General features: G+C 45.3%; 1 protein-coding gene across 1 annotated transcript; it reads right to left on the bottom strand.

The window, feature by feature from the left end:
- Nucleotides 1-32,684: 32,684 nt before the first annotated feature.
- On the bottom strand, nucleotides 32,685-71,326 carry ADAMTS8 (ADAM metallopeptidase with thrombospondin type 1 motif 8). The gene is made up of 9 exons (XM_084803645.1): nucleotides 70,661-71,326; nucleotides 46,486-46,725; nucleotides 44,636-44,768; nucleotides 43,635-43,802; nucleotides 40,977-41,275; nucleotides 39,463-39,646; nucleotides 37,639-37,811; nucleotides 35,597-35,772; nucleotides 32,685-34,719 (listed from the first exon to the last, which is right to left on the bottom strand). Exons 1-9 carry the CDS (start codon nucleotides 71,324-71,326, stop codon nucleotides 33,975-33,977), a joined length of 2,784 nt encoding a protein of 927 aa, XP_084659771.1. The 3' UTR covers nucleotides 32,685-33,974.
- Between the last annotated feature and the right edge of the window lie 763 nt (nucleotides 71,327-72,089).

The following is a 72,089-nucleotide window of genomic DNA, read 5'->3' as shown; positions in this document are numbered from 1 at the left end:
TGTGGCAGCAAATTCCTTAAGTTAATTATTCATTATAGTTTTAGTACTTGTTTACAAAGGCATAAACAACTTAGGATCAGCATACTAAAGAGATCGCCTGATCCCTTACTGGTCTGCTCGGTTACTGCACTCATCAAAAGATACCCTCCTGGTGGTACCCAAGATTTTGGAGGTAAGGTCCATCATGACTCAAAACAGGGCCTTTAGTATTTTAGAGAGTTTCAGCTATTGGGCTGTATAGAAATGAAATAAATAATATCTCAACTGAAATGAAATAAATAATAAAATAGTGTCCACTCTCTGGAACTCCCTACCACTACAAATTAGGCTGGCGCCAACCCTTCTGGGTTTTCAGTGCCTATTGAAAACATACATTTTCCAATGGGCATTCCCAGGAAAGTAGTCTTGTCCTCTGTATGAGGATTTCCTTTTGTACATACTTAGAAATTTATTTAATGTGATTCATAATAAATAAATAAATAAATAAATAAATATTACAGGGTTGTTGTGAAGGCAGATGAGATGAAAATTGCATAGTACTTTATATGTAGAAAGGCACTATAGCTAGGTAAATAATACATAACTTACCAAGTTTTTGGTTTCTGACTTTTTGTTGTTGTTTGTCCTTCAAGGTGGTCCCTGGCCTTTTCATTCTATTAGCTTTCTTCCTTTTTTCTGTAAACCTTGAGCCCCATAAATTTCACTTGCCACAGTTCCAAACACGCCTGCCCAGCTATTTCTAGCATTCAAAAGAGGCAGTCATGCTATTCTTTCAGCTACAACCATTTAGCTAACCTTCCTGCTCCAGGACAACCTCTCTTTGTCACATCCCATCATAATCCAGCTCCATTATGACCAACTACCTCAGAACCATGGGGCATGTTCATTCTGTCCTGTACACTGCTGTCAAACCGGAGCATTCTACTTACTTGTGTGTAAAGCAGCAGTGGAGAAATTGCTGGCTTTTGTGTACTTCATTGCTTATTACCAATTAACACAATCCAAAGCAAATCAGAGAATGATTATTGTGGAAGGAACAGGAACTTGATGTTGTTCAGAGCTCTGCACTGAAAAACAACGTGTCTTAATCAGCTTTCCCTCACCACTATAACATGTTGATCTAAAATGTAGGCCCTAAACTATCACAGTTAAAGTGCTACAAGCAAAGAATGAGCAGAGAACTACAGTCTTCTGTGGTGGAAGAAAGTCAAGAAGTGTAGCAAAGTGTACCTGTAGGGAAATAAATGCATTTAGCAATATTGACTTCTGTCTTTGGCTTTTGAAGTACATAACAGCAATCAGATCCTGGCAAGCAAAATGTATGTCTGTTAAGTCTCCCTCAAAGGAAATGTTTATAGCTCCATTTTCAGATTTCCAGACCCAAATGGAGCGGTGCACAAGTTTGCTGATATAACCATTTGTTCTTGTGTCCACATTATACCATTTTCAAATGTAGTTTGCCTTTGCTGTGGGAGATGGAGGCTGTAATCCAAAAGCATACTTAGAGGGAAGTAATTCCCTTTGACATAATGGGGACTTAGTTCTCTGTAAAGGTGACCAGAACATGTGCTTTCCTTTATGTAGAAAAGAAATGTGCATACAAACTTGTTCCAGATTAAATTAAAACACCAAGAAATGTTGCTTAGCTTATATATTTCCAGGCTGCCAAGGAGATCATGCCACTACCAGGCTGATGACCCAGCTACTGTGCTTCTGCATTTAGACATGACTGCTCTCTTGTTCATTTTTTACTAGTAACAGAGCAGGGATTATTAAAAAGCCAACTTCTCAAATCTCAGCCCCTGAAACACTCTCAGTCAAGCTGAGTAAAGGCAACTTGGGGCGCAATCCTATGGGGTAGTTGGCCGCCACCGAACTCGGAGGTGACTGACTATCCAGTGCAGGGCGGGTAGAGCGCGGAGGGGATATTCTCCTCCGGCCACCTGCATTTGTTGCTAGATGGCCGATTTTGGCTGTCTAGTCAGGGTGCTTTGGAGTTGGTGGTGGGAGGCCGGACGGCACGTAGGAAGCGTTGTAACGGCACTTCCACTGCCCCCTCCCTGCCCCCAGGAATGCCCCCTTTTTGGCTGCTCTGCACTGCTCTTATGAGCACAGAGCTGGGGTGAATCGCGCAGGGGAGGGGGCAGGGAGTCGGTTTTCTGGGAACCGACCTTGGAGCACTTGCTCCGAGCTCAGTTCCCAGAAAATGAAAAATCCTGTGGCTGTCTAGACGCTGTCTAGCGGCCATAGGATTGCACCCTTAGGGGCAAGGTTGTGAAGGATTCATGTGCAGGGCAATCCCAAGGATGTTTACTCAGAAGTAAGTTCCACTGAGTTCAGTAGAACTTGCTCCTATCAGAGATAACAGCGAGAGTGAGGATGGTGTGTGGCTGGCGCTGGGAGGAGTGGCCATACTTCCCAGCACCATCTGAGTCCTTCTAAATGGTGCATGCTGCCCCCATGGGGACGACGTGCACTGCGTGAAGCAGGGGACTCAGCTGGCATTGGGAGGAGTGCCCGTCTTTTCTCATGGTGGGGGTGGGGTGATGATGTCTGTGGACGTGGCCATGCCTATTGATGTCATTCAGCTCACTGAGGGCCTGGTGGGGGGCAGTTTGTTCCCTCACTGCCAAATTGTTCCACACCCCTGTTTTATAACTTTGGAACTAAAGCAGTGAAGGCCTGCTGTTCACCACAGGTTCTAACTTAGAATAGAGCCTTAATAGGCAGCTGGAGGAAGGGAACTCATGGGGGAACAGATACTCCCCAAGGTGTGTAGGTCCCGGGCCATTAAGCCCTGGATTTATAGGTCAAAGCAAGCATCTTCCCCATTTGAAACCTGCTTTACTAGCTGGATACACTTTAGTTTCAAAGGAAGTGCTCCACTCCACTAGGACCGTTAACAAGCTGATTTTGTTTGTGTATGCACATGTGTGTTAGGCCTGCAGCTGGATTAACTCAGCCCACTGTGACAGCTACTTGAATGATGCCAAGTCAGTTTCACTGGCCCATTGATTCAACACAGTTGAGAAGGATCTGCCAGTTCTGTGAACCGCCCCACACATTTCTGCTACATTTCTCAACTTGCATTCCCAGTTCTATTTTCTCATCCAATACTGTTTCATTTTCTCAGAATTTGGCAGCTGCTTAAGAGTGAAGTCAACAGCTGAATATGTATGTGGATTCCATTCTACACAGATTCGGCAGAAAGATACAGTTGTAGCTGCGATGATTGTTCTACGTAGTCATTTATGTGCTCCGTGTCCTCTTAGGCAGATGTACCTAACGCTCCTTTAGTGAGCGCCAATGCACATGACTAGCGTCTGAGAACATCCACGTTGCATTAGAAATATGTGGCTGGCTAACTGCTTTGATAGAGAAGAGCCGACAGGTAGATTGGAGAACTGGGTAGAATAAACAAATAACCGCTTCAGCTAGAACGTAAGGTAACCCTTATCATGTGAGGATAAAAACAGATGCAAGATTTTAAAAGCAGTCACAGCGGCTTCTTCACCTGCTGCTTGTGCCCTGTTTTGCAACATGCATTTGTGTAAGAAACCGATATGTGTGTGTGTATGTGCATGCTTCTAGCTAGTGCTCCTAGTGGTCAGGCTTTGGCACCTTCTCTCCTGTACCATCTTTGTTCTGATTTCACTGTAAGCCTGACAGTCTGAGCTCAGTGCTCTGAGGGCACCATCTAGGCTGCAGCTCCTGGCTGCCTGAGCATTCAGTCATCTGACCCTGAAGACCTGTCCACCAAGCCCTATAAAGGCTCAAGGATGGCACCTCAGTCTGAACAACTTGGTTTGTGTGTGAGGACACTGCCTAGGTGGCTCCTTTTCTCTGATTGCTGCCTTGCATCTAAAATCCCTGTCTCTTTTTGGCTACGCTCCTGCTTCTGTCCCACTTGGGTTGACAGCCAGTTCCTCCGCACCCTGGGTCATGGAATCAGACTGCCTGGAGCCTGTTCCTTGCCAAAGCCTGTCAGTTCCAGACACACATTTCAGTAAGTTGAACACTGGATCAACTGTTGGTCTTGCCCCTTTTCTCATTCACCAGGTGGGCTGTCCACCATTTTTTGTATTCTTTTTTTAAGCAGCAGTATTAATTTATATGCCCCTCCTTCATTTTACCCTGTCCCCTCATCACAAACTTTAAAAATATACTTGGTAAAACTCCAGTTGTGTTAGTGATTTCATGAAAACTAGCTGACACCCTCCACAGTGGGCTTTTCTCTGACTCAAAGTGACCACAAAGCAAGCTTGGGAAAAGGTTTTCAAAGCTCATCTAGAGCAAAAAAAGATACATTTGAATGCAGTGGGTTGGTTTGCCTCCTGCCCCGCAACCCCAAATGTTATGTCTCCTCAGCCTGCACTGACCCAGAATTTGGTCTGAAAAACCAGCGTTTGTATTTCTTCTCTTTCCCTCACTGTCTGCACTGTTTCCCTGCTGATTTTCTGTTGTGTCTTGTGCCAAGGCTGATCTGAACAATATGGATGCAAAGAATTTTAGTATGCTTTTGATCTGTATTGTGAAGAGAACAGAACTATTCATATTAGCTTTTAACCCCTTTCCAGTTTTATTGCTTGTCCTTAGTGACACCTGAATGGCACACCTGTTCCCAAAATCCTGGTTGAAGTCTCCACTTGCCTCATTAGGGTGTTCGCTGACAACAGTCATTTTTGGTTAGAAGCTTAGAGCAGAGGATGGCTAATGAGCTCTGCTCCAAGACACCCTATTCTCTGTGTATTATACATCACTTTATAGAAGTTGAAAGGAATACTTGTGTAATCCTTGCCCAGTAATTGCAAGTAAACACCGCAGCTGCACTGCATATGTTCCAACTGAGCTTGTCATCTTTGCATCCAAGAGCTTTTAATTGTGAGAGACCCCTAGATATAAACTTCCCCCTCTTTGCTCTTAAAGATCAGATATTTACTCCCTATAGCAGCAGAAGGTGGCATGGCATCTAGGATTAATATACCCTGAACTGTTCATAAAGATGCCTTAGCAGCCTGCCTGAACTGGCATAACAATTGATAGAGTTTAGAGCTGCACCTCTTGATGCCAGCTGGGATTTTGATTTCCTGTTTCCTTAGATACAGGGTCATCTTTTATCATTTCAGTAAAGACCCATTCTACAAACTGTGGGCACCATGCAGTCAAAGTGAAGGATTTTTAAGTTCCATTGATTTAAAGGGGAGTGTTGACCATATGCAGATCTAAAAGGATATCTGTCTTTATTTCTCTCTCTCTCTCTCTCTCTCTCTCTGTGTGTTTGTGTGTGTGTGCGTGTGTGTGTGTGTGTGTAAGGGACAGAGGGTTTGTATACTGCAAGGACTCCCTGCACACAAAAAGACTTTTAGCCCTCTTGTAGGTGAGAGCTAGGCTGAGCCTGTTCCTTGTCTTACCGATCCTGAGAATGAAACAGCTCATTGCATTGCTCTGCCTATTCCTCTGGATAGCTCCATTCTTTCTATTTCTTGTTCATGCTAGTGTGTGACAGAATGTTGCAAACATATAAACCCTGTTTGGACATTCTAATCCCCCATGAGATTAGAATCATGTGAGGAAGAATGGGGACAAACTTAGTAGCTCTGGTTCATCCATTTTTCCCATTGCCCTCTATGAGTGGTATTAGAGTGCCCAGATAGGGATACACACATTAACAAATGTCCATCATTACGATAGATGGGATATGTGGGGATAGAGGACTAATAGAATGCAATGATCCCAGTGTATGCCTATGTGTGCTTGCAGTGTACATTCCCACCAGCCCATTGCCCCTGTAAGTTTTCAGCCTGGGCCAACCAGTGTCAGGGAAAGGTTTTGCCCTTATTACAACAGTGTCCGCAAAGAGCAACATTTTCCATTTCTCCCAAGGAATGAATGATAGCCATTCAGTCATATGGGAGAAAGCAAAATGAGCTACTAACTCTCTATGCCCAGTCGCCCCCCTCCACAGAGAATCAAGCCTCCTCTGATCAATGTTCTCCCACCTTGGGTTCTGTTTCTTGGTCACGAGGGATGTGCATCAGATTTTGATGAATCCTGAGCAGAATTGAAACCCTTTGGACTGTTTCTGGTGCTTCCTGAGGCAAAACAGGCTTCCTTCCGAAGCCATGAGAACTGTACTCAGGCCAGAACAAGGCTTTGTTAGTGATTCATGTTTGGAGATGCAGACATTTTGCCTCCTCTCCAAATAGCTTCTTTTGGTTTGTGAGGGCTGGGGGCGGGGGGAGGAGTGCAGTTGAGTGACTGACAGGCCCACCTTCTCATAGGGCACATTGTATCAGGGGCTTCAGTCACTGTGCTTTTGGGGAGGGCAAGGATCGGACCGTGAGATGGTGATTCTTCCAATGCCACCTAGCTTCACCATAAAAAAGTCTTAAACTGGTTTTCAAACATTATACTCCTTAGCCCTTGCACATATCCTTCTGAAACTTTGTAGGTTTCTTGCCTGGAGACACCTCTGTGATGTGTGCCATTTTCATACAAATTGACCCCCCCAAACTAGCAAATCCCTTCCTTCTGCGATATTCAAAGTTTCTTACTTAGGGACATCTGTAGGCTGTCTATCATTTTCAGAACAATGGTCCACAAGGAACATAGGGGAATAAGCGTGTCCTCTTTGGGATACCCCCCAAATGTCAAGGCTTCTCTTGCATGAAAACTCCCTCACCTATTCATTTGAAACTTGGCAGGATTGCCCCCCTCAGAAAGGGCAACTATTCCTTCAAATTTCATCCCATTCTGCCAAGAAATAAAAACATTATCAGCAATTCCCTTTTAAAAATTTAGAAGATAAAGGTGGGTAGCACAAACACCCTGTGCCTATTTTTCTGAAATTTGGCAAATATAATCCTGTCCTCAGGGGTTACTACACCTGCAGATACCATCCAATGCTGACAAAGAGAGAAAGTAATAACCATTTTTTTCCATGATAGTCACTTAATCATAGAATCATAGAATAGTAGAGTTGGAAGGGGCCAATAAGACCATTGAGTCCAACTCCCTGCTCAATGCAGGAATCCAAGTCAGAGCATCCCTGACAGATGGCTGTCCAGCCTTGTCTTGAATACCACCAGTGTGGGAGAGCCCACCACCTCCCTAGGTCATTGGTTCCATTGTCGTATTGCTCTAACAGTCAGGATGTTTTTCCTGATGTTCAGGCGGAATCTGGCTTCCTATAACTTGAGCCCATTATTCCATGTCCTGCATTCTGGGATGATCTAGAAGAGATCCTGGCCTTCCTGTCTGTGACCACCTTTCAAGTACTTGAAGAGCACTATCCTATCTCTCTTCAGTCTTCTCTTCTCAAGGCTAAATATGCCCAGTTATTTCAGTCTCTCTTCATAGGGCTTTGTTTCCAGTCCCCTGATCATCTTTGTTGCCCTCCTCTGAACCCTCTCCAGCTTGTCTGCATCCTTCTTAAAGTGCGGTGCCCAGAACTGGACACAGTACTCCAGATGAGGCCTAACCAGTGCTGAGTAGAGGGGAACTAGTACTTCCAGGGATTTGGAAGCTATGCTTCTATTAATGCAGCCCAAAACAGCATTGGCCTTTTTTGCAGCCACATCCCATTGTTGGCTCATATTCAGCTTGTGATCGACAACAATTCCAAGATCCTTCTTGCTTGTAGTGTTGTTGATCCACGTATCCCCCATCTTGTAACTGTGCATTTGGTTTCTTTTTCCTAGGTGCAGAACTTGGCATTTATCCCTATTAAATTTCATTCTTTTGTTTTCTGTCCAGCGCTCCAGTCTATCAGGATCACTTTGAATTTTGTTTCTGTCTTCGAAGGTATTAGGTATCCCACCCAATTTTGTGTCATCTGCAAATCTGATCAGCATTCCCAGCACCTTTGCCTCCAAGTCATTAATAAAAATGTTGAAGAGCAGTGGGCCCAGGACTGAGCCCTGCAGTACCCCGCTCGTTACCTCTCCCCATTTTGAGAAGATCCCATTGATAAGCACTCTTTCAGTCCAGTTCTGTAGCTAACTGTGGATCCACCTGATAGTTGCTTCATCTAGCCCACTTTTAGCTAGTTTGCTCATCAGGATATCATGGGGCACTTTGTCGGAAGCTTCACTGAAGTCGAGGTATATTATGTCCACAGCATTCCCACAGTCCACAAGGGAGGTGACCTGATCAAAAAATGAGATCAGTTTCATCTGGCAGGATTTGTTCTGGACAAATCCATGTTGGCTTCGAGTAATCACTGCATTGTTTTCAAGGTGCTTGCAGATTGATTGCTTTATAAGCTGCTCCAGAATTTTCCCAGGGATTGATGTCAGACTGACTGGTCTGTAGTTCCCAGGTTCCTCCTTTTTACCCCTTTTAAAGATAGGGACAAGATTAGCCCTCCTCCAGTCATCTGGCACTTCATCCATCCTCCATGATTTCTCAAAGAGAATAGACAGTGGTTCTGAGAGCTCTTCTGCCAGTTCCTTTATTACTCTAGGATGCAGTTCATCTGGCCCTGGAGATTTGAAATCATTCAAAGTAATTAGGTGTTCCTTGACCATATGCCTATCGATCTCAAGCTGCAATTCTGCCCTTTCAGCCTGTACTTCACCTTTGCCAGGGGGGTCATAGACCCTCTTTCAGGAGAAGACTGAGCCAAAGTAGGAATTGAGCACTTCTGCCTTTTCTTTCTTTCTTTCTTTCTTTCTTTCTTTCTTTCTTTCTATCTATCTATCATCTATCTATTTCATTTCTATACCGCCCAATAGCTGAAGCTCCCTGGGCGGTTCACAAAAATTAAAACCAAACAGAGCACAATAAAACAATTTAAAATATATAGAACATTAAAACCACAATATAACAATACAACCACAATAAAACCTAGCAGCAGTGCAGGAGTTTAAAACACAGATTTAAAACAGCAAAGCTAAAAGACTAGAAAGCTAAAATGCTAAAATGCCTGGGAAAATAAAAAGGTCTTCACCTGGCGCCGAAAGGAATACAATGTAGGTGCCAGGCGAACCTCACCAGGGAGCTCATTCCAGAGCCGGGGTACCACAGCAGAAAAAGCCCTCCTCCTAGTAGCCACCCGCCTCACTTCCTTTGGCAGGGGCTCATGGAGAAGGGCCGCTGACGATGATCTTAAGGTCCGGGCAGGCACATCTGGGAGGAGGCGATCCTTCAGATAACCTGGCCCCAAGCCATTCGGGGCTTTAAATGTTAATACCAGCACTTTGAATCGGGCCCGGAAATGGACTGGTAGCCAGTGCAGCTGGAAAAGTACTGGTGTAATATGAGCTCGCAGGGCAGTCCCTGTTAACAATCTTGCTGCCCTATTTTGGACCAGCTGAAGTTTCCGGACCGTTTTCAAAGGCAGCCCCACGTATAACGCATTGCAATAATCCAGACGAGAAGTTATCAGAGCATGGATAACTGTAGCTAGGCTATCTCTGTCTAGATAAGGGTGTAGTTGGTATACCAGCCTAAACTGATAAAAAGTGCTCCGTGCCACTGAGTTCACCTGTGCCTCAAGTGACAGTTCTGGATCCAAGAGCACCCCAAACTATGAACGTGATCCTTTAGGGGGAGTGCAGCCCCCTCCAGAACAGGTTGAATATCACCTAGCTGGGTAGATGAACCACTCACTAATAGTACCTCTGTCTTGTCTGGATTGAGTTTCAGTTTATTGGCCCTCCACCAGTCCATTACCGTGCCCAGGCACTGATTCAGAACAGCCACTGCCTCACCTGGTTTTGATGAGAAAGAGAGGTAGAGCTGGGTAGCATCCGCATATTGATGGCACCTCAGCCCACACCTCCGGATAATCTCCCCCAGCGGTTTCATGTAGATGTTAAACAGCATAGGGGATAAAATAGAGGCACTGTCCACCATCTCTCACCCTGGCCTTTTCTTTGTCATCTGTTATCATTTTGCCATCCTTATTTAATAGCTGAACCACCATTTCTTTCCTCTGTCTTTTACTATGCACGTATCTGAAGAAAGCCTTTTCGTTGCTTTTAGCATCCCTTGTTAACCTCAGCTCATCCTCAGCTTGAGCCTTCCTGACGCCATCTCTGCAATTCTGTGCTACCTGCCTGTACTCTTCCTTTGTTGCTTGGCCTTCTTTCCACTTCCTATATGTGTGCTTTTTTGTTTTCAGGTCATCTCTAAGCTTTTTGTCATGCCACATTGGCTTCTTCTGTTGCCTTCCACCTTTTGTTCTTGTTGGAATTGTTTGTAATTGTGCCTTGAGAATTTCCTTTTTTTAAAACTCCCACCCATCTTGGACTCCTTTTCTTGTTAGAGTTGCTTGCCATGGGACCTCACTTATCATTGTTCTGAGTTTATTAAAATTGGCTTTCCTAAAAACAAGGGTACACGTTTGGATACAACTCGGCTTTTGCTTCCTTTAGAACCAAGAACTCAAGTATAACATGGTCGCTTTCCCCCAGAGTTCCTGTAACTGCTACTTTATCCACTAAGTCATCTCTCTTGGTTAGGATCAAGTCAAGGATAGCCGATCCTCTGGTTCCTTCCTCTACTTTCTGTGGGAGGAAGTTATCCACAACACAAGTCAGGAATTTCTTGGAGGGCCCATGTTTTGCAGCATTTGTCTCCCAACAAATATCAGGGAAATTGAAGTCCCCCGTTACTACTACATCATGCTTCCTTGAAACATTGGCAATTTGCTTTTCAGAAGTTTCATCCTCATCTTCTCCTTGATTGGGTGGCCGGTAGTGGGAGGAACAAAGCCTCAGATTTCCAGATTTTGGCTCAGGTTCAGTAACTGAGCCAAAATGGACAGTCTCCAAATTGGTCCAAGCAGGCCATTTCCTAAGTTGAGATCTGGGTCAAATCTGGACCTCTTATGTGTCACATTCGTCTGTGCCAGAATGCTGGGAATTTTCATGTAGATAGATAATAATAGTAAGCATTTATATAGTTCATTAGAGTATTCAAAATATTTCCTGTGCATTATCTGGGCAATCTTTCATCATTCCTCTAAGGTAGGTTTGTATTCTTAACCCCGTGTTCGGAGAGCCCATGAGGCTGAGTGTAGTTTGCTGACTGCCCCTATGGAAGAGGTGAGATTTGAACTGAGAACTTCCTGGCTAAGAACTCACACTCTTAGGCTGCAAGCTATACCCACTTAACTGAAAATAAGTCCCATTGAACTTGGTAGGACTTACTTCTGAGTAGACATGCATAGAGTACATACATTTAGGGCGCAATCCTATGGCTGCTAGTCAGCGGCTAGATGGCCATAGGATAGGTCGGTTCCCGGAGAACCAACCCCTACCCCCTCCCGTGCCGCCTTGTAGGCAGCGCAGATCAGCCCTGCGCTCTGCATGCCAAAGAACAGCATGGAGCGGCGAAAATGGGCATTCTCGGGGGCAGGGCGGGGCAGTCGGAAATCTGGTACGACACATCCTATGTGTCATCCGGCTGCCACTTCCCACGCTCCGAGGTCCCATGGCTCGACAGCTGAAATCGGCTGTCTAGCCATGAAAGCAGGGTGAGGGGAGTGAGGAGCAGATCTGCTCTTCACCACTCCTCCCACCCTGCACTGGATAGGCGGTCACCCCTGGGGTTAGAGGCAACCATCGATTTTGACAGGATTGCTCCCTTAGTATACATATATGAGTAGACACGTATAGACATGTATTTGTGCTATTAGCTGCTTTGCCACACCAACACAATGCTTGATGCACTGTTTGAGTCACCTGTGAGTGGTCTTAAACAGGAGCTTTAGTGGCATTACTGGAAACAGGAGTCTTTTATATATTTATTTAGGATATTTATAATCCACTTCTCAGTTTGAATAAAATGCCCAAAGCAGGCATCTAAAATGCAATAGCAAGGGCACTGAATCTTTGGGGTTCCACACATGGAGTGCCCCCACCGAAAGGGACCTTTCCCCTATTATCCCCTGCCCTACCTCTGAAGGCAGGGGCCCTTGGAGAAATGTCTCCAAGGATGAATTCAATGTTCAGGCAGGTTCACATGGGTGAAGGTGGCCCTAACCCTTATAGGGCTTTAAAGGTTAAGGCCCACACTTTGACTTGTGCCTGGAAATGAATGGGAAGCCAACAGAGTTTTTGTTCTTCCCTCCTTTCTGCACAGTTTGTCCCAACGTAAAATATGGTGATGGTGGGTACTAGAATCAGGGATCCACTGCAACAGGGCTGGCCCAAGGCATTCTGCTGCCTGAGGCAAAGGGAAAGTTGATGCCCCCCCCCATTCCACCTACAGATGCCAACAGGACTGGAAGTTAACTTCAACACTGGTGATGGAACAATATCCGCTACCATACCTGAGGACAGCAGGATGGCTTATGGTGTGCAGGGTAGGTCATGTTGTACACACTGCTCTGTCCTCCAACACCTTGTCAGCACTCATTAACTGCCCCACCTGGTGCCTGCCTGCTGCCCTCTCAAGTAAATGGAACCAGTGTGTGTCATGCGAGGACTACAACATACGCATGCACACAATATCCGTGGGACTCTGTGGCCCAGGCTGGCTGCCTCTCTGCCTGCTTGGACAGTCTGGGACCTTTCCCAATGCTTCCGTCTGTGATGCATTCAGAGAAGGTGACTAGGCAAGACGTACAATCAGCCCAGTCCAGCACCAAGCATGGTTGCCACCAGTTCAGGAGGAAGGGGATGGCTGGGGCAGGAGCTCAGGGGGAATGACCAGGGAGCCTATTGTCTGCCGCCTCAACATGCACTGCCTGAGGCAGCTGCCTCACTCTGCATAATGGTAGGGCCAGCTGAGCTCAGTATGAATGTTCAGAGATGCTGCTTTTTATATTATAATCATGGAGATGCATTAAGCTTGAAGATCTATATTAATGTTGCCAGTGAAAATGCGACAGGAGCAGAAGTTTTTGCTGTGTGCTCTCTTCTGTTCAGTTGGAATTGGCACTAATAGTCCTCTCTCTCTCAGAGCCTTTATCATGAGTTGTTGCTCTCAAAGCCTCAGTGGCGAGAACATTTGTTGGCGATCCCTTTGAAGTAATTGCCTGAAACCCACCCTTTCTTATCAGAACTGTTTTGTATCGCTCTTCACAGCTTGTAGCACTTCACAATGGCTTCCTGTGAAATGCTCTGAGCTTTGGCTCGCACAACTCCCGGAAATATCCCCTTGGGCTTTTTAATTTTTTTTTTTAAAGAATACCCAGTGATAGGGAGCATTCCATCAACTATTCCTATGAAAGCCCTGGATTGGAGAAATCTAGATGCCAAATCCTGAGCTTCCTGTCTCCGTGCAGTGGACGCCCAGTTCTATCTCTTGGCTCCGCAGTAGCTGTCGTGGTGCCGTTGTCTTTCTGATATCACAGTTTGGAGGAGATGACTAATTTTTTTCATCACGGCTGCTGACAAGCAAGATCTGTGATTGATTGGTCCCATGCATCCTCATCACTTTGCTCCCCACCCAGGCTGTTTCCTTTCATGGCAGTTTTTGTTCTTCCTGCCACCAAGCCTTCTGAGGCTGGGATTTATTTTTGACTGCGGGCATGTGGAGCCTTCATTCTTCAAAGCAGGCTCCCTGAGGACAATGACAGGAATCATCCCTTTGCCAGAAAATCATATTTTCTTATCGCTGTCTCTTTGCTGTCGCTGTGCCTTCCATCCTTTTAAAATGATGTTTTTCAAAATGCCCAGCTGAAGAGAAAGCATTTCTGCGTCAGCTTCTCTGCCAAGGAGCCCCTGCACGTCTGAAGTGGAACTGTTGCAGAGGAGTCTGGGAAGTAGCCTAGGATGTACCTACAATGGCATAGCTCTAACTGGTATTTGTCAGCCTCACTGTTGCACAGATGGAAAAAAGGAAACACAGAGATGTTGCTAACAGGGCCGGCATCAAGGCTGAGCACCTGCAGAGAGCTCATATTCTAGCAGGGGCTGCTGACTGACAAGGGCTCCTCTTATCAATTATGAGAAAGTGGAGGAGTGTGACATTCCTGCTCCGGGTTATTCTCCCTCTAGTTTCCACCTATTGAAAATGAAAAAAAACAAAAAACAAAACAGGATGTCTGCCTCAGCTTTGGCCAGTTTTATCTTCACTGAATCCCAAAGCTTCAGCCTTTTTTACTTTGTGTCAAGGAGACAGCCAATAGGTTAACTGGTTTCCTTTTCAACCGATACAGGAGTAGTAACAGAAAAATAGACTTTTCTATTTGGTAGCTTTAATAAATCAAAGCAGCAGTTGGGGGTCTATCTATCTATCTATCATCTAATAAAACAACTAAAATTTTATTAAATACAATAAGAATTATATAGGTTATTATTTAATCATCCTATACTTATTCATAACCTACCTAACCCTTCTAAACCCTTCACCCCAAACCCCATTCACTAGATGTACATTCTCTGATTCCCTAAACCCTGTCTAACCATTAACCTGTCTGTTCTCTCCCTGTAAACTCCTTAGTATTCCCTCATTCACAAGCCCCTCTCACCTTTCACACACACACCAACATTCCATTAACTCTAACTGACCTGGATAACACTTTACAATTCAAACACAAACATTTACATTATCATGCATATGTTACAAGGAGCAATAACAGCAGGTGACAAGGGTGGTGAGAAGGTAGACTCACTGAGGTTGGGGAACTATTCAGGGTGTCTTGCCCAAGGGCACCCAAAAACCTGGAGCTGGCATGTTTCAAACTAGGACAAGACCAATCACAGAATTGATTGTGTGACAGCTAGGCTGGTGAGGACAGATAGGCTGGTGAGGATGAGAGAGAGGGCCTTCTCTGTGGTGGCCCCCACTCTGTGGAACTCCCTCCCTAGGGAACTCCACCATGCCCCCTCTTTAATGAGCTTCCACCATGCATTGAAAATTTGGTTGTTCAGGCAGGCATTTTGGGTGGGTTAGGGTATTTTTAGAAAATGATGTTTTCATGTTTAATTTTACGGTTTTAGATGGTTTGTACTATTGTACATTGCCCAGAGTGGCCGGGTGACCAGCCAGATGGGTGATTAAGAAATTTAATAAATAAATAAATAAAAGCACTCACTGAATTCAAGAAGCTGAATGCTTTACTTTATGGATACCTCATGTGAAATACATTGGAGTCGGAAGGGGATCCCTCATCTTAATATGTGATCTTCATTCTCCTGCCTTATCACTCTTCCCCTGAGGCACCAACTACCATTGCTAGTGAACAGATATTCGGTGGCATGGAGATTCATCCAGTTCCATTTCCTGTAGTATGGCTTGGTAGCTACCTGCTATATTTCGGTCACAAAATTATTATTTTTTCCCTGTACCTGATTGTATGTTGCAGAGTGCAGGACATGGAATAATGGGTTCAAGTGACAGGAAGCCAGATTCCGGCTGTACTTCAGGAGAAACTTCCTGACTGTTGGAGCAATATGACAATGGAACCCATTACCTAGGGAGGTGGTGGGCTCTCCCACACTGGAGGCATTCAAGATGAAGCTGGGTCAGGGATGCTTTAACTTGGATTACTGCATTGAGGAGAGGGTTGGACTTGATGGTCTTATAGGCCCCTTACAACCCTACTATTCTATGATTCTATGATTTTTCCTGCAATGGATGATGCACTTTATACCTGTGGAAATATGGTACTGTCTCTACATAACTCGTCAGTTGCTATTGTGATTGCCATGTGGAACATGGTCGCGTCATGGCTGAGTTGCAGGCAGCTGTCCAAGGTAAGCCAGGAGGTCAATATCCATGAACAAGCCAGAGGGCAGAGATGAGGACAAAACAGGAATCAGCATCGAGCAATCCAGAAGTTGGAGCTGAGGACAAGGCCAGGACTCGAGACCAAAGGACAAACCAAAGTACACAGAAGAATGCTACTATAAGACTTGGTTGCTTGTTCTATCATTTTTACTTTGAAATATATATATATATGTATATATATATATATAATCCCTTTCTGCAACAAATTGGTGCTTATTCCTAAATCAGTGTGTTTAGCATCAGGGCAGAAGATGCAAACTCCCTTTTATTCCTGTAGTCATGATGGTGCCTGCAGCCTCTCCCATTTTAAGAGTGTTGTTTGTAAGCTCCTCAGGGCACAGGCCTTCCTTCCTGATTTATGTTCCTCTCCAAATTGCCATGTAAATTGGTGCTGCTTCTGTATGATTGACTGTATGATCAATAATAATAAAAACTGCCATGCTCCAATTTTCATCTTGTTTGTTTTTACTGTTGCATCTGATGAAGTGGACTCTAGTCCATGAAAGCTTATGCTGTAATAATTTTGTTAGTCTTTAATGTGTCACAAAACTCTTTTGTTCTCTTTGCTGCAACACAGATGGACACACTACCCTTCTGGAAGCAGTTGTTACATAGATCATAAATGCTCACTCCATTGCCAAGAAACCCAATATGAGGCTTTCTTCATGATGCATTTGGTGCTGTCCATGCTGTAACTCTGAATGGCATTACCTCTTCCTGGGACATTCAGTAACATTGCAGTATTGGCCACCCTGCTCTGATAACACTTTTCACTGTCTCCGAAACCTTGGCATTATGAATCTGATCCAACAGCCATTAAAGTCAAAGTCCATTAACATGACCGATGAAGTTCTATTCCAATTTGGGGCTTCAGAGATTCTTAGATGGTACTTCATCCTTGACCAGAAAATAAATTGACTAGCTTATGTGCAGCCTCAGCTTTTTTTTAGTGCCCCCTCTGCCATAATTAACAGCCTGCCTCATTGGGAGGCTCTGCAAGGATTGCAGAGCCTCCCAATGCTCTGCAAGGATTGCAGCTTTTTACTGCTTCCTTTGAAGAATGGTTTGCCATTCCTTGATTTATTCTGAAAGCTTAAGAGGCTCTGTCACCATTCTCCAGTTCTCCTTCTGAAGGAGGGTTAGCTAACTTTAGACCAAGGTTTTGGATAGTATTTGGGCTGGTTTTGCACATGCATCTTCATCACTTCAGGATTGCAACATGACGTGGTGATTTGTCATGTGTGAATGCATCATCACAGATCTAACACCACAGATGGAGCCAGGGTTGGCTCCCCAGCAGAGGGCCATCTAGTTGGCCCAGTCCAATGCCTGTAGGCACCAGCAGGCTTACCTGGTGGCAGCATTAAGCAGCAGCAGCAGCATTGCCAGCAAGATCAGTTGGTTGGGTCTGAGCTGTCTTTTACATTTCCCACAATGCCCCTTATGTAGTACCACTCTGGAGCATTGTGGGAAATTAAAATGGCGGCTCACTCTTAGCCACATGGCATGGGGTCCCCAGATCAGGTGTCGGCACAGTGGCAGGTCCTGCCAGACACCAGGGACTCAGCAGCTGCCTGAGAATGCTGAAGCTGGGTTTGGACAGAGCCCTCACATCACCCCAGAGACAATATTTTTCCATGGAATCAATTCACACCTTCAGCTGTTAGTCCATAACCAAAGGTACTTCCAAGTGAACAGCTCCGAGCACCACCTAGCATATGAAACCCTGTAAAATTCTGTGAACAAGGCAGGACAATTGCACAATAAAAGCCTCATCTGGAAGCTCCCTAAGCGAGAAGAAATCAAGTGATGGAGGGAGCAATCCTATGGCTGCTAGACAGCTGCTAGATGGCCATAGGATATGGTGTTTTCTGGGAACCGACCTCAGAGCCTGTGCTCCAAGGTCAGTTCCCGGAGAACCGACCTCCCCCCACTTCCACGCTGCCTCGGAGGCAGCGTGGAACAGCCCTGTCCTTCGCGCTCGCAGGACGAGTGTGGAGAGGCTGGAAAGGGGCGTGGCTGGGAGCGTTCCAGGCCGGGGAGGGCGGAAATACCTGTATGACACATCCAATGTGTCATACAGCAGCCTCCTTCCCTGCTCCATGCTCCTGGAGCTAGACAGCCGCAATCAGCTATCTAGCAGAAAAAGCAGGGCAGGAGAAGTGCAGAGGGAATGATCCCCTCTGTGCTTCTCCTGCTCTGCTTTGGATAGGCGGTCGCCTCTGAGTTCGGAGGCAGACGCCTATCTAGTTAGGATTGTGCCCTTTTATGCATAAATGAACTAGCCCTCAGTTTGCCAAGTGTCAAGTTTCCCTCTCCCTTTGCCTTCCCACCCCCAGCTACAAATTATTTGACTTTATTTTGTGTGTCACGCAGTAGCATGTCCTAAGAAAGGACACTATAGATATGTCAACTGGTTGGCCAAACAGAATTATAATTTCACTCATCAGGACTCTGCTATGAAAGCCATCCTGAAGATTTTGATCCAGCATCCAGCACTTCAGGGGCCAATGCTGTGGATCATGGCAGTTGCAGGATGTGGACCTTAGCCAATGAAAAAGGAATGTCACAGGATGTCAGGACTTCCAAAATGTGAATGACTATAAACACGATCAGGAAAGTACAACAATGCCTTTATTAATACCAACCATTGTTCACAAAGTGATGTGCAAAGTTTCGGGTGACACAAAGCTTCAGACTCAATGTTAACAGGAACTCAAAAGAAGGGACAAGATGTTTCTGAGAGAGGGTGTGGTGCTAAGCCTTATCTTTATCTGATTTGTCAGAAGATGATAACGGAGGAAACGTTTGCAGACTGATGAATCTAACAGACCTGCAGACTAATTAATGTACAGTGTAATCCTGTACATGTCTACTTAGAAGTAAGTCTCACTGAATTCAATATGGCTTATTCCCAGGTAAGTGGGTATAGGATTGCAATTCAAGTTGATGACTATCACCACATCTTGTGTAAGTGAATTCCATAGTTTAACTATGTGCTGTGTGAAGGGGTGCTTTCTTTTGTCTGTCCTGAAATGCCCACCATTCAGTGTCATTGGATGACCTCAGATTTAGTATTATGAGAGATGGGGAAAAGTTCTCTCTTTCCACTTCCTCTACACTGTGCATAATTCTATTAACCTCTCATATGTCCCCTCTAATTTGCCTTTTTTCTAAACTAAAAAGTCCTAAATGTAACCTTTCCTCATAGGGGAAATTGCTCCATCCCTTTGGTCATTTTTGGTTGCCCCTTTCTGCACCTTTTCTAGCTCTGCAATATCCTTTTAGAGGTGCAGTGACCAGAACTGTACTCAGTATTCTAAGTGTGGTCGCACCATAGCTCTTACAGGATTATTATAAAGATTTCTGATATAATGTATGGGAACCAGTTTGAGCACTTAGTAAAAGCACTTCACTCCTTTCCACAATTACAGTACACACATTGGAGTGAGCATGCACGCATTGTGCTATCTTTCGTTATAATTCTAATTTTGTTTGTTACCTATTTTCCAAGAAGTTTGTGGCAGCGTACATGGTTTTCTCCTCCTCCCACACACAACAAACCTGTAAGGCAGAGAGATGGCAGTTGGCCTAAGGGCACTCAGTGAGCTTCATGGCAAAGTGAGGATTTGAACCCAGGCCTCTCCTAGTTTGGCACTCTAACTACTACATTATTATTTTTATACCAGTAGGGTTTAGTGGCAATGGTGTACAGACATGATCCTACATGGCGTCATTATGTTTTGCAGACAGCATATCCTGTTCACGTTCTCTTTTAACTTTTCAGCCCCATTGCTCCTTAATAGTTCTCTGAAGAAGACATGAAACTGGTCTTCAGGAACAAATGCATTTCCTTGTATTGTATATGCTAGTCATATTTTTACCATCCTCAAGTGGAATGCTAGACACTTCTTTGGCTCGGGCTGTACATATAAATAGAATAATAGATCAGCAATCATGTCATGCTCTAAAAATATAACATAGCCACTATGTGACCTAAGCATGGGGCAATTGTAGAGATGCGTTACAGAAGCAGAGCCCACATGATCCAAAATACCCACATCGAGAAAATAAGCTATAGCCTCTGGGCTAATTTTGACTAGGGATAAATACATCCAAAGTTGAAAATATACACCAGCTTGGAACACACTGGGAAGTGAGCAAAGAGTCTTAGGCTATGATTTTTGCCGAGTTGGCTGTCAGCATTTCTCAGACACGTGCTTGTCACATGTGTCACTCTTTGGAGCTTGCCAATACTTTGGGGATTGCAATAGATTGTGCTAAAGATCAGTCTTCTGCAGTGCAGGCCCAAGACAGTGGCGTACCACCACCAGCCTGCAATGTTAGAGCTTACCCTTTAAAAGGAGTTTTCAACTTCTTCCGCTCCAATTCAATATTGGAGAAGCCCTCAGGGGCCACATTCCAGCGGTGGGTGGAGCTGAGCTGAAGACAAAGTGGCAGGGCCAAAATGGTAATAATACGAGTACATTTCAGCTTAAAGCTCTTACTGCCAGTAAGGAAGCCTTGGGAGAAGTATTTAAATATTTTAGAATGGGGAAACATAGTGCAAAAGTAAGGAAACCACCGATCAGCGGTCAGAGGAAGAGGAGTGGGGCCAGGGCCAGGGGGTGGTGGTCATCTGGGGAACTCCAGAGGGCCAAATTGAGACCCCAGGTGGGCTGGATTTGGTTCTGTAGCCTTCCTTTACAAAATCTTGCTGTACCTTTCAGACATCAAACTCTAACCCTTCATCTGTGCCCTTAAATTCAGCTGTCTGAAACATCCTGCTTCACCTTGTTGCATGGCAGAGCTGGCCCTGGCCTGTTGCTGTCCCCTCCAGCCCTGCTGTTGTCTTCAGGAGGGATAATAAGCTCTAAGGGTCTTTTTTTAACCTTATCATTGGGGAGGGGCCCTAGCTGTTGTAGAGTGCCTGCTTCGCATCCAGAAAGTCCGCAGGTTCAGTCTCTGGTATTTGAGCAGCACCATTAGGAAAGACCTTTCCCCTAGCCCTTGGAAGAGACACTGCCACTTGGAATAGACCAGCCTTCCCCAACTGGGTGCCCTCCAATGGCCATGCTGGCTGAGGGAAGAAGGGAGTTGTAGTCCAAAACATCTGCAGTGCTCTAGGTTGAGGAAGGGTGGAGCAGATTGTATTGGGCTAGAGATCTTTAGGGTTGGTTGTTAGGGTGCTTCCAGATAGAGACTCCTAATCAAAATGCAAGATGCAGCTATTTCATCTTCCTTAACAGATTTTTTTTCCTAGTACAAAAAAAGACAGATGAAGCAATGGGAAAACATGGGAGGGTTGCAAATGGAAGATATCATCTGGGGTGCTTCTGGCTGAGGGCTCCTAGTGCTAACAGTCAGACGGCATTGTGTAGCTGTGCTCCCCACCCCCCCATGCATTTTCTGCAGTAAGGAAAGAGAAGATGATGTGGAAAAAAACGGGAGGTCTGCAAATGGAAGATGTCAACAGGGGTGCTTCCAGACAGAGGGATCCTAGTGCTAGCAGTCAGAAGGCATCACACAGCTGTTTTTTTCCCCCTTAATGTATTTTCTGCGGTACGGACAAAGGCAGAAGAAGAGGTGGGAAAATATGGGAGGGTTACAAGTGCAAGATGATGATGTATGGATCCCTTGTAAACGTATAAAAATGATGGTGTCATAAAAGCATCATTTGGAAGCAGCTTTAGTTTTATCTAAAGTGCTAAAAAGTGACTGCAAGCCTCCAGGAGAAAAGTATCTGGGTGGGGGGGCTACCTGCAAAGGGAAAGTTGCAGGTGGGGTCAGGGGCAGAGGAGGCTGGTGACTCCTAGTTAAGTGGGGCTGTGAATCCCCTTTGGGTTTCATTCAGAACGCTAAAGGAGCTATCCAAAGAGCTGAACCCTGCCCCCAAAATGGGTTCAGCACCTTGGATAGCCCCTTTAGAGTTCTGTCTGAAACCCAAAGCGGATTTCAGCCCCACTGAAGTAGGAGTCATCAGCCTCCACTGGCCAGGGGTAAGTGTCTGTTCACCGTTTGTCCCCTGCAAACTGCATCCGCAGTGCACATGCACACACACACACACACACACACACACACCCCTTTGCAATGCTGGATTTCCCTGGCCTGTGTGTGCTACAGAGCACCCAGTTTCACCTTAAACAACAAAGGCATATATAGAAGTCAGGTTTTACAGTGGAGGAAATTCAGAACGAATCCCAAATACAGACCAAAAAAGGAAAACGAGACAAAGGAATCTTAACTGAGGAAGTCTTTTATTCACATCTAAAAGCTAGTCCTACAATTGGCTATCTGTTTCTAAAGATTCGAGAGAGAGAGAAAGCAGGGGTTCCTTTTGTCTTGCTTTTTATAAAAGAAAAATAAAATTAGAATGTTTATTTTTGTCGGGAATGGTTGACTGGAACCAGCTTCCCGGGTTTCCATGCCAAATCATACTGATATCCTAGCTGTACATACAACTAAACAGTTAGGAGAAAGAAGCAAGATTTCCCTACCTGCCCCTCCACACAAAATGCAATTGAAAAGGTGGAAGAACCAGCAGCACTATGCAGCACAGTCACCCCTTCTCTCCCGCCCACGAAAAACAGTTACTGTACACAAAATAAATATCTTTTACAAGAGGCTCAGTACAATGCTACAATCCTTCACTGAAGGGAAACATATATACATATCAATCCTGTATATAACTTATTTTACGTACATCACCATAAATGCTACATGGTTTTCTTGTTTTGTTTTGTTTTGTTTTGTTTTAAAGAAGGGCTAAGGTAGGCAGACATTCCAAATGCAGCTGAATATTAGTGTTACTGAACTGGGCAGTGCAGACAGGAAGGATGAAGATGACAACTAGAAGAGAATTTGAATTTGAACATCCCAAAGGAGGCATTTTAATGCTACAGGCTTAAAATGATTTAAGTAGGGATGTGAGAAACCCTTCTCAGACATCTTTAGTCACATCTAATCTGTTTTTGGGAAGAATCCCTCAAAGTTCTTCAGATGTTTCACCTAAAAAGGAGCGTCCAAATTTGCTTTGGATTTTGCTTTAGGCAAAACTGAGCAACAACCTAAGGGATTTGTGGACCCTCCTGTGAGGAATTTATAAGTAGTTTTATCCAAACTCTTTTGTAGAAGCCTCAAATCTTTCACCAAAGGGGGACCCCTCAAATTTTTTTGAACTTAACTTGAGATGGAATTGTGGTGGCAATTCTATTCCCCTCTCCCCTGGGAGCTGTCAACGCTGTAATTTTATGAGGGCTAGGTAGCTCTCATCAAACTACAATACCCAGAATTCTTTTTGGGAGACATCATGACAGTTAAATCAGTATTAATTGATATACGTTTGTAGTGTAGTTATATCTATTTACATCTTGCCACTGGTAGCACTCCTGTCGGATAAAGCAGAATCTGACATAACAAGGCTTTGAAAGCAGTGGTCACCCTTTAGTTGCCCTCTGCCTCAGGCTTCATACCGAATCCCTCTTTGTGTGTTATACTTCCCTACTTGTGTTCTTAAAATGGGGTGGAAAGAAACAGCCACAAAATGACCAAAGACACAGGTCTCTGTCCTGATTCACACTATCACTTGATTTCTTCACACTTAGGGCTCCATTGAAAAGCTTTGCTTGTAAGGCGACAGGAAAATTCTCTCTGCAATGGCCCATTCACACATGAAAGTCATCACTTGGTGTTGCAGTCAAGTGATGAACGTGTGTGTGTGAAGCCAGCTCTCCAAAATATGCAAGTGGTCAGCATTCAGCACGTCGGCATCTGGGGAGGTTTGCTAGTTTTCTTTCTCAGACTCTTGGCTGATTCCTTGAACACGATAAACATGCATCTTTGACCACCATATGGCCTCTTTCTTGCTCGTGCACGTAACATGGGAGCAGACCCAAGAGTGTTGTTGGCCCCATGAGGTTCTGTTAGACTGTTAGTTTAATTGTTCTATGGGGGTCATACATGGCAAATGCACGTAAATGATGTCAGAAGGTCTTATGCAGTGGTTGGCAAACTGTGTTCTGGGGACCTTGGCACTCCTCGGAATCTTATGGGTTCCACTTGTCTGCCGGTAGTGCTCTTCCTTCCACTGCAATGCACAGCTGCAAGGGGGCAGTGTTGGCCAGATCCGAGAGTACGGTCTCATTTTGTGGTGAGTAAAGTTGGAAAGTACAGCCTGGAATATGCTCAACTGTCCCCTGCAATATGCAGGGGCCTTTGGCATGCACACTGATGTGAAAAGTGGTCTTTGAGGGTAGGAAGCATCAAAAGATGGGAAACAGGGCCAGAGAAGTCTGTTGCATAACTTATAGCCTCTCAAAGACGGTTCCCAAGATAAATGAAATGTCTATGAAAAATAAAGCGCTGCTCCACTCAACTTCAACAGTGTGGTTCAAAGAGTGAGTATATTGCCAAGGATGGAGGGGAGAGGCCAATCTCCTTTCTCTGAGGCTAAGAAAAGCTTGTGCCTACCCTAGCACTGACCCACCTCTCCTGCGGGAGGTTTCTGTATTAGAGTGTTCGTGATGTCATGGGTCCTTGCCAATTGGTGTCCACTGCATCACACTTGTTTCAGTAGGGATTTGTGTACATTTTGCTTCAGTTTTTCCCCCCTCCTCAGCAAAGCACAAGCAGTATGAAGAACGAAATTGGGCTTTAAAAGCAGCAGCTCATAGACTAAGAAGTACTTTTCTGTGAAAGAGAAAACCCAACAGCAGGCTGCACCAACAGGACTGATAGATGAGGTGTTGCTCTCCCCAATTCTGATTGTAGCACCGGCTTTCTGACAATGAACATATCTCTAACACAGCTTCGGGGAAATGTCAGGCTAAAATACCGGGCATATTCCAAAGAGGTGTTAGTTGCAGCCCAAGAGAAAAGACGCACATGGTGACCTTTGAGTTTGGAAACACAGTGCTGGAGAGAAGAATGAATCAAGAAAATGACAGCATCCAGCATTTTGTTGGGGTGGTTGGAATTTCACTTCCGGCAGATAACCTCATACACAGGGTAGAGACAGACACAACATTTTAAGTCTAACAGAAGTGGTGTGAACAGTGTTTTGCTGCCTTGAAAATACCAACAAGTTCTTGGGATGTGGGGTAGGGAATGGCTTTGCAAGTTTCCAATACGTCAGGGAGATGCTGAGTATGATCGGTGCCTCCTGGCAAGTGTCCATGACGTCACCAACATTCCTTTCTCATCTCTTCAAGTTTTCTGAGAGTTCATGATTTATGTATTTTTGGCAAGGTGAACAATAGATGCATAAATGAATACATGTATTCATGAATAAATGTACATACATATGCTGCTTCAGTCCAACATTTGGCTAATAAGACATGTACGTGTGCAAGGCAAGATGTAAAGATAGGCTCATTCCGCTGGTAAAGAAGCCACAGTTAAGAATGGTATGTCTATCTTCACCACTAAATACTCCCATTATTGGAATCTCAGCTATGCAGACCCCCTTGTCTGATCTCCAGGTAACCTCACACCAATATTGAATCAAAAGCAATGAGCAATCTTCCCTCCCACCCCCAAATTCTGTTTGTCCAAGTATTTCACATCTGATCCATGCTAAATAAAGACTTTCCGTGATTATTAGAAATGGGTCTGAATGGGTCTAGGAGTGGAGAATGAGCACCAATTCAAATCTTGTAACTGGGCTCTTACAAAGCGCAAACCAGAAAACCTTGGATTACAAATTTCCCAGCATGCCTTTCCCAGATCTCAGAAGAGACAGCGTGTGGTTTGGACAAATCTTTTGTTTAATGGAAAAGAAATTATGCCGGTAAAATGATATATGTTAAAAAAAAAAAAAATCTACCATTGTACTGGGAAACAGCTCTGCATAAGGAGAAGGAAGATAGCGGGAGACAAGGTATTATTTCTTGCAAACAGATGAGAACATCCAAGGATTCTCTGGGATAACTGAAAGAATGCAAACTGCAAGTCCAGTGGTTTGGCTCAGAAAACCAGCCCTCGGTCATAAGGAACCCTATCTTCTCTCCAACCCTGTTCACAGGATAAGAAATGTTCTTGGCTTCTATAGGAGCTCTCTATATCCTGCTAAATTGGGATTGTTGCCAAAAAGTTTGGGCCTACAAAATGAAGATAGCTGTCTGGCAAGGAAAAGCTTTCTGGCTAGGAGTTTCCTGAACTGGCCAAGCTTCTCAAACAGCTTTTTGTCCTGGTACTTAAGAATTTCTGCTTCAGGTTGCATCCAGAACCTTCGAAGTGCGGTGGGAGCATCCAAGATATTCTATCTAGGCACAGTTCAAACTGAGGGCAAAGTTTTAGGCCACTGTCTTTCCTTCGCTACCAGAAGTGGAATCTGAAGCCCCAAACTGTACTTCTTGGCCTGGTTTAAAGGAACTGCCTCAGTCTCTCTCTCTCTAAAGGATTTGGAAGTGCCTTTGATGGAGTAGGGCCATAGCTCTGTGCCTTTGCCTGGAGAAGGTCCCGTGTTCAATCCCCGACATATCCTGTTAAAGGGACTTTAGGCAGCAGGGCAGGGAAATACCTCTGCTGGAGATGCACATCAGCCATTGCCAGCCAGAGGAGAGACAGTACAGGGCAAGGTGGACCCAAGGTCTGACTCAGGATGAGGCAACTTCAGACATAATTATGGAGCAGTTTTGAATACAGCAGTGCTCTGCATGAGGAAGGCCAGGAGATTTGCCAATCCCCCTTCCGTTTCTGGCAGCCCACACCAGAGAAGCAGGATCAGGCAGACATCAGTGCTGTCCTTGCAGTCTCCACAAGCACCTTCCAATGTTCAGAGTGGGAACTCCGTCTAGGGACATTTCACACTACAGCACTTAAACTGGTAACATGGAAAGCTGTGCTGCAACTACACCTTTACACATGTCAGCGTATGTTCTATACTTAAAAGAAATATCAAAACTACACGAACAGAAGCTGCATTTGGCAATTTGTATAAATTATGCAAACCAAGCCAATATTCCCTACATACTGGCAAATGCCTGTGAAAGACAAACCTTTGCTCGAATGAATGACCGCTGTGACAAACCTATGTTGAGAAAACATTGCTCATGCTATTGTGATGTATAAAACGCCCTTCTGCAATCTAGTTCCCTACAGAAGTGTTGGACTACAACTCCTGTCACCTGGAAAAAGCTGGTTTAAAAAAGTAATTGCAACAAATGCTCTTAAAAAAAAATATACTTTTAGTTTGGCAATTGAGTCTTGAAGTGGATATTTAATCTTTGGATCTTTAAGAGCGGATCTTTAAACTTTGCTGAGAATCCTTCTCTCAGTCTCCCTCCATCTTAAATCTGTGAGTGGGCTCTTGCTTTGGAGATTTCAGCCATTTTCCTCCCAGGTTCAACCCTATCTTCGAACCATACTAAAAACTTGGGGATACTTTTCTATTGTCCTCTGGCTTAGCCATCAGAGTTGAAATGCTGGTTTGTGATTATTGCCAGGCTGGGTTGGGATTTTTGGTTCTTAACCATGCTATCCCCAATGCCCAGGTTTGCATGACCACCACAGCCCACCGTGGCTTATTTAATCATGCGAACCTGGGCTTATTTAAGCCACAGTGGGTTGTGGTGCGTGTGGTCATTTTGAATATTCAAGCCATGGCAGGCAGTCACCGTGGCTTATTATGACATCTGAACCTGGCAAAGGTGGGTTGTTGGTGTGGTTAACAAATCACCCACAGCCCATGGACCAATAATCTACCTTTGCCAGGTTTGGATGTCACAATATTATTATCCCTAAATTGTAGGTGTGAGGGACAAAGAGAGAAGTCACTTGCCTAAGGCCACCTAATGAATTCCTGACCAAGGGGAGATTTGAACCAGGGACTTCCTAGTTCCCAGCTCAGCTGCTGTGCTACACCAGACTTCTCAGGAAATGGAAGTCCCCAAACCACTCTCTAATATAGGATTAGGCAACCTGGCACCCTCCAGTTATTTCAGATTACAATTCCCATCAGCCCCAGCCATCAGGGGCAATGGTGAGTGTTTATTGGAGTTGTAGTCCAAAACATCTGGAAAGCACCAGGCTGCCTCCCCCTGACCTAATATGTATGTTTCAGGCTAAGGCTGTTCCACTCCTCTTGTGGCTGTTCCAGCGGGATACCCTTCAGCGGGATACCCTTTAGGCAGTCATTAACTTGCTCTGTTCCAGAGGAACAAAACCAGCTTCCCTTCTATTATCAAAAAGATGCCAAAGGTCAGGGCACTTGCTTAATGGCAGATCCTCTGTGAAAGGCTTCCCCCCACCCTTTTCACACAAGCGGAACTAAGCTGTGCTCTTCACGCTGAGCCAAACAGCAACAGCTGAAGAACCTCCTCTTAAAACACACACACTGCGCAGAGCTGCTTTGTTTGAAAGGTTGCCGTCTGTAGGAAATAGGGTCAAACCCTGCCTTGGGCCCACCTTCTCAGGGCTGCCAGAGCACATTCTGCACTCCTGCGGCCCTGGGCGGGAGCAGCCAGGCAACGCTGCGGAATGCTATTGCGATTTCCCAAGAACGCACCGTGTCTTGCAATGTCCGAACAGCCAGACGCTTGATGACCTTTGCTGCTGGCATCAGGAATTACACATGTGTGATGTGCCACAGAATGCTGCTCGGAGCTCATTTCCAGAGGGGAAAAGCAAGAGAAAACAGGACGCCTATGATCTTTGATTGCAAACCAGCCGTCTGTTGACAGGCGTTGCACGGCACTGTCGAGAAGTTGTTCTGTGCATTACGCAGAATGTGTTGGAAGATGTCTGGACTGTGTAGCATTGGACTGTATCGAGGTGGAGTGTCGATGTTTCCCCATGTAATGAGACTCCCTGTATGTAGTAAACTAGCACACCAAGGAGAAAAGTTTAGCACAGTCCTCTCCATGATGCAAGGATGCTACATGCAGGGAGCTTTTTAAATAGGCAAGCATTTCAGAAAAATATATGACCTTCCATCTACAGTCTGAAGTGGTTCCATCCAGATTTCTATCATTTTCAGCTTTGTAATGTGTAGAACGGCTCTACGTTTTTCTCTGCACCAGCATGGAGTCTTGCATTTCCAAGGCAAGATGGGCCAAATTATTCTCTCTTGTCCCCAAATGCTGTTTTTGGTGTGTTTGCACCAAGTGTAGCCTGGGAGTTGCTTTAAGCTAGCATCCCAGATGTTATGTTGAGTCACAAGGTGGAGGCATTTAATTGAGAGGAAGATCCATGCCAGCCCCTTGCTAGAAATGGCACGATGAAGCCCTCTTTCACCCTCCCTTTTCAACCAGCAGCCAGTCAACTCACAGGGAAGTACATCTCGGTCTACCCTCTTGACATGTCTGGCCAGCACATGCCCTCTCAAGCTGATCTCCACATGGGTTGATCCAGCAGCAGGCTGGTGAGTAGCTCTATTTGCCTCTAGATGCACCAGCTTGCTGCTTGAAAAGCCACGCTGAGGCATCTTTGCTCGAGTGGATTAACTGATGACGAATACGTGCCACAGTCTACTTACCACTTTAAGTGGCAAACTTGGAGGGAGGTGGAGAAACACAGTCCAAAATCCTCAAGCAGTTAACATCCTCATTTTTTAAAAAAGGAAAAAATATGTGAGAAATGAGCAGAGAGCAAGAGAAACAGTAGTAATTGCTTAGTGTCCTCTGGCTTTCTTTCAAAAGCAAAATGAACTCAGTTGGGGGTGGGGGGAGGGAGCAATCTGAAGGATCAAAACTGTGGGAACTTCAAAAGGCAGAGAGAGTAAGACCTGGACGTTGGATTGTTCCCTTCCATAGAGCCATCTAAATACACCAATACTCAACATCCTTGCAGATCTTTTCTATGACATCACTTGCTGCCAGAGCCCATTGATGCTGGTGCAAGTTCGATCAAAGACAGCTTGCTTGAGAAGGTGAAAGTTCACTGACTGATGGGGCGTCTGCCCTAGGGCCAGACAGACTCTGGGCCAGAGGGAGATATTTTGGTTGTTCTCCTAGGCTTTGGCAGGGCTCCTGCCTGGGATGGAAGGACTCCAGGTTTAGGAACACCACCCGCCTGCTCAGAAGCAAACAGCCAAATGGGAGACAATGACAAGATAACAGCAGTGGTGAAGACGAATGAGCAAGCACTGGGCCTGGACTAAAGGCAGAAACACGATCCCTCTTCAGCAGCCTTCCCCAGTCCAGTGCTCTCCAGATGTTTTGGATTTCAACTTCCATCAGCCCCAACCAGCATGGGCAATGGCCAGGAATGCTGGGAGTTGTAGTGCAAAACTTCTGGAGGGCATCAGGTTAGGAATAGAGGAAGCAGCCTTATACTGAGCCAGAACCGGGGTCCACCTAACCCAGTATTGCCAAAACTGACTGGTAGCAACTCTCCAGAGTTACAGGCAGGAGTTTTTTTCACCTCTACCTGGAGATGCTGTGGATTGAACCTGGGATCTTCTGCATGCAAAGCAGGTGCTCCATCACTGAGCCACAGCCCCTCCCTTGGGGAGGTTTGAGAAGTCTGCCACTTCAGTGATGTGAAATTTGGGTTCTAACCCAGATTAAACTCCAGCAAAATGCATCATGGCTTTCCTAATGCTGAATCCAACCCAGCCCCTGAAACAGCTGAATACTGAAACCAGAATTAGTATTCTTCCCCAAAACACACACACACCTCCCCCCATCTCTATTAAGCCAGTATATAATTCTGGGTCATCTTATTTAGGCTTTGATACTGGGGGTCTTAGAGAAGAAATTGGGGGCCCATGCAGGCCATCTTGATGCAGAAGGGTCTGCTGTGAGGTCCGTAGAACCTCGAGTGCAAAGGATGGTATTAGATGCCACTGGGTGGTGTTAGATGACCTAATAAAAGCAGGCTCCCCCAACCTCGGCCCCTCCAGATGTTTTGGATCAGAACTCCCATAAGTCCTGACAATTGGCCCAGCTGGCTAGGGCTGATGGGAGTTGTAGTCCAAAACATCCAAATGGTGCTAGGTCAGACAAGGCTGTTCTAAAGCCATACAAAGAGACTACTACCTCTTACAGCAAAGGTGGGAGGCTGCAGGCTTTGTGGGATGTATTTGGTTTTTTACTAGAATCCTGAGATCCAGCAACCAGAGTTTAGGAGCTGGGTATAAATTAACATGGTCTTATAGGCCCTTTCCAACCCTACTATTCTATGATTATATGATTCTATGTGCCTGCACTCACTGCCTTGCACTATTGGCTTCCCATTTCCCCCACTGGAATGATTAGTGGAATCACACCTATTGGTGTAAGACACAGAGATGAATGTGATATATAGTTAGAACTGCAAAATCCAGAGTTAGCACCAAGCACAGCAAGGAAGCGAGCATGAAAAAGGATAGTGAGGATAGTTCCTGGAACTCAGTGTTACTATTTCTGTCCTTCTGAACAGACACAGTTGACTCGCGTATCTTTTACAGATGGGGCATCCTTTACACTCCACTCCTCACTGTAAGTCTCTAAAGAGAAGACATTTCCTGTGTGAAGTAGTGTGAGGCAGGGATGTACAGACTGTATAAAATCTGTTCTGTCTGTATTTTGCTGTTTTGATCTGTCGCCTGCCTATCTACAGGATTTGATTTTTTTGTTTTCGCAATTGCACAAATTTGCATTTGTATAGGGAGCAGCCACAGCATATGGATAAAACAAGAAGCAAAGTAAATATAACACAGTAGAATCAGATGTAGTTGCACAAAGGGATGGGCAGAGGGGGGGGGGACGTAAAAACATCTTAGAACCCTTAAATACGGAATGGATGATCCTTAATGCTTTGGTATGGGATCATCATCATCAATCCAGGAAGACTCTTAACTTCCAGCATAAGGGCTCAAATATATTGTGAGCAATATTCCTGTTTTATTTTACAAAAAGCGGGGGAGTGGGGGAGAATTTGAAAATTAATTCCAAAATATGTGCCTGCTTTTTGCACACTGGCTGCCCATGTCTACTTTCAAACCCTAGGATTCCTGATCGGTCAGCTGGCTCTGTCACAACAAATTCCCAGGCAGCATGGGAGCTACATTTCTCCTGCTTGTTGGCAGCAGCAATGTGGGCTCAGGAGCATGTCCTTTGCTGCCAGGAAGCATGGGAAATGTAGTTCCCAGTGCTTCCCAGTTCAGTCCATTGAGTCAGAAAGGTATTGGGAATTACCTTTCCCATCCTTCCCAATGGGAATGACAACAGCAAGGCTCTACACCTGAGCTCTCTGCTGCTATCAGGCTTCTCCAGTGCCTTTTATAATCCATACAGTAATTTGGTGTTACGGGTCGATAAGCCATTATTAAGAATATACAACTTGTAAGTGGTGCATAATACTAGTTAGGGCTATAATACTAAGCATAAAGCCTTAGTCAAGGCTGGGTGATATGAAAGGTATACTATGAGCTAGAACTGTGCCAAATAGTCTCTAATTTAAATTTTCAGGCGCAAACTAGCAATTTGATGAGCTACAACTGCTTTCCAAATAACACTTTTTTGCAGTCCAGTTCAATGCCATTATTTTCCTTAGCTGTGGCAGTTTCAGCACCATGTGTTCCTGCAGTTGCTGCATCTCACTCCTTCCTAGATAAGTCACATGGGTGATCAGGGATCACACAGTGAACAGGATGCCATCAGATTCAGAATGCTGTCTAGGCAATCATATTGAGAGCAATGGAGAGTGAGGGCAATAAGTTAACGTCTTCAAAGGAACACCAGAAAAAAAAATCCCAGGAAGAAGAGGTGTTTTCCAGCACTTCCAAAAGTATTTGTGGAAAATCCATGAGTAATTTTTGCTCAGCTCTAGTAAAAGCTAATTCATGTGAAAGTCACTGCTTTCTTACCAGAATACATTGATCAGACTTATTTGTATGGGGGATTGTTAATGCCATCTTTGAGCATGATATCATACACCTAAAACAGGATCAGCAGGAATTGCCGTAACTTTCACGCACATTTCCCTGGTACAATAGCAGTAATATGGTATTTATTCTCCAGTTCCCTGTTTCATGTGTATGAGTCTTGAGTTGCCTTAATCTGAAAGCTAGACTGAAAACATGAATCATTTAATAAATCCACAAGTAGAACAAGCCAGGGAGTACTGGAGCTATAAGTGTAAATACTGACACATCCATATTATTATACACATTGAAACTGGGCCAACTATTCACAAGTAATAAAGTCATCAGCGATAAAGTTCTAATGTCTTTTTATGAATAATCTCATCTAAATATATAGCTGGCAAATACATAAAGGACGGGAAGCAACGAAGAGTTTCTATGGACGAGGAAATGCTAAACTGTACTCAACCCAAGCCAGGAGACAAGAGGCAGCCAAGATTCCTTTCTTAGATTGCATTATGCAACAGACTACAAAAAGAAGGATGGACCACACCTGCCATTTTGAATTTCCAGCAACTGGGAGGTGGGAATTAAATGGCAATGTGGCACTGCCATTTCCCATGCCATGCTGCTCCAGCAAGAGTACAGGTGACAGATCAAGCAACTGCAGAACTTTGACCAAGGTCTCATGGAGTACCAGTCAGCAGCAGAGCTAACAAACCACAGCAAGAAGGAAGTTCTCATGTTTATCTTTGAAGCATTATATAAACCTTCACCTAATCCCAACAAAAGCCTGTGGAACAGGTTTGTATCATGAGTCCTATTTAGCAGCTGCTTAAACTAAAGCAAGGGTTGGAAAGTAACTTACTCCAGAAGAATCCTACTGACTAAGGGACATGATTATCATTGTCAGAGGGGGCTTAAGTGGCTTACTCCATCACATAAAAAGGCTAATATCCAAGATGGGGGCCTGGATCAACAACAGATAGTTGCTGTTCTGATCACTAGAGATGCATGATTACTGAAATTCACAGGGGTTATCTTTGCATCTGAAAAGCGATGGATCCTTAGACGATGTCTCTATAATAAGGCCCACAAAGAGGCTTGGTGAAAGTGGGTGAGATTCAGATCATCTTTGGGAACAGCCCTAGGACACATGTATGCTTCTCCTAGATGTTAAATATTGGGCTGCAAAAAAAGGAAAATATTTTAAAAAATCATATGAGTTGTCAAAGATCCCATGGTATTTTCCCCTCATTGAGGTAGTTGTCAATTTGGAGGAAGACAAAGCAGGAAAACAACAACAGAGAGAGTGGTTGGTATTCAATGCCTCCTAATCTTTCAAACAGGTCTACCAGGTGGGCCCTGTTCAGGTCAACTAGTGCACATTTGCCTTTAAAACCTATGTCCTCGCTTGGCCGTACCAAGCCTGGTTCGGGTTAGGTTAGTAGTTAGCCTATGTTACACATGTCTCCGGTCATGTGTCAGCCCTCGCTTTGCCTCAGCACTCTTGGAGCATGCAGGCACTGGTTGCTGCTGCTGGTCGTGACAAACCACATTTCTCCGAGGCAATGGGTTTCCCTGCGTAGTCAATGCACAGGGCGCTTCGCGTCCGTGCTCCCACTCCACATGTTTGGGAACAAGGGGACCAAGGCCCCATCTGCCAGATGGGGCATGGGAAGTCATTGCAGGGCTTGATCTCCTCCGGCTTGGTAGCCCTGTCACAGGTCGATGAGATCTGCCCTTCCACATCCAAGCATTCCAGTGTTCGTCTCTGCCAGCCAGAGCCACAGGATTTGGAGCACTCAGACCAGTCTCCCAGAACCCACTGCGACGTCACCATGGGCCTAATGACATTGGCCAAGCTTTTGTCCTTGCTCTTCTGCTTGTTGAAGTGGACATCCTTGGGGATAAAGAATGTGTATCTCACCTTTGGAGTGGGGAACACCTTGGGAAGGAACATCTCGCTGGAAACGGTCAACACCTGGACAGTAAGGGGTTCTGGGAGCCGCTGGTAACTCTGGAGGCGTTCCAGTGTGGTAAGGGAACCACTGTACCTCAGGACACTCCCTTTTACGAAAATGTCTTGCTCCATGGCTGAAACAGTGAGATTTCCATTCAAGAGGTATTTGCCATCCAAGGTTCTCAGGGCTAAATAGTTCCCATCATGCCCTCGGCGACTGTGTTGTTTGACATCAACGTTGGTTGCTCCCATGGGGATTGTGACAATGTCATTATACCCAAACCTAACAAAGACCAGAGAGATGGTTGTTATCCTCAGCTTACCAAACACGCAAGCAAACAAAGGTCTAGTGTGGAAGAACCTGTGTTGCTTACACTCCATTTACTCCATGCCAAGAGCAACCTCATTTTGGAGCTTATGGACATTTCTAAACTACAGACTGGAATTGGTTTAAGTTGTCAGCTCTCCCCAGGGCATCCTATGAACTGTACTTATGTGAGCGGGCTAAGGATCACTAACAGAATGCCCAGCACTCATACTAAACTGTTAAATCCCATGATCCTTGGGTGGGGTGGAAGTGTGGAAGAGAGGCAGGCTTATTCAAGATAATTTGTGCTGTTGCTAGATCAGGTGGAGCACCCTATGAACGTAGCAGGTGCTAGAAATATACTTCAAATCTGGAGACAGGAGGGAATTGGATTGATATGGAAAAGAGCCAGGTTGATTCATAAATATGATGTGTAGTGTTTTACAGTTCCGTCTTTGGTATTTCATATCTCAAGAAGCTACAAAGCATTGAAGAAATATTGTTATCTGCCTTGGGAAGAACTTCAGGCTTCAATCTCTCTTGAGAGTAGCCTGGGAAATAGCCCAACGTTTATCTCTAACAACAGCAGCTGGTGGATTTCCATTCTTGCATACACACCAAAGCTGTGTGCCCATTGGCTTCCGGATCCCCCAGCTCAGTTGCACTTTGTCCTAGCACCAATGCTCAATGGGTCTATTGTGCTTATGCAGAACTACCCTTAAATCCAGGTCTAGCTGCATATTAAATGAGGAATCAGATCAGCTATTGTGCTCTGTGCATTGTTTCTCTACCCTCCCATTCTCCACTTTTGCAATCCTAGGACTGGCCTGAGCTGCCCTGTCGTGTCTCTTACTTGGATTTGTTGAGCGAGCCAGTTATTTTCCTGCAAGTTGAGCCATTGCCACCGCAAACCCCACACTTGTCAAACTTCTTGGTTGACTTAATTATGTGGTCACAGCCAGCCTTGATGCACTGACCATGTACGCAAACAGAGAGGGTCTCGGGAGCACAGAGGGTCCCATCAATCACCTGATACAAAAACAAAGGAAGAGCAAAATGAACCCACGTTGCCCTTCTGCGTACCGCTACTGCAAAGTTAAAATATCTCAAATGGCTGAAATGTACACTTGATTGACAAATGGCACTCTTCTGTGCTTCCTACCTGCCCCATATTAACAACAATCGCAGGAGATTCTCCAAGTTGCATGGGAAATGCTTTTGTGTGTAAGTGGATCCAGTGACCCAACCAAGTGGATGGAAACTGATGGTTTGAGAGCATCTCTACACCAGCCTAAAATCCCACATTAAAATAGGGCATTCTGCTTCCGTTTTAAATTCAGGAGCATGACGGACTCCCTTTACGCGCGCTTCCTTTCCCCCCTCCCCTTTCCCCCTCTTTCTCCCCCTTCCATATGTTTCATTAATCTAGCTTCTTGTGGCTTTCGCTTTTTCAGAGGGAGCTCAAGCAGAACTCAAGCACTGTAATTTGATAGCTCATTATCTCTGAACTATTTAAAAATGGAAAAAAGGTCATTCAGTGTGGGAGATGCCCTGGAGGTTGACAACATCATCTAAAGGGCCCGCAAACTTCCGTGAGCGAGCAATCTCAATAGCTGGAGAAAAGCTCCGTGTGAAGAAGCCCTGAGTCTCTCCCATGAAATCAGAACCATCACAACCAAACACTTTCCTAAGTTTTGTCAATGGCATGGGGGGGGGGGAACACAACCACATGCAAGCCCTGCTGGATCAGACCAAAGGTCCACCTAGTCCAGCATTGTGCTTCATACAGTGACCAACCAGATGTCTGCAGGAAACTCACAAGCAGGGCAGGAAGTCAAATGCCAAACAGCTGACCTTACTGCCAAACATCTGGGTTTCAATAGAATATTGTCTTTGAACCCAGAGATTCCATGTAGCAGATGTCAGGCTTGTCAGATCTACTTTGGTTTTTACTAGCGCCTTGTGGTCCACCAACCAGAGCCAGGTGGAAGCTCAGGGTGGAGCTAATTACCTACACCCCAGGAGACATACATTGGGAAGATTTGCATCTGATCAGGGATGCTAAGGGTGCCAAGAACATTTTTGTTGTTGCTATTATTATAAAATCAGATGTCAAAAACCATTACCGATCTACTGGATATCATGTAGAGATCTACCAGTAGATCCTGTCTGCTGTCTGCCTACCCCTGCCATATAGGATATGGAGACTACCATTCTCTGCCAACTTATCTGAGTCATTCAGGGCTCAATCCTATAAGCTCTGCCCTCGATGCTCATAACCTCTGAAATTGGAGGCTTACGAGCATCCAGTGCAGAGCGGGAGGAGTGGTGGAAGCGATCATTTCCTCTGCCACTCTCCCAACTCTGCATTTCTGCTAGATGGGCTTTTTTGTCCATCTCGCTGGGGCATTCTGGAGGGGGAGGGAAAGAAGCTGGAAAGGCTTTGGGATAGCTCATATCCTGGCCTCTTCAGTCTCTTCCCATCCCTGTCCACCAGAATGCCCCCTTTCCCCCTTCTCTGAGGTTGAGTTCTTGACCTCAGAGAGGCAGCAGGCGCAGTTCTTTCAACGCCAGCTGCGAAGGGGAGCGGGGGTGGAGTGTGGATTCCTGGATCCAAGGTTGGAGCACCGTCTCCAACCCCGCATCTGGAATCTGAAGTTTCCTATGCCCCTCCATATGCTGTGCAGGGGCCATAGGGTACTCCCCCCACCATTCTCCCAGTTTCACAGGAGCTGCTACTGGAAAAGTGATTTCCACATGTCCAAGATAACGTGGAAGAATTTATGGACAACACATAGCAGTAGAAAAGCTCAAGGGCTCTTTAACTGCCTGAGAGCTTTTGAAGTCACCCTCAAAGCAAGACCAGAATGGTGGATGCTAAGACGGAGCACTTACTTTGTTCTCAAACATTTTGAATTCATTCCCCCTTTTAGCCCGGCAGATCAGCTTGCAGCGATCTCGAGGCGACACCCCTGCGTACATGGGCACCCACTCCAGCAAATTCCCATTCAGGTCTGTGAAGTTGTACCTGTCGTACTTTTCGCATTGTTGCTCTCGGAAACTCTGGCCTGCAAAGAGACGAAATGGATACCAAAGCAATCTCAATGAAAATGAAGCTGCAGAGGGTCAGAAGAGCACCAATCCCTGCGTTTACACTCAGTTTTTCCCCACCCCATATTTTCCTAATGATATGATGATGGTTGGATTTCTTGTCACTGACTTGAAACTTTTGAATGATCTCTATTCATTCCCTGATATCTGTGCTATACCATCATTATAGCATCAGGGTCTGTTCCATTTCTACTCCCCCTGTCCACACCACCAAGGGCTAACTGACTTCAACCGCCTGTGAGAAAGAAGGCAGTCTGAGGGAATATTCGGGCCTGCTCCAGTTGGACTCCCCCCACTCCTGGAAGATGAGAGGTGAAGCAACGCCGTTCCACTCATCCTGCTGACAATCTACTTCATTCCCCCTGCGCCTCGTTTCCTTCCCCATCCCCCTTTCCTTGTGTGTCATGTCTTTTTAGATTGTAAGCCTGCAGGCAGGGCCTGTCTACTGATTGATTGGAAGCTGCCCTTGGAGCCTTTTTTGGGCTGAGGAAGGCCATAAAAATACCTTAAATAAAATAACTTCAAGCCAAAGTGTCCACTACTGTCACTTCTATCCAGAATGATAAGCGTGTACCTGGCAATGCATCTATGTGGCTGTACTGTGGGGGATTAACTGAATACGCAGTTTCAGCGCATGTAATCCCACTGTTCACACATGCAGGGTGCTTCAGCCCATGCTCATCCTGCCCCCACCTGGACCACATGATTAACAGCAAACTGGACCGGTGGTGCAGGGTGCAACTGCAGTGCACAGAGACAAATGATGGGCCTAAAGACCTTGCTTTCTCTCATGGCACTTTGTGCATGCCTAGCTGCAGTGCTTTTTTTTCCTGGAGAAAAAAAGTACTGGAAGTCTTGGATTACACTTCCTCAGGAGTAGATGGTGATTAAATTGTAATAAAGAGCATTAAAATTGTGCACAAACATGGTGTGTGTGTGTGTGTGTGTGTGTGTATAAAATAGAGAAAAAGTGCCGGAACTCAGTTCCAGTGAATTCTACCAGAAGAAGCACTGCCTAGCTGTAGCACCAAATTCATGGCTTAGATAGCAGCCATCTGGATGCATGGCTTGAGCATGCATGGGTTCCCTTCTCTTTCCCAGCTACTAGACAGAGGCGGAAGCTGACAAAATGGGTTCTTTGTGACACGCGGCTGTCGCAAGTACAGCTGTCGTGATCTTGCTCACAGTCAACATTTAAGGGCATAGCCACACTATAGATGTAAACTGGGTTAATAGTCATTCCCTTTCCCAGGGGACCCTGGGAATTGTAGTTTTGTGGAGGGAGCAGCATGAACGCTCTCTAAGGGAGAGTTCTCTGTGCCCACAACAAACTACAATTACCAAGATTTACTGGAGGGGAAAGCCATGACAGTGCAGGAGATTCTCTGTTAGGGTCAACAGACCAAAATTCAAAGTCCTATAAAAAGCTGACATATATATCTGTAGTGCAGATACACCTTTACAATACAGATGTCTAAGAGCCAGATTCCTGTCCTGTCCTCACAATGGCTGCATTCATGTCACAAGCTGCTCCTTGTGTGGAGAAACTCGTGTTGCTTCCTTCTGGAGTCGGTGGGGAGCAAGCATTGATAGCAAGCTGTTGATTACCATTAGACGGGCATTCCTCAGTGTGGCACGATTCATATTGAACCCTTTGGCCCTCACAGTATTTGCCTCCATTCTTAGGCAGGGGGTTGTCACAGTCTCTGTGGGAGAAATGCACTCCTCCACCACACGTCCTGGAACATGGCCCCCAAGAGCTCCAGGGCCCCCAGTTTCCATCGACGGCAGGCTGCAAGACACAAATCCCTCAGTTATGACCCTGATTCCAGATGATTTCTCGATGGGCAGCTGGACTCACCTTCCACCCAGGGAGAACAAAATGGCAAGCGGGTGACCAATCTGGCACCATCCATCGGCCAGTAAAGGAACAGCTGTTCCAATGCTTTCCTCTTTCCTCAGCATTCCTTTCCCCCTTTGTGATGTGGCTAGGGATGCATGGATTCTGTTAAATCTATTCCCTCTGTGTTTTGCGGATTATAAGGTATCTTTTGTTCCATTGTCTGTTCATTGACAGAACTGGATTCTTTGTATGAGAACTTGGTTCATTTGCAAATGCACATTTGTGCTAATGTGCACTTGCACTAATGCACATTAGCGGTAGTGTGCACTTGTGCAAGTGTGCATTAGTCTAAGTGCGCACCTGTGCTAATGTGAATTAGAGCACCCCCTCCCTCCCGAAGTAAAAAACCAGTCTGCAAGTCCACATGGCTCAAAAAATACCAGTCCACTGCAGAATCTGCAGGTCAGATTCACAGAAATCTGATTGCATTTGAATCTGTTGCAGATTTGTCCAACATCCCTAGTTGTGCCTATTAGATTATGAGCATGTGAGCAGGGACTGCCTTTATTTTTAATATCTGTACAGGACTTAGAGGGCCACTAGACAGTATCTAGACTGCCATAGGATTTTCCCTCCCCTCCCCCACTGCCTTGTAGGTGGCATGGTTCTTCACCGTCTCTGCATTCATAAACGCAGCGTGGAATGGGAAAGAAAGGGGCATTCCTGGCAGCGGAGAGGGGACAGCGGAAGCATCGTTATCACACTTCCTATGCACCATGCGGCCTTTGCGCTCCCACTGAAGCCAAAACTGTCTGTCTAGCTGCAAGTGCAGGGCGGCCAGAGCATGGAGGAGAGGATCCCCTCCATGCTCTGCCTTCCCTGCTTGGGATAGCCAGCTGTCTCCAAGTTTGGTGGCAACTGACTATTCCAATAGGATTGCGCTGCTGGTAAATTTTAGGTTCTTTATAAGTGAAAATAACAACAACATGTTCCCATGGGGCAGGGGATATGGGATCCTTGTATCTTTCCCCCTGCAACTGAGAAAGCAGTTTTGAACTGTGTGTATCTGTGTGTGCAAGATTTCAAAATGGCAGGAAGAGAAAGAATAATGCTCCTCCTCCCCTTGCTAGTCCCTTATATCCAATTTCAGCTTCCCACTGATCCTTTTTGCTACCCCCTGCCCCATCCAACATATTGGGAAGAGGAATCACAGAACAGCCCTCATGCATGATTTGGCCCTTAGCCAGACATAGGTGCCCCCTTCTCAGTACAAGATTACCTTGGGCATCACTGCATCTTGTGCCACGCAATGCCCATCCAAACACATTTTCCCTGTCCCGCAGGGCGTCCCATCTGCCCAGGGCAAGCTGCCATTTTTGGTGTGGCACAAGCGTTCTCCTGCCTCTAACTTGCACCACAGCTGGGAGCAGATGTCTTCCTGTGTGGCGTTAGGGCAGTGTCGGAACTCTTTGCCAAATATCTGCTGACACTGATGGTCCAGGTTATATAAGGGCACTTGGCCCGGAAGATCTGTGGGAAGGGGGATGGATTCAGCCGGTTCATCAAGCAGACAGTCACCTGGAGAGAGAAGAATGTTACAAGGAGGTTGCATCAAAGGCCATACTAATATTATTATTTATTTACACAGCTGAGTCAATTTACATGGAGTTTACAGAGTGTCAAAGGAAGACAGAATTCTGCCCCAAGGAGCCTACAATCTAAATATCAACAGTGGGGGAGGCAACATTACGAGGGGAGGACAGAGAGATAAGATTATGTGTGCTACCAGTCAAAGGACATTGTGTAGCTATTCTGTCTTTTCCTTCTTAATGGATTTTTTTGTGGTAAGAAAAAAGAGGGAAGATACAATGGGAAAGCGCAGGAGGGTTACAAGTGGAAGAGGGTGGTTTCTGCCCCCCCCCCGGCCCCCATAACATTCAGTGAATGTGGCAGGGCCATTGCATGATAAAAAGCCTTGTTCAGAAGCACCTATATTTCTACGGGGCAAACATAATCTCCTCTATAAACCTCTTTAGAGCAACAGCAAGCCCTTTTTTTTCTTTATCCCTGTTTTTGGTGCAACTGCAGCTTCTTTAACCCCCAGGCAAACTGGGAAGTTTATGGGATACATCCAAGTCACTCAGACATTAAACATACTGAATGATTGCCTGGCTACTGCACAGCCAAAGTCAAGTTGTATGCATAGTGGAAGAAGCTTGGATTCCAGTTGGGAATACAACCAAATCTAGAGAAGGAAAGGATTTCTTTATAAAATCATAGCACACAGCCACCCCCCCCAGCTCAGATGTTCAGATTTGCCACATAGCTTATCTTATGTTAGGTAATGGCTAAACGCCATGTGCAAATGCTGATGGAGGAAATGCAGTATCGTTGAAAGAAGGAGTACCACAAAAAGGGCTACTGGTGTTGCCAAAGGATTTAGTCTTTTGACTGTGTCAACTGAAGCGTCATTAGTCTCTGACATACCTACAAACGGACCATTTTTGAAGACAAGGTTCTAAACCTTAATCCTCACATTTTTTTTTCTTTTGTAAGCATTTTCACTGCTGATAATACTAAACTATGCAGTCCAGCAAAGTTACAGGTAAAACTAAATCTTTGCCATTTTCAAAAAAAGAGATTGCATTTTTTTTTTTGTAAACAAGAATACAGAAAATGAAACGCACTTTGTCTACAACTGACAGAATAAAATTATCAACAGTAGGTTAATGTCAACTTAATGGAATTCGTAAAGTTTTTTTGTTTTAAATGAAAGTTACAAATATGGATGTCGTTCAGGGAAGTGCATCTCTCCAAAAAGATGTTTGAGATTCTAGAGGTCAAAGACCATTTGCCCCTTTACTTATATAAGATCTGTTTACAGGAATAAAGTTCATGTGCCGAGGGATATTCAATGACCATTCTAGATGACTGAGTGGACATCAGTAGAACAGCCCAGCAGACATCCTGAATAGATAGTGAGTGGCATAAGGATAAGGGAATCAGTGAGGTTTGAGTTTGCTGAGGTTCTCCAAGTTCCACCTCAAAATTGGGTCTGCCTCATTCCCATTCCTGATTGTGAGCTACCCCCATCCCACCCCCACCCTTGTTTGAACAGGGAAAGTATGCATTTGGGTGCACATTTTAAAGTGTGCACCCAAACAGATACTCCCCCCCCACACACACACACGCCCCATTAAAAGGTGAAAATGTGCATTTTGGAGTATGTGTTTAATACTGGGGTGTCCATTATGGTAGTTGCATGAAGCAGAATGGGTCTTAGGAGCTGCAGGGCTTTTCTTTTTTTGCAAAGAAGTCCACTTCACCACGACCAACCCTCCACTCTCCTCCCTGCCCCCCATTTTCCCAGAGCTTATGATTGACACACTAAGTCCCAGTGAGGTGATCTTGCCACATGCATGCACTGGTGAAAGTTGTTTGCATCCTTGCGTAGTGCAACCTGAGATTTGCCACCCTTTAATGAACTGTTGGAGGCCAAGGTTGTCTCTGGTGTCGCAAATGCCAACTCTTGCCATACGTGAACCGGTAAAAGCACCTCCTTGGGAATGTGTGAGCTGGCCACAAAATGGACTCATGTTCAGGGATGTGAATGGGCGGGGCCAAGTTCTTGTTTTATTTTATTGTTATATTTATTATTATCATATTTATATCCTGCCTTTTCTCCTCTTGCAAGGAGCCCAAGGCGGCTTACACGGTCCTTCTCCTCCTCTCCATTTTATCCTCGCAACAAGCCTGTGAGGTACGTTAGGCTGAAAGTCAGTGACTGGTCCAAGTCACCCAGTGGGCTTCATGGCTGAGTGGGGGCTTGAACCTGCATCTCCAGAGTCCCAGTCCAACACTCTAACCACCACACCACACTGGCTCCTTCCTTAAACAAAAGGAAACAAACTTCTCATAGATCCCCATGTATGCCTACCATGTCCTCCATCCAGAAATTCTGTGATGTACATGGCACTGCAAGGGGACCAAGGCAGAGTCTTGTTCAAGTGGATAAAGAGAGGAGCCATCATGTGATGCTTTCCTAAGGTCCCGAAGAGCCTCTCACAGGTCTTGGAATCATCATGGGGCATGCTGAGTACGTGCCCTAGAACAGAAGAGGAAACAGGAGACTTATGGACTATCCAAACAATATTCCCCCTGGAGACATCTTTATCCCCCTACAGCCCTTTGAATTGTCCCTCCCATCCCCAAACATAGTGCTATAATATCCTATTGGGTCTCTTTCAAATCTATTATCTCAGAAGTGTGCTTATTCGGGGCTTTTCCCTGCTTCCACAGAATTTGCAGCACACAACCAGTCCTGCCATTGCTCAAGGGTGGGCAACTTGGGGCCCTCCAGATGTTGTTGAGCTGCAATTCTCCTCCCCCCTCACCACAGATCATGCTGGCTAAGGCTAATGGGAATTGCAGTCCAACAACATTTGGATGGCCACGTGTTGCTGAAGAATTCACTGAAATTAGTGGCAGTCTAAAACTTTATGCACTACCTAGATATCCCAGAGAGCTCTTCTAAGTGAGAATGGGCCCAAAGTCATACTTTTCTGTGTATTTCATCCTGGGAGGCTATTCTTTTCCCCAGCCAGTGCTTTGTTCATGTGCCACTCTCTTGATTTGGGGAAAGGCTGTAGCTCAGTGGTAGAGTCTACACATGGCATGCAGAAGGTCATGAGTTCAATCCCTGCATCTCCAGGTAGGGCTAGCAAAGATTCCTGCCAGAACCCCTGAAGAACTGCTGCCAGTCAGTGTTGACAATACTGGGCTAGAGGGACCCAGGGTCTGACTCAGTATAAGGCAGCTTCCTATGTTCGTATCTCAGTGATTTTGAGAGTGCAACATATGGAAGCTAGGGATAATTGCTCTACAAGCCAGCTGTTGATTCTGATACAATGGCAGACCACTATCCATATGGGAAGCTACCTAGTTCATGGGCCAATGTGTAGGCTGCCTGGAGACCCTCATCTTCTATCACAGAACAGCTTTTGTTTCGGTCGCACATGGTGCCAGTCTCAGCCACTCCGAGGGTACTGCAGCTCTGGTGTCCACAGAAATCCTGTGAGCGAGAAGGGCAAGATGGAAAACACAGGAAGAAAGCAGAGACATCACCATTCCTCCTCCCCTGGTAAAACTTCTCTCACACCATGATTTTGAGTTACATAGCAAATGGACCCAGGTACTGACTGGACCGCCTTCTGCCACACTGGTCCATCCAGCCAGTAAGGCCAACGTCACAGTAAGGCCTTGGGATGCTCCCACCTTCTAAAGCAGGTGGCAACCAGGGATAGGACCCTTCGGGTGTGGTGCCCTTGCTCTCCCCACAGAAGCTCACCTACATATCTGATGGAACCCCTTCTCCTTTACGTACCTGCCAGGATACTAAGACTGAGTGGGGATGTCCTCTTGATAGTGCTGCATTTACTTGGGGTTTGATACATGGTGACCCTAGAGCAGGTGTTCTCCATACAGGCACCCTGGCTGGAACTCCCTCCCCGCTCAAATATGGTCAGCGCACAAGCCTTACAAGTTTTCGGCGCTAATTAAAGACCTATGTAGTGGTGGTGAAGTGGTTAGTGTTGGACTAGGACTAAGGATGGAGGACACGGTAGGCATACATAGGGATGTATGAGAATGTTGTGTCCTTTTGTTCGAGAAGGGAGCCAGTGTGGTGTAGCGGTTAGAGTGTTGGACTAGGACTCTAGAGACGTAGGTTCTAGTCCCCACTTGGCCATGAAGCCCACTGGGTGACTTCGACTCTCAGCCTAACCTACTTCACAGGATCATGTATGCTGACTTGGGCTCCTTGGAGGAAAGGCAGGACATGAATGTAATACATAAATAAAATAAAAATGTGTTTACCCTTTTGATTGAAATTGTAATGCTGCATCTTATAAGCTGTTATTTCTCTGTGTTACTGTTCTCCCGTTTTACTGTTTGAATGGTTAATTTTGTATGATTTTACTGTGTTTTAGTGGTTTTGTACCACACTTCGGGATTATTCTATAAAGAAAAGCGGGTCATAAATTCCTGAAATACATACATACCTTGTTATCTTTTGGCACCAGGCAAAGACCCTTTTGTTTTTTCAAACCTTTAAGATCTTTTTAGATGTCATTAATCTTTTTATGTCACTGTGAAGTTCTTAGTTTGAAAACACGATTGATTGATTGCATTTTTAGTCACTGTTTTTGCTATTTTTTATTGATTTTTAAACATCAGTTTGTATTTTTTTTATCTTCTTAGCCACCCTAAGGGTATTTATGCTGAAGATTGTGGGGTATACATTTAATAAACAAACAAAAAATAAAGATATAATATGTGGGTTTGTATAGTCAGTCTTGAAATAGCAGATTTGGGGTATTTTATCTTTTAATTGGCAGCAGCTTGTTAATTATTATAATTTTACCACCCTGGAGTTGTCATTTGGATTTTCTGCCTCAAGCAGGCACAACAACATCTCCGGGGCCATCTCCGGTAGACAAATACTGTGTGTGTGCTCTTATCTCAGACAGGCCGGTGTGAATGCAGATTCTGTCTTTTTCTCCCACTCTGCATATATTTCAGGTTTATAATAGTAATTCACCTAGTCACCTATGATGAGTCTGTATCACCTGTAGATGACCAGGCAGGCACAATACAGTTTATAGGCTTCCTGTTAAGCAGCAGGACGCTAGTTTGTCAGTTACTAGTTTGGCCTAATAATGTTTCTCCATTCCACCCCTAATTCACCCTCAGGATGCCTCTAAATGATTCACCAGCAAGCATCTAAGCACCTGTCTCGTCAGCAGGATTGCCGTGTCATAGTGTTCCGAGTGGCGGTCATTTGGAGGGTTGAATTGCTGTTGCCAGTTGCAGAAGTTCCGTAGCATGAGCCCTCCATTGTCAGACACTTCCGGCCCAGCCTTTTCATCTTCTACCACCAACACCTTCACCACCACCAGGTTGATGGAATTCTTCAGGCTGGGGTGTTTGTAGATCTGAGCAGCCACAGACATTAAGGTGAGGATATGATTCTGAAAGACAAAGAGAGGCAAGGGTTAAAGGAAGTGATACTTCCAGCGGATGCTCTGCAATCAACAGCTATATTTTAATGGTTTGGTTCAGAAAGTTGGTACAGCATCCTCCAAAATGCATTATGGAAAGAGATAAGGAACCTGTTTGCCCCACTTCCAAATTTACCCCTTTGCAGCCCCTTGGACTATGGAGTGTGTTTTATACAGTGGGCAATGGAATTGCCAGGCAGACTGTGTTTACATTTTATTTGCAATTCCAAATTGTTTGCTTTAGGTTTAGCTTCCATCATAGCCACTGGGCAATTTAAACTTCCCGTGCTTTCAAATGAATGTACGTATTGAGTGGTCAAAAAATGTTGCCCAGACACACATAGCAGACATCTTAATCCTGGATGTATACAATTTAAAACAACCTTCTATCCCCCCCTTCCTTCCCACCACCCCTCCAAAACAGAATTAGTCCAAAAATGATTGTTTGCTTTATAGAAGTAGCTAGAACAAATGTTTGCCTTGTCGTATCAGTTTGCCTTAAGTTGGAGAGAGCTATTCACTTTCTAATAGCATTGTATGGGTGTTCTGTTTCTACTGCAAGCAAGACAACTTATTTTTTAAAGACTCCGCAGGATGCATTGTCCAGTCACAGACAGTCTGTTTGAATGATATGTTGTCTGCTACTGGCAACGTGTTTTTTTGGACCCCAACATATGCAATTGAACACAGCCATAGAAATGGAAGGCACCAAAAGATAACTGATTTTCCCTAGCATATACTAGTTCTCCATGTTGATACCTATACTGTCAGGACTGCAGCGTGCCATAAGTAAAGATCAGGTTGCATTGAAGAAGGGTGCTTATAAGGCAAATGGTCTCTACGCTGATTTAAATGGCTGTAAAACAACAACAACAACAACAACAAAAACACCCAAATCTGGGAAAGATATCAGTCAGCTTTGAGATTTGTGCTATGGAGGTCTGTAGATTTGTGGGGTTTTCTGCTACAGAGCCATCTGTATGTATTTATGAAGCTTTATAGAGCCAGCTGTATGGAGTCAGAGAATGGCTTGAGGATGCATGTTGCAGTTCAACTGCCAAAGTGGGTCTTCATTGTAAGCTGTCTGGAAGGGAGACCATCTGGGAATCATATATCAGCCACTTAGGGAGGGCATTAAGGAGGAATCGACTACCTGGAGATGCCAGCGATTGAACCTGGGTTCTTTTGAATGCAAAACATATGCTCTGTTACTGATCTAAGGCCCTTCCTAAAAAAAAAACACAAATGGGGTTAGCATTTGTTAATGCAGAAGAGAAGTGTTTGCAAGGCAAATGAGCATTTTGGCCAATATTTGCATTGCGAAGCAACTGAACTTTCTTGAAGCCTCACCTGTAATAAACAATCCTCAGTCAGGACAGCTCCATACTGTATACCCACCCCCTAAACCCATAGCACAGATCTCACAGCTAAGACTGACACCCTTCCCAGATTAAGCGCTTCTTCTTATGGTGGCCATGCATCTTACTTCACTGGAGGACAGTTATCTATTTCAAGGCCTGCCCAGTCCAAGGCCATTTTAAACAGAGGGGAACCATAAGAAGGGAGAGCAACAAGTGCCTTGAAGGTGCCCATTGTCAGGGTTCCCCTTATGACCTGGACCCCCTGAGCAACCCCTTAAGGAACTCTTGCCTCCTTAAGAGTCCCACCTTCCTTCTTTACCTTCCCCTTTTCAGTAATGTGGGGTTTAGGCTATAGGCATGGGGTGATTGACACTCTAGACACAGGGTTTAACCATAACAGTTTACGGGTAAATTAAAACAAGCAAATCACAACTAAAGGTATATATGCAATAGAGCTGAGAATTACAAAAAGCCTTAAAAGAAAATAAAAGTTGCAAAACACAAGTTCTTTTAACCTGGCTGTACGTAAGACTCTCTAGGCTGCTTCTTCCTGCTCCCTTTTCAGGCTCTGGTCTCCTGACTCTGCTCTTACTGGCTCTCTCGCTCTCTTTATATAGCCTCCTTCCCCAAAACCGAAAGTACTGTTTCAAACCTGGAGAAATGAAACTTCATTGAGGAAATGAAACTGAAAGTTAACCTGGGAAATGAAACTCCTCTCAGTGATAGCCCCGCCCAGCAAAAACCTCCAGGTCTCTAAGCCTGACCATTTTCCCCTTTGCCTCTGTAGGCCTCAAGCCATCATACCCATCAACAGTGAGCACCTGGACTGCAGACGGAGCAGGCATACAGCTCACCTGGTCATAGTCTTCCTCACTGTGGTGAGATGTACTGTATTTCTATTAAAATTCTAGCAATTATTTTTAAATGTTCATCTATCCATATAAATCAGCATATGGAAATTTATGCAAATAGATGTCCTCTTTTTTGGTGATGTCCTTCCTCTTTTTTTGATGATGCATCAGTGACCACACTATTCTTCACACAATGCCTAAGTAATTTATGGAGCACACCACCACAAGATTTGGGGATGGCCACTAGCTCAGAAGCTTTAAAAGCGAGATCAGACAAATTCACGGAGGATAAGGCTGTTGATTGATATTAACGATGACGGCTATATGGAACCCCACATTCAAAGTCAGTATGCCTCTGAGATCCAGTTGCTGGAGAGAAACAGTGAAAGAGAGCTACTGTCTAGAGGCCCTGTTTGTTGGCTTCCCAAAGGCATCTGGTTGGCTACTGATGGAAACAGGATGTTGGCTGGATCCATCAGGGTTCTTCTTATTTTCTGGCAGTCCATTTTTAAGAGGCACAGCAAAGCCTCTTATTACAATGAGTCTAATGGACGAGCACGTGGGCAAAACACGTCGATGACATATTTGTGAATGGGACGTATTCCTGTTCAGACCGTTTGCGTACACTCTTGAGTGTTTACCCCACATCACCTTCTGTTTGGGTGAATGAGACAGAAGGGAGATGACTTCATATGTCAGACACTCCAGCTATGTTTAAGGGTGATGTTAACATCTTATCAGCAAGTCAGAATTCCAGCTTCTTTGGCACCGGCTCACGGAACCGCGTTCATGGGACAAATATGCAATCGTTACGCAACAGTGAAACTATTGAGAAACAGCAAATGGCCACTTTGTTCCTAGGAACATTTCACTCAATAATCTCCTCACCTCTGTGACTTCACCACCATCACTGCTTAATTAAATTGCATAAACAACACTGAAGAACAGCTGGGAAAGCTAAGTTCTGCTTCCTCCCCCAGCTACCTGCTTTGATCCAAAGACCACAGCCATTGAAGCCACATAAACCATCACTAAACTAGCAGAGAGTGGAACGTTGGACCTAGTAATTTAACAATAATTTAAAGAGCAAGACTACATTGCTCTTGGGTGAACAGTATCCACTACCATCAAATGGGTCATGATTGTGTAGGCTGAGGATAAATCACTTGCAATCATATCAGGTGCTCAGGCCCAAGAACAGGTGAGTATTTTGGCCCGGTAGCAAGCAGGCCAGGTGAAGCTCTGGTAGTCTGCAGAGGGAGACCCTACTATAGACTCCCTCAGTGATAATATGTCGAGACTGATGGAAGGCAGCAGGACTCAGAGCTTTATATCCACCAGTGGCAGCAGATTGGCCCTCGCATGTCACCTGACTTCCCAGGCCAGAAGGATTATGGGCTGTGGTATGAATCTCTCCCATTCCTTTCTCTAACCAGCAGCCCTGGTAGTGCAAAGCGCTAGAGTCTGATCCACAGGCCAGCGGTTCAAACAAGTCCTTTCTCTGTGTTTCACGTTAGGCTTTCTCTGGATGTTATTACAGAGTGTGGATGCCCCCTGGAACCCAAATTAAGTTCGACCGCTCATATGAATGGCTGCATGCACAACTGTAACTGTGCCCGAGAAATGTTCTGCATGCATGTGTGTGCATGTCAGCCTTCCCCAGCCTGGTGCTCTCCAGATGTTTTGGACTTCCACTCCCATCGGCCCCAGCCAACATGGCCAATGGCAAGGAATCCTGGGAGCTGAAGTCCAAAACATCTGGAGGGCACCAAGTTGGGGAAGGCTGCTGTAGGCCCTGAAGTGGTTAAAATGGGCTGGAAGCGCATGGCTGCTGCTTCACACAAGCCGTTAGGTGACCTTTGAAAATCAAGGATGAAAATCAAACATGGTTTGATTTTCCAGCAGCAGCAAACAAGCCTCCCCCTCCCTCCAGATATTGTATTTAGTGGGCCCCAGGCCTGTAATGTCTGGGGCAAAGACAATACAACATTTCCTTAGAGAAAGGGCAAGTGTCCCCACAGGCCACCAAGAGGTTTCTAGTTGGGTCTTTGCCCCTCTCTCCAGACTGACGATGGATGGCAAGCCCCCGACGTCAAGTGGGCCAGGCCCCTTCTCACAGCACTCAGCCCCTGTTTCCCTCACCCTCCTCGTCCCCTGCCCTGTGTGTAAGTTACTCTGACTTCCTATCCCTTGCCTAAATCTACAAATACATTTTAAAAGCTGGAAAGCAAAGATGCAAACTGAACTGAGTAAACAGCTATTTAATGAGGATTAGGAGGTCAGGTCCACTTGTTCCGCCATCTGGTATCTATTTACACCCCTTTCCCCAGCAATTTTGCTTTCAGGAGGGAAACAAAGAGGGTCAGCTGGCCCCACAGTGAGAGAACCTGGCTGCTCTGGGGGTAAACAACCGCCACCTGGGTAAAGAAGTCCATTCGGCTGGCAACAATATGTACATTTCACCATGCCAGAATCTAGAGCAGTTGGACTTTTGGGAAAGCTTGCTTGGGTGTGTTTTCTCAGCCGAAGATTGAGCAGTCGCATGAGCTTTGAAGCTGGGCTGGGGCAAGCCAAGCTGGAAATGGCAACTAATTCTGCCTCCAGCAATCTTCTCCTGACCTAGCCATTAACGGCTCCTGGTCAGGCCTTGGTCTTGACCTGGACAACGGCCAGGATCTGGCTTTGCTTGCGTGACTTCCCAGCCTTGTTCTCAGTGCCCCTGCCTATCAGCCTGACTATTTCTCCTGTCTCCAGGCATATCGCTTCCCTCCCATCCTGCCAACTTCCCCATCTGCTTTCCTGCAATCATCCTTTATGCCTCCACCCCTTTGGGCTTACTTCTCCAGATTCTTCTGCCTCCAATTTGATCCTGCCAGAACTTAGGAACACAGGTAGCTGCTTTGTCCACTCAGCACAGTATTGTCTACTCCAGCCTTCCCCAACCTGGTGCCCTACAACTCCCCCAGCCTCCCCCCCACCCCAGCCAGCATAGCTGGAGGGCTTCAGGTTGGTCTACTCAGACTGACAGAGGCCCTCTAGGGTCTCAGGCAGAGACCTTTGATGTTGCTGTTACTTTTAGCTGGAGATGCCATGGTCTGAACCTGCATCCTTCCACATGAAAAGCATGTGCTCTACCACTGAGCTTGCCGAGTTCTCTTCTGCTCCCCATGCACTTGTCTGATTGCAGTCCAGCTCTGACACCACCTAAAAAGATGACAGAGTGATAACGGCGCCCTCAAGTCCACCCAAAGAGTGTTTGATCTGTGTGTTTTTTACCTGAACTTCAGGTTGGAGTCTAATTCAAGACATCATCGTTTGATTCCCCATATAGTAACAACAATAATGAAAATGTTACAGTGACTAAATCCCATCTCAGTAATAACCTACAGTGTACAGATCCTGCACAAAACATGACTCACTGAACTGTACTCATATCCTTGGCATCCACTTGGTCCCTCTGTGAAACGGAGTGGAAATAATCCACTTGGCACTTCTGTGTAGCGAGCTTAGAGCTTCCTGCTGACTACTCACTGAACTATTCTATTTCAATGTTCCTATTATTATAGCTCAGTGATAGGGCACATATTTTGCATGTGCATAAGGTGCCAGCCTCAATCACCAGCCTCTCCAGTCAAAGGACCCCAGGTAGCAGGGCTGGGAAAGACCTCTGTGGGTGTGTGCAGGCTCAGCTGTCAAGTCACGGTGGCCACACAAGACACCCCAATTGGTCAGACATACAATCTTCTCTGCAGAATGAAGCTAAGGGGAAAGTTGGTTCTGCGAGTTTCTAGCATGTACAGCTCTGATTGGCTAACTATTGCGATGTCATGGAGCTGGCATGCTCAGTGCTGGTTGGCTAGCTAGCTTTTACCATGTCATGGAGCAATCTCCTGCCACTTTCCCAGAGCAGTTTCTTTTCCAGTTAAAAAACAACTCATTGGAGATTTTTTTAAAGGAAAGAAATAAGGCACTGAACAAACTTCTACTCAGATAAATTTGCAAGGCTTGAAGTACAGAGGGGAAGGGAGAGGCAAATTGGAAATCAGCGTTGAATTCAGAGACAAGTAGGTATGTTCTTTGAGGAAGCAAGGCAGGGAAAACCAAGCTCATCTCAAAACGGGAAAGAACCAAACACAGCGACTCCTGTTTGTACTTATGTCGATACACAGCTTGCATGAGCTTCTGGAGTTACTGCCAGTCAGGGTAGACTATAATGGACTAGATCAGGGGTGGGCAATATGTGGTCCCCAAGTGTGGTCCCTGCCACCCCCCAACATCCCCCCCAAATTATTAAAAATGGGTTGGGGGAAATAAAATAGCATCTGGAGCTACTATGGGGCTCCCAAAGGGTTAAAATTAGATTGTTTGGCAAGGTAATTCCAACCCTTTTGGTGTTCTGTGGTTGCTCCACAGCCCACAAAGCTTGCAAACAAACTAATTACGACCCTTTCGGCTCGCTGAGCAGCTCTGGATGCCATTTTATGTTTAATTTAATCTCCCCCTCTCATTTTAGCACCAGCAGTGTGTGCGTAGCTCATAGGGGAGTGCAAATGGCCCTCAGACCCCCCAAAGTTGCTTACCCCCGGACTAGATGGATCCTTGGTCTGATGCAGTAGGGAGGGGCCACAGCTCGGTTGGTAGAGCCCCTGCTTTGCATGCAGGAGGTCCGAGGTTGAAACTCCAGCATCTCCAGGCAGGACAGGAAAATCACCTGCCTGAAACCCTGGAGAACCACTGCCAGTCAGTGTCAACAATACCGGGTATAAGGCAGCTTCCTATGTTTCTAAGGCATCTCTTTACGTCCTTATAGAATTAGCAGCTCCTGCTTAGGTGAGTGATGACATAAACGCATGACCTTCCTGTCAGGAAATCTAGCTGGACTAACTTGCCACAGATCAAAACCAGATCAAAATCCCAGACCACAAAACTGGAGCTGGATTGTTAACACAACCATCACGTTTAGGCAAGAAAAGGATAAAGAGTTTTGCATCATCATCGCGATATGAATTTAAAAGGCTACATTGCATTCTGTCATGCCTGGTAATTTAATAATCGAGGTGATGGAATGGTAAACCTTGTAGAATTTCCCTTTGCACAGTATGCTGGATTAGCAGCAGTCATTGTCATTATTCCAATAACAGGACCAAAACCCATTTCCTGGCCATTCCCAATAACAAACAATGGTTTTATAGGGCACACAGACCCTAATGTTTATTGGACATATTCCCATGCATCACCTCTAAGGCCTTTTCCACACATGGCAGCTAATTGAGGTTTACTACTGAAGGCCTCTTCACACATCATCATCATCATCATCATCATCATTATTATTATTATTATTATTATTTACATTTCTACACCGCCCAATAGCCAGAGCTCTCTGGGCGGTTTACTAAGATCAAAACATTAACAATACAATATACAGAGATTAAAAACCATTTACATAAAAAACACACATGAACAGACAATATACACAAAAGAAATATATATCTAAAACAACTTCAAACAATCTCAAAACAAATAACCAAAAGACATTCTAGTATCTATTAAACACGTATATACTGCTGAATGCCTGGGAGAAGAGAAAGGTCTTAACCTGGTGCCGAAAAGATAACAATGTTGGCGCCAGGCAGGCCTTGTCGGGGAGATCATTCCATAATTTGGGGGCCACCACTGAAAAGGCCCTCTCCCTTGTTGCCATCCTCCGAGCTTCCCTCGGTGTAGGCAGCCGGAGGAGGGCCTTAGATGTTGAGCATAGTGTAGGGGTAGGTTCGTGTCGGGAGAGGCACTCCGTCAGGTATTGTGGTCCCAAGCCGTGTAAGGCTTTATAGGTTAAAACCAGCACCCTGAATCGGGCTTGGAAACATACAGGCAGCCAGTGAAAGTGGAGCAGAGTCAATCTTATATGTTCAGACCTTCTGGTCCCCTTTATCAATCTGGCCACCGTATTTTGCACGAGCTGCAGTTTCTGAACCGTCTTCAAAGGCAGCCCCATTAAATGTTATGTTTACCCCTATTGTTCTTGTTGTTTTTAAAGTGTACACTATAATGTTTAATTGTGACCAGGAGATGTCTGAAAACACATATATTATCCAGGAGTGCTCACCAGAGCACCAGGATTGGCTGCAGCTCTCACTTGAGGGTAGCTTTGATGGCAAACTCAGGCTTGTTGCTGTACGGACATTTCCAGTTTATGCTTCAAAAGTGTAATGTGTGAATGTGACAACAACGTATTTTCAAACACCGGAACCATATAGATACGATCATGAGGGAGCCAGGGATCGGCTGCAGCTCCCTGTTGTGCGTACGCTCAGAGCCGTTCCACATCTTACACAGCAAAACAACAACCCAGGTATGTCATCACATGTACACTTAACTGGGAATTCAGGAATCCTTGCTCACTAATTAGGGTATCTTATCTGTGTCTGGTATGTGTATCTGAAAATGCATTTTGGGCACATTCACCCATTACACTTTTGAAGTGTACACCAAATATGTTTTAAGTGTACACCTGAAAATAGGGTGGTCATGTGTCCTTTTTTACAGAGGACCATCCTCTATTTCCCCTTCATGGATCACTGCCTTGTTGTGGCGAAGGGGCTTGCGTAACTCAGTGAAGCCATAAGCTATGCCGTGCAGGGCCACCCAAGACGGACAGGTCATGGCAGAGAGTTCTGACAAAATGTGGTCCACTGGAGAAGGAAATGGCAACCCACTCCAGTATTCTTGCCAAGAAAACCCCATGGAACGTATCACAAGGCTAAAAGATATGACGCCGGAAGATGAGCCCCTCAGGTCGGAAGGTGTCCAATATGCTACTGGGGAAGAGCAGAGGGTATTTCCAAGTAGCGCCAGAAAGAGTGAAGCGGCTGGGCCAAACCCGAAAGGACACTCAGCTGTGGATGTGTCTGGCGGTGAAAAGAAAATCCGATGCTGTAAAGAACAATATTGTTTAGGAACCTGGAATGTCAGATCAATGAATCAAGGTAAGCTGGAGGTGGTCAAACATGAGATGGCAAGATTGAACATCGACATCTTGGGAATCAGCGAACTAAAATGGACAGGCATGGGCGAATTTAATTCAGGTGACCATCATATCTACTATTGTGGCCAAGAATCCCTTAGAAGAAATGGAGTAGCACTCATAGGCAACAAAAGGGTGGGAAAAGCAGTACTGGGGTACAATCTTAAAAATGATAGAATGATCTCAGTACGAATCCAAGGCAAACCATTCAACATCACAGTAATTCAAGTCTATGCCCCAACCACTGAGGCCGAAGAAGCTGAGGTTGATCGGTTCTATGAAGACCTACAACACCTTCTAGAACTAACACCAAAAAAAGATGTCCTCTTCATCATAGGGGATTGGAATGCTAAAGTAGGAAGTCAAGAAATCACCGGGATAACAGGCAGACATGGCCTTGGTGTACAAAATGAAGCAGGACAAAAGCTAATAGAGTTTTGCCAAGAGAACATGCTGATCATAGCAAACACTCTTTTCCAACAGCACAAGAGGCGACTCTACACATGGACATCACCAGATGGTCAATATCGAAATCAGATTGATTATGTCCTTTGCAGCCAAAGATGGAGAAGCTCCATACAGTCAGTAAAAACAAGACCTGGAGCTGACTGTGGCACAGATCATGAGCTGCTTGTTGCAAAATTTCGGCTTAAATTGAAGAACGTCGGGAAAACCACTAAACCGTTCAGGTATGACCTAAATCATATCCCTGATGAATATACAGTGGAGGTGAGGAATAGATTTCAGGGATTAGACCTGATAGACAGAGTGCCTGAGGAACTATGGACAGAGGTCCGTAACATTGTTCAGGAGGCAGCAACGAAATCTGTCCCAAAGAAAAAGAAATGCAAGAAAGCCAAGTGGCTGTCTGATGAGGCTTTACAAGTAGCTCACGAAAGAAGGGAAGCGAAAAGCAAGGGAAAAAGGGGAAGATATACCCAACTGAATGCAGAGTTCCAGAGAATAGCAAGGAGAGACAAGAAGGGCTTCTTAAATGAACAATGCAAAGAAATCGAGGAAAACAACAGAATGGGAAAGACTAGAGATCTCTTCAAGAAAATTGGAGATCTCAAGGGAACGTTTTGTGCAAAGACGGGCATGATAAAGGACAAAGAAGGCAGGGACCTCACAGAAGCAGATGAGATTAAGAAGAGGTGGCAAGAATACACAGAAGAACTATACAGGAAAGATCTGAATGTCCCTGATAGCCATGATAGTGCGGTCACTGAACTTGAGCCGGACATCCTAGAGAGTGAAGTCAAGTGGGCCTTAGGAAGCATTAGTAACAACAAAGCTAGCGGAGATGACAGTATTCCAGCCGAGCTATTTAAAATCCTAAAAGATGATGCTGTTAAAGTGCTGCATTCAATATGCCAACAAATCTGGAACACTCAACAGTGGCCACAAGACTGGAAAAGGTCAGTTTATATTCCAATTCCAAAGAAGGGCAACGCCAAAGAGTGTTCAAACTACTGCACAATTGCGCTCATTTCACATGCCAGCAAGGTGTTGCTCAAAATCCTACAAGCTAGGCTTCAGCAGTATGCGAACCGAGAACTACCGGAAGTACAAGCTGGGTTTCGAAGAGGCAGAGGAACTAGAGATCAAATCGCCAACATTCGCTGCATCATGGAGAAAGCAAGAGAATTCCAGAAAAACGTCTATTTCTGCTTCATTGACTACGCTAAAGCCTTTGATTGTGTGGATCACAACAAACTGTGGCAAATTCTTAAAGTGATGGGAGTACCAGACCACCTTACCTGTCTCCTGAGAAACCTGTACGAGGGTCAAGAAGCAACAGTAAGAACCAGACATGGAACAACCGATTGGTTCAAAATTGGGAAAGGAGTACGACAAGGCTGCATATGGTCACCCTGCTTATTTAACTTATATGCAGAGTACATCATGAGAAATGCCGGGTTGGATGAATCAGAGGTCGGAATTAAGATTGCCGGGAGAATTATCAACAACCTCCGATATGCAGACGATACCACCCTAATGGCAGAAAGCGAAGAGGATCTCAAGAGCCTCTTGTTGAGGGTGAAAGAGGAGAGTGCAAAAGCTGGTTTGAAACTCAACATTAAAAAAACGAAGATCATGGCATCTGGCCCCATCACTTCCTGGCATATAGAAGGGGAAGAAATGGAAGCAGTGACAGATTTTACTTTCTTGGGCTCCAAGATCACCTCAGATGGTGACTGTAGCCATGAAATTAAAAGACGCTTGCTCCTTGGGAGGAAAGCTATGGCAAACCTAGACAGCATAGTAAGAAGCAGAGACATCACCTTGCCGACAAAGGTCCGTCTAATCAAAGCTATGGTTTTCCCAGTAGTAATGTATGGCTGTGAGAGCTGGACTATAAGGAAGGCTGAGCGCCGAAGAATTGATGCTTTCGAACTGTGGTGCTGGAGAAGACTCTTACGAGTCCCCTGGACTGCAAGGAGGTCAAATCAGTCCATCCTAAAGGAAATCAACCCTGAGTGCTCATTGGAAGGACAGATAATGAAGCTGAAGCTCCAATATTTTGGCCACCTAATGCGAAGAGAAAACTCCCTGGAAAAGACCCTGATGCTGGGAAAGACTGAAGGCAAAAGGAGAAGGGGACGGCAGAGGATGAGATAGCTAGATAGCATCACGGATGCAATGAATATGAACTTGAGCACGCTCCAGGAGAGAGCGCAGGACAGGAAGGCCTGGCGTGCTATGGTCCATGGGGTCACGAAGAGTCGGACACGACTGAACGACTGAACAACAACAACAACAACATCCTCTATTTGGAAGGCATCCTTTATTTAGAAGGCTGTTCAAGTCTGGTATAAAGGTAAAGAACCATCAAAAAAGAGACCAGGGCTTTGAAGCTGCTCATCAACAGCATCTGGACAGCAGACTGAGCAAGGAACATAGGTTACCTGGTCAAAGTCTTTCATGCAATGATGATATATGCACTGTATTCCCGTTCAAATTAAAATAACTATTTCTAATTTTGCATCTTTATACAGAAATGAACAAATGCAAATTTAAGCAAATGTGTGTCATCTTTTGCCCTCTTTTTTGGTGATGCATGTCCTCAGTTTGGGCGATTCCTAAGTGGCCGCCCTACCTGACAACGTCACATATGGAGCAGGCTTGAGGAGCAAAACCAAATCTCTGTTGGTACCTTGCAGTGGATATATAGCAGGTCAGACCATGCTTGATGGAAGGCCAGGCCGCAGCTGACCACACAGAACTGAACTGAGAAGCAGCCCTGGACCTGTCTCTGAACTGCTAATTAGAGTCAGCTTGTTCAGAATCACTTGCCTTGAGGACGGCAAGTGAGGCAGGCAGCTTGCACTGTTTACCAGACCATCTCCAAACATTCTGGTAGTTTCTGCAAGGGTCTTGGCTCCCATGTCAAATATAGCACCTCTTTCAACAATTTGAAGTGCAAGCCAGGAATTTCTTTGCACAGAGGCAAGTGGCAGCCAAAGGACGCTGTGGGCAGTATTTAGGCAAGAGCCAGGAGGAGAGGCTTGAGTAGCCTTGGAGCTTTTCCTCTCCCCATTTCATTTTAGCATCTTAATCATTCCAGTCCCACACTTGTCTTTCTCCTCCTAGTCTCTGTCCTTCATTGTTCTCACTGAGGATTGGAGATACAATGGGCATATTATCTACACAACAGCCTTAACTTGTTCAAGGGTCATCATTACTCTTTCTCAAGGAACTTTGGGAATTGGAACTCTGGAAGGGGGGGCCGATTTCCAGCGGAGAATTCTCAGAACCTCACCAAACCACAGTTCCCAGGATTCTTTGGGGGAAAGCCAAGGCAGTTAAAGTTAGGGCTGGCATCAAGGGTAGGTGTGGTTGGGCACCTGCCAGGGGCTCACCCCCCCCCTGCAGGGGCCCACTGACAAAAGCTCCCTGGAGTTGTTCCTCCTATTCACCACTGCAGTTCACCTGTTTTCACTCTGGCCCAGACAATGGTAGTGGTGAGAAGGAGGAGCAGTAGATATCACTGCTTACTTGTTCTTCTTATGTTCTTAAGTGACAGCAATGATGAGAAAGAGGATAAGGAGCAATAGCAGCTGATGACAACTGCAATGAGAAGGATATCTTGCCCAAGGGCCTACAAAAACTGGCTGCAGTATAGTTGGAGGGACAGTTGCGGTTGGTACATAATTACACTTCACCCCATTAGAACTGGTTAAGAGGGTAAAATCCAACAAAATTAGAGTAGACTATTGAAATGGATGGGACTTCAGTTGGTCATGGCTAAAGTAAATCCCATTCATTTCAATGGGCCTACTCTAAGTAGAGCTCAGGTTGGATTTTACCCAGTGTGCCCAGCCGGATGAATTCTGACAAAAGAAAAAAGGGGTGTCCTCCAGATGTTTTAGATTATGATTCTCATAATATCATTGGCTATGTTGGCTGTGACTTATGGGAACTGTAGTCCAAAACATCTGGAGGGCACTAGGTTGCCTACCCTGGGATTAGCCAGTATTGAAATATGTCAGGATACAGAAAAATGATGTTCACAGGCCATCTGAAAATACTACTAATAAAGACATCTGATGGGATGGGTAAGGGAAAAGGATGTTATGTTGGTCCGCTTTTCTCCAGTGCTTGGAAGTAACTCATGGGTCCTTCGCCACTGCATTCAGAATAACAATGTTCACTTGTGTGGCGCGTTTTTCATACCAGAGTGCTTCATAATCAGCCGCTGCTTTGCCAGCAGCCACTCCAGAGGCAAATTGTGTCAGCTGTTTAACATTACATAGAACGTAGAGGAGGAAGTTGAGAAGAATCCTGCATCCAAGGGAGGTGCAGTGAGGGAGAGATTGGAAGAAGCCAGACTGTTACAGCTATGATTGGAAATACGCTTCTTAATCTAGGTAGTAATTCTGGCCTGCTCCAAATTGATTGGCCCAAGCAGATGCAGAATTGGGTTCAAGCTGCTATGATCCTTCTACTCCCACACTCAAGGGAAGCATCCAGCAAGGTGCCCTGGAAGAATGAGGCCAATACCTGAATGGATCTACCCCCTCATTTTGCTTACCCTTTGGGTCTCTTCCAGGGATGCAGACAGACTCCAGATGAAGTCTGAATGGAGCCTTGCAAATTCTCTCTCCCCCCACCCCACCCCTGCCATTATCTGACTACTTACTCCTTGGCCCTGGAATCAGAGAAGGAAGATGGGCCAAAGTAAATAAGTACAGCTTGTAGATGAGAATTGTTGCTGCCCATTAATTTACTCTATCCCTCTGGGCTCACCACTGCCCAGCAGGAGAGGACATGATGAGTGGAGTGCTCCTTTTCCTTGCTCTTGTCACTGCTCGTACATTCAAGAGAGGGTAGGTGCAGGCAGAGGCAGCAAGGAGGAACGGGCCCCTACTGGAATGTGGTCCCCGGCAAGTGCCCAGTGCTGCCAACCCCTGATGCCAATAGCTTTTGGAGCTTTTATAGCATTATAAGACTTGATATTTATATAGCACTTTTCCTGAAGTGCTTAGCATACATTTATCTCAATAATCCATAGAATCACTCTATTACTCCATTTGTAATCAGTGTCTCCTATTAGAGCTCGCTCACAGAACTACATTTCCCAGGGTTCCATGACAGGAAGCCATGACAGTTAAGTTTTCTATTATACACAGTCTTTTACCTTTTATCTTGCATGTTTCAACAGTATTTTAAAGGAGTATTTATTATTTTTGCTGTACGTTGTGATAGAAAAAGTTTCCTCCATATCCTCATAGCATATAAAATCTAATTAAAACTCCCTCAAGTGGTTTGCCTATTCTTATTGTATGCATTAGGAATAGGACTTTGGGTTTAAGAGAGAAGCATGCCTGACCTTCTCTACAGGCGATCTACAGCTGCTTGGGGACATTCCTGATACTGTTTGAATGAGCTTCGTTCAGAAAGCCAGAAGCATGATGGGAGAAAGATGGCTGTGATTTAATAACATTAGGAATTAGAAAGATTTGGCAGAGATTTTTTTTTACACTACTGATTATGAAAGACCTAACATAGGCTACAATTCTACACACGCTTACCTAGAAGTACGTCCCTTGAAATCAGTAGGATTTTTTTTTTTTTTTAGGAAAAAAGTGTTTAGGAGTGGACTATTGCATGATGAAAGTTTCAGAGATAGTGTGTAACTTTTGGGACTATTCGCACAACCATTTCTGAGGGGGAATTCACTGCCACAAGATGAATTTTCAATATTCATGAGGTGAAATGGTCTTATGACCCACCCTACACGGCGTAATCAGAAGCCGCTATGTTCTAAATGCCCCCATACAACAATACTGAGGGGAAAGGCATCTTGTGGTTACACTTCCATGTCAAAAATGGTTGTGTGAGGAGAAGAATCACCTCTTTTCTTACACAGGTTCCATTCACCTGTATGATTCTATGGATGAGCTATTTTGTGGGCTTCCTCAGATACAATTTATATTAGAAAATAACTCACAAACAATGCTCCTCCTGACCTTTTAATGTTTAGTAATTAAAATGTGGCTATGAGGATTGCACAAAAGCCTGAGTAAACACGGACCTTTCTGACTCAATCTTTCTGCTACATGTGTAACTTTTTAGTCAAACCAAACCGGCACACACATATTTCTCCTCCATCTAACCGCAAGAGCACCAACACAGCTGTGGGCGAGCATTCTATAGATGCTGCTGTTTGGGTTATCTTCCGTGTTTGGAACAGAACAGCGTTGCCAATTCTAGCTCTGAGAAATGTGAGGAAGGAGGCAAAGGCCAGGCCTGCCTACATAATAGACATAAACGTGTTTAACTGTCATGCTTTCCCTTCACAAAAGTCTGAGTAATATAGCTCTGTAGATGTCTACGGATGTCAAATAGACAATGCTCAGTTCTCTCAAACTACAGTTCCCAAGACTGCTTTGGAGGAGGTCATGCTAAGTGAGGCAGGATGGTGAAATGGCTAGTGTGTTGGATAGGGACTAGGAGATCAAGTCCTGCTCAGCCATGTGAAGCTCACTGGGTGACCTTGGGCCAGTCACTGTCTCTCAGCCTAACCGACCCCACAGGGTTGTTGTGAGGATAAAACCGCAGTGGGGAGGTGAACTGCGAACACTGCCTTGAGCTCCTTGGAGGAAAAGTGGGATATAAAATTAATTAATTAAATAAATAAATAAATAAAATGCTTCGAAACTAGTTTACATTTGTGGCATGCTGTTTTCCCCCTCACACGTGATCAGTTTGTGCATTTCCTGCTTTTATAATAATACAGCTAAAATCTAGATGGACTAAAAATGAACATGTGATTGGTTGTTCATTTGCTTGGTTGTTAGTGAGGAAACATCGCTCTGCACATACTCAGTGTTTCTCTTACTGGCCTCACTGATTATTCCTGGAGCTCAGTCCTGAAAAGAGATGCCAGAAATAAACACAGCTGGGCCCAGTCCCAAATTCAACCTTGCTCATTTTTTAAAAAATTCACTTCACCCAGGGGCAACGTTAGGATCTGTGGGAGCACAGGAAAAGGAGACCTCTAGCGTGCTGAACAACCCCGTCATCCTAATGCTCACACTCAACTCTCAGCTGGGAAACAGACAGAGGAATAGCCTGAAACCAAACACTCACCAGTTGCCTGGTGCAGCCACAGATGAAAATTAGAAGGTGTGCCCGATGATACAGAGATGTACTACTACAAGATATAAGCTTTAAAAGTTTCGGGGGGGGGGGGGAATAAAAGTTTGGCCTGTGTTCTCAGAATGTTGCCGGGCTATGTGCCCTGGAAGGAAGCGGTGCTCCTTAAATTTATTTATTTATTACATTTCTATACCGCCCAATAGCCAAAGCTCTCTGGGTGGTTTACAAAGATTAAAACATTTAAAAATACAATGTACAGATTTTAAAAGCCAATTCCGTAAAAAACACATGGACAGAACAATATACAAGAACATATTTCTAAAACAACCTCAACAAGCAATCTCAAAGTAGACAACCATAACCATACGCCATCCCAGGATCAATCAAAACTTATCATATGCTGCCAAATGCCTGAGAGAAGAGGACAGTTTTAACCTGGTGCCGAAAAGATAACAATGTTGGTGCTAGGCGAGCCTCTTCAGGGAGATCATTCCAAAATTTGGGGGCCACCACCGAGAAGCCCCTCTCCCTTGTCGCTGTCTTCCGGGCTTCCCTCAGAGTAGGCAGACGGAGGAGGGCCTTAGATGCTGAGCGTAGTGTACGGGTAGGTTTGTGTCGGGAGAGGTGCTCCGTCAGCTATTGTGGCCCTGAGATGTGTAAGGCTTTATAGGTTAAAACCAGCAACTTGAATTGGGCTCGGAAACATACAGGCAGCCAGTGCAGGCGGGCCAGAATTGGTCTTATAAGTTCAGACCTTCTGGTCCCCTTTATTAATCTGGCCACTGCATTTTGCACAAGCTGCAGATTCTGAACCATCTTCAGAGGCAGCCCCACGTAGAGTGCATTGCAGTAATCTAACTTGGGGATTACCGGAGCATAGACAACTGCAGCCAGGTTATCCCTGTCCAGATAGGGGCATAGCTGGGCCACCAACCAAAGTTGGTAGAAGGCACTCTGTGCCACTGAGGCCACCTGAGCCTCAAGTACCAAAGACGGTTCCAGGAGGACCCCAAAGCTACGGACCTGCTCCTTCAGGGGGAGTGCAATCCCATCCAGAACAGGTTGAACACCCTCCATCCAGTCAGCAGAACCACCCACCAACAGCAGAACCACCCACCCACCAGTCTTGTCTGGACTGAGCTTCAGTTCATTAGCCCTCATCCAGTACTTTAATTATCTGATAAGGTACATTAATTATCTGATACCCATTTCATATGCGTTTCCTTTAAAGGGGGGCATGGGCCTAGGTTGTGTTAAAAGGGTGTGGTTCAAGTAGGAGGGCTGAGGCTTCAAGACCATCAATACTTGTAAAAGACCCCCCCCCCCACACACACACACACTACTTACACCAGGGGTGGGGAACCTCAGGCCCAGGGACTAAATCCAACTGTCCTGGGGTCCCAATCTGGCCCTCCAGGGTTCCCACACCTCCTTTTCCTGGCCCCATCCTCTTTCCCCCAACCACCAATCATTTCATGGTTTCCAGGCTTTGGGGCAGTTTCCCCCCCATTCTGAAAGTTTGAAATGATTCTCCTAAGGCCTAGTTACTGGCAGCAAAAACTTTACAACATATGGGTTTCATTTTTTTTGCATTTTAGCCCCACCTCTTTTCCGTTTGGCTCTGCCCCTTTGCCTTCAGTCCCACCCTCTCTGGAATGGCTGCCAATATGCTTCCAAGCCCAATTCAAAGTGCTGGTATTGACCTATAAAGCCCTACATGGCTTGGGACCACAATACCTGACAGAACACCTCCCCCAGCATGAACCAACCCATACTACACTCTGCATCTAAGGCCCTCCTCCAGGTGTCTCCTCCGAGGCAGGTTCGGAAGGTGGCAACGAGGGAGAGGGCCTTTTCGGTGGTGGTTCCCCATTTATGGAATAATCTCCCTGATGAGGCCCGCCTGGAGCCAATATTGTCATCTTTTCGGCACCAGGTTAAAAATATCCTCTTCTCTCAGGCATTTGGCAGCATATAAAGAGTCTCTTGATTGTCTCTGGCTAATTGTTTTAAATTGTTTTAGATATATGTTGTTGTGTGTGCTATTTGTTGTGTCATTATGCAAATGGTTTTTATATTTTATATAATGTATTTTAATGGTTTTTAATTTTTGTGAACTGCCCAGAGAGCTTCAGCTATGGGGTGGTATAGAAATATAAGAAATGAAATGAAATGAAATGAAATGGATGCGGCCCCGAGAGCTCTCTGAAAATGAATTTGGATCTCTGGCTGAAGGAGATTCTGCACCCCTGACTTACACCACTAGACTGGAGGTTGATGCATGGCTTAAAGAGTGAAGCGGGGAAGGCTTCAGAGGTCCTGTAACCAACAGCTGCTTGACAGGTGGCCAGAGGGAACTAGTTGCAGGCTCATGTTTGCAGAGCTTGGCCGCTAGAACCGTGGCGGGGCAGTCGGCAGAGCTGCAAGTTTCTGACAGGAGAGGGAGCTCTGAACGACCTTGATCAGTGGCTCAGTACAACTTGGAGCACCTGCTGGGCAGCAAGAAGAGTGGAACCTGGGACAGGCACATGCAGTACGCTGAGGACGCCTCTTGCAAATCTCTAACTAAGGTTGCCTATGACATCATCCCCAGACGTCAGAGTCATGCGGAGCTAGGGGTGAATAGATTTTGTAAAATCTGTTCCGTCTGCGTTTCGCGGATTGTCAGGTGCCTTTTGTTCCACCATCCACTCATCGGCAGGATCGGATTTTTCCCGAATTCATGCAAGTTCGCAATTGTGCAAATCCCCCCAAAATGCGCAAATTCCTCCCTCCAAATGCACAAATCCCCTCAAAATGCACATTTTCATGCCTTAGCCTACAAGGGAAATGCACATTTTCAGCCAGTGGTGTTTTTTTTTAATGTATTTTTCTACAACTAAATTTGTGTAAAATTCCAGAAAGTAAAAACAAACAAAAACAAACAAACAAACAAACAAACAAAAAACAGTTCAAGTCCACAGAATCCGTACGACTTGGGAAAAGCCGGTCTGCTGCGGAATCTGCAGGCTGAATTAATAGAAATCCCGACGCATTTGATTATATTGGGGATTTCTCCAACATCCCTATGTGGAGCCCCCCTCCCTCTGACTCTGAAGTCTGGGGGGGATGTCATAGGCAGGGAACTAAGCAAGATCCAACGTTCAAAGAGTGCAGAGGGCTCCCACTGCTAACTATGGAACACACAAGTTTGTTTTGGGTCACCACTAGGGGTAAACTTCCAGATGCACATACTGTTCCCCTTTCTTGATTTGAGATCTCTATCTGGGCTCTGCGTATTCTGCCATTTATTTTTAAACCAGATTTTAGGGCAAGAAAATGCACATCTTGCATGCTTACTTGTGCAAAACCATGAGAGACTTCTCAGGGTATGCATGCCCATTTTGTATATATATCTGAAGGCATCCAACCATAGTTTACAGATACCTTTTGAGTATTTATATGGTACATTTTAAAATTCATATGAAGCTACTTAATGAAGCCCTTTATAAATGTTGATTTTAGTTCTCCGATGGGCAAGTCCTAACAGCATGGTCCGAAGGCATATGTAATGGTGATTTTGCTGGAACTAAGCAAGTCTGGGTTTAGTCAGTGCCTGGATGCAAAACTTGATGCATGCCACCCTGAATTCCGTTGTGGAAGGAAGTCAGTGTATAAATGTAATGAATGAATGAATGAATGAATAAATTATAGAAATAAGAAAAAACACCTTTTAAAATCAAGACATTTCAAATCTAGTGTGCTCCTATTTTTGGAAGTGCATTATATTTCTCAGCCACTGTACAGATTTATGATTCATGTTTGGCCTTGTTTAAACATTCCACTTCAGTATGCAAGATTCCCAAATGGTATCTGGATATAAGTATGTGTGTGGGGTTGATTCATAGAGGTTTGGCAGCCTTCAGCCTGGTAAATTATCTAACCATCTTATTACCATCTAATATACATAGCAGTTTACAGAGTAACATAACACCACCAAGAACAGGTCCCTGTCCTTAAAGAGCATGCAATTTCATGTGGAGACACAGCAGAGGGATGTGTATGTGTGAAGAGAATGGGGAAAAGGAAGAGGCAAGGGTAATAGGACATATTATGAAAACTTGGATACTTGTGTTTCTTTTCAGTTGGGGATAGGATTAAGGGGTTAAGTCAAATGTCTGAAACAGATCCATTCTATAGCAAGATGATGGACTGAACTGGTTCAGCTCTAGTTTTTCTTTTCTTAGGTATGCTAGAGTGTTTTTTCCCCACACACAGAGTTGAAGTAATTTTGTAAAAGGGATCGCTGCTTGTGGTATATTCATCCTACTTTCATATCTGGTAAACAGATCTGGCAAGTTTTTGAATTGTTTCAAACAATTCAAAAGTGTGTTTGATCAAGAGTAACAGTGGGATATAAGCTGTATGCGCACATGCGCACATGTATGTACGTGCATGTTGTAAAGCATTTCTCAAATGGCTTTCTGCTTTAAATATTAAAAACTCTCTGGTCTTAAATTCAAGGTTTTCTTAGTTCAGCAATTCTGTCTATCTACATTTGGTTCCATGTGAACACTATAGATGATGGAGATCTTTCCTACACTTTTGTGAAACAAATGTTCACATTTAAAATTTCTGTAGTTCTACCTACATGCCTAAAAATGGTACCCCCATAGACCTGATTTTTGCTGACCCCATTTTTGAAGATTCGTATAATCAAAGCTATGGTTTTTCCAGTAGCAACGTATGGCTGTGAGAACTGGACTATAAGGAAAGCTGAGCGCCGAATAATTGATGCCTTCGAACTGTGGTGCTGGAGAAGACTCTTACGAGTCCCCTGGACTGCAAGGAGGTCAAATCAGTCCATCCTAAAGGAAATCAACCCTGACTGCTCATTGGAAGGACAGATACTGGAGCTGAAGCTCAAATATTTTGGCCACCTAATGCAAAGAGAAAACTCACTGGAAAAGACCTGATGCTGGGAAAGATTGAAGGCAAAAGGAGAAGGGGACAGCAGAGAATGAGATGGCTAGATAGCATCACTGATGCAATGAATATGAATTTGAGCACACTTTGGGAGAGAGCGGAGGACAGGAAGGCCTGGCGTGCTATGGTCCATGGGGTCATGAAGAGTCAGACACGACTTAACGACTGAACAACAAAACTCCAAACAAAATAACGTCAATCCTAAAACTGAGGTAAGTAAAGATCACTATCATCAACAACAAAACACACACTCATTCACTTAGCAGAAGCCACTGCAATGAACTATGCACATCTGTTTCCCTCTCCCCTTACTATGATGTCCTTAATATAATTACTGCTTAATTTCTCTAGTGCTAAAGTAGCAGTTTGGCAGAAATGAGGGTTTTCCTTTCACCAAAATTCTAGGCTGGAAACTCCCCATGTAGAGCGAATACCATCGAATTAGATTTCCACACTGCCAGACATGGAAGTACTCATGTAAACAGTGCTTTTGAAATCTGCGGATCTCCTGCTTCAAATGGCTATGTTCATCCATGGAGAAAAGGAATAGCCCAAGAGATCGGGAGGTTTCCTTCATTCCCCAGCTCCAAAACATGCTCCCCGGGACCAGAAAGTTACACTAATAATATATGGCCAGACTCTCTTCCTACTCATGCTAAACAATGCTCCAACTTTATCAACAGTCAGGCTAAAGCAGTATAAGGTACCACTTCATATATAAAAGAGGCAGACCTTGCAATGATAAGAGTGAAAGGTATGATTAAATTAGACATATTAGTGGTTGTAACGTTCAATTGCTTTACGGGTCTGATGCCATCAGTTTGGTACAAACAAAACCTGCTGCTTTAGTCTCCATCCAAATAAGAAATGCAAGGCAGGTAATACAATTATGTATTTCACTGGACAAAATTATGTTCAGGTAGACCTTTCAACTTTTATAGGACACTTTACCAGGCAGAATGAAAATGAAGTCAAATCAAAATGACTATGTTGTTTTTGTTCAGTCATTAAGTCGTGTCCGACTCTTCGTGACCCCATGGACCATAGCACGTCAGGCCTTCCTGTCCTCCGCTCTCTCCCGGAGTGTATAGTGAAAATGACTATACAGATTGGTTAAAAATGCAGATATTTTTTCCTCTAGTCTGCTGAGACAGTAGCCTCTTCCCAAAGCTGCAACTTTACAGACAGGGTGGAGCTACATGTTGCTGATGACTAGGGGCTGCTGCCAAAAATGGCATCTGGGTGTTGAGCTCTGCCCTGTAATATGTAGGGGCATTTAATGCATGGCATCATCACATTGCGCATTTCCCCAGCTTCCATCAGTGACATTTGATGATGTGAAGTAGGGGTGGGGAAATGCAGGACATGATGACATCATGTTGTGAGGTTAGCATTACTGTGTGTTATGGGGGGGGGACTCAACACAGCAATACTGTTCAGTGGCAGCACTAGGGCTCTGATAATGCATAGTTCCACCCTTTGCTAATAAGCAGCCTTGAAGAGGTGACATCTGTCCCACAATGACCCTAGGCACACCTCTACTCTGGCCCTTTTGTCTCCTGTTCTTCTTTTTTGTATTATGATTACTCCTACTGCTTATGCATGCTTTAACACGTTAGCTGCCTTATATTGAGTTAGACCATGGCTCCATCTAGCCCAGTATTGTCAACATGGTCTGGCAGCGGCTCTCCTTCGTTTCAGGTGGGAGTTTTACGCGGAGCAGCTGGGGATTGTACTTGGGGCCTTCCGCATGCAAAGTGTGTGCTCTACCACTGAGCTCCAGCCCTTCCCCTTCAAAATGTGTTCAACATGCTCCACAGACAGTATCCCAGGAATCATTAAATCAGCCCTGTAAACGGAATGAGAATTATTATTGCCCTCATATTACAGATGGGAGGCTGAAGATGCGAGAGAGAGAATAGTGCGTCTAAGGTTGCCTTGTGAGTTCAAGGCTGGAGGGATTCGAACTGGGGACTTCCTGGCTCAGAGTTCACACCATTACCACTACATGCCACAGCATCACACCACTTAAAACCTGCATGCACAGCTGCGCCTGTTTTGAGTCTTCAGAAGGAAGAGGGAGAGAAAGAGCATCTTACCGTCAGGTCATCCCTGTAGAACTCGACCATGGATGTGTCTGCTACCAGCAAGGTCTCCACGTAGCGAGCCTGTGAGGTGAACCGCTTGGTTCTGCTGCTGGGGCTGTCGGGTTCTGTTTGGGCTTCCCCTTCTGGAGCGTCCCCTGCATCTTTTCTTGCCCACCCCCTCTTCTGGAGTTGGTGGACCTGCAGCAAAGGATCTCCACTTCTGTGACCTTGGGGCTGGATGACGTATTTGTCTCCATCCACCAAGAAGGAGCCATGGATGCCCTGGCACAAACTGACGGCCACCAGGGAGTCTGGTTGCAAGTTCACAGTCCCTGAGTAGAAGCATCTTCGTAGCCCTGCACCCTCCTCCTGGGCAAGGAAGCCAGGGGGCTCCTTCCTTCCAACGTGCTGGATCTTCAGCCTAGGTGCTATGAAGCTGGCATCAGGTTCCAACTGCAGCACAAACTCTTTCCCGAAGGCAGTGATGGAGAAGGAGACCTGCCCTCTGCTAGCCAAAGGAGCTGCCAACCAGACTGGCACCACCTCCTGGGAGTCTCTGTTCTGCATGGGCAGCGGCCAGGCATTGTGCAGAGGCAGCAAGAACAGCAGCAAGGGAAAGAGGGGGAAAGCAGATGCCAGCCTGCTAGGCGAGGGCTGTAGTGGAAGAGAGAGGGGCATAGATGCTAGGAGTTGGGAAAGGAGAGAATGACAGAAGCCCAGACAGAGGCGCACACGGGGTTGTAGCCTCAGCTGGAGGAGCGAACTCCCAGCGGTGTGCGAGGTATGCTACAAATCTGCGAACCGCAGTCTGAAGGGAAGGGCTATGGATTAATTCAAACTAAAAACAAAAACGGATAGGGAAGAGAGCAAGAGGGAGGCTGGATTATTATTATTATTATTATTGTTATTATTATTATTATTATTATTTTTGCGGTTGTTGCTAGCTCTGCTTAGCGGCAAGTTGCCCAGAGTGCGGGGACAGCTGGAGAAAAATCCTCTTTTTGCCCCAAGGACTGTGGGGTTTTCTTCCGCTCTCAGCTTCTCCAGCAGCTCTTGCACCGTTCAAAGCAGGATGTCACAATATAATACAAAAAGCAGCAGCAGCGAGGCGAGTTGTCCGCTTGGGAAAGCGCGCTGAGCTGAAAGGGGCTTGGGGAGATTCGGAGTCCTCTCTCTCTCGCGCGCCCTCCCTCTCCGACTTCCCCCACCCGCCGTCCTAGGAAGCACTCTAGCTCTCCCTGGGTAGCTCCTTCCCAAGCCTTTGAAGCACCAAAGCAGGCTGCAGAGTCCTCGGTATTTATACTTTCTTCCCCCTGCTTTGACATAAGAGGTTTATTTTTGAACTCTCTCACTATTCCAGATTCCCCTCCCCTGGGACCCAGAGACTAAGAGGAGGAGAAATGCGGCCGGGGGGGGGGGAGATTTTGGATGGAACTTGAGG

The sequence above is a fragment of the Heloderma suspectum genome, chromosome 6, assembly GCF_057233095.1.
Source record: "Heloderma suspectum isolate Gila_16-S chromosome 6, 16-S_ref, whole genome shotgun sequence".
In the NCBI taxonomy this organism is placed as follows: Eukaryota; Metazoa; Chordata; class Lepidosauria; order Squamata; family Helodermatidae; genus Heloderma; species Heloderma suspectum.
The sequence above is the reverse complement of the archived record's forward strand: the minus strand, read 5'-3'. Positions and strand labels throughout refer to the sequence as shown.

What these genes read in the sequence shown, in the direction of transcription:
- ADAMTS8 (XM_084803645.1), bottom strand. Translation starts at nt 71,326, where the DNA reads ATGCCCCTCTCTCTTCCACTACAGCCCTCGCCTAGCAGGCTGGCATCT. An exon ending in CACATTGGCCCATGAACTAG is followed by an intron (nt 43,803 to 44,635) that starts GTAGCTTCCCAT and finishes CTTCTGTTCTAG; the next exon opens with GGCACGTACTCAGCATGCCC. An exon ending in AAGATGCAGTGATGCCCAAG is followed by an intron (nt 39,647 to 40,976) that starts GTAATCTTGTAC and finishes TGTGTCTTGCAG; the next exon opens with CCTGCCGTCGATGGAAACTG.